Source organism: Cnephaeus nilssonii, assembly GCF_951640355.1.
Source record: "Cnephaeus nilssonii genome assembly, chromosome: 15".
Classification (NCBI taxonomy): Eukaryota; Metazoa; Chordata; class Mammalia; order Chiroptera; family Vespertilionidae; genus Cnephaeus; species Cnephaeus nilssonii.
The window spans coordinates 7,809,252-7,881,340 of NC_137086.1; the positions used below are offsets into that span (position 1 = coordinate 7,809,252).

The 72,089-nt window shown below is 43.7% G+C and overlaps 1 protein-coding gene across 1 annotated transcript; it reads right to left on the reverse strand.

Annotated features, from left to right (window-relative positions):
- Positions 1-1,093: 1,093 nt before the first annotated feature.
- On the reverse strand, positions 1,094-39,455 carry APOB (apolipoprotein B). Its single transcript, XM_079792717.1, has 29 exons — positions 39,280-39,455; positions 38,868-38,906; positions 37,774-37,889; positions 36,189-36,334; positions 33,797-33,950; positions 32,809-32,964; positions 31,180-31,304; positions 30,421-30,506; positions 29,004-29,223; positions 28,022-28,249; positions 27,686-27,803; positions 27,435-27,581; positions 26,514-26,725; positions 26,004-26,241; positions 25,322-25,498; positions 23,717-23,908; positions 22,694-22,861; positions 22,028-22,242; positions 21,058-21,225; positions 19,809-19,939; positions 17,371-17,581; positions 16,618-16,793; positions 16,307-16,494; positions 15,702-15,835; positions 12,871-13,244; positions 4,824-12,365; positions 4,188-4,302; positions 3,904-4,084; positions 1,094-3,031 (listed from the first exon to the last, which is right to left on the reverse strand). The coding sequence occupies exons 1-29, from the start codon at positions 39,344-39,346 to the stop codon at positions 1,379-1,381; spliced, it is 13,677 nt and encodes a 4,558-aa protein (XP_079648843.1). The 5' UTR covers positions 39,347-39,455; the 3' UTR covers positions 1,094-1,378.
- Between the last annotated feature and the right edge of the window lie 32,634 nt (positions 39,456-72,089).

The following is a 72,089-nucleotide window of genomic DNA, read 5'->3' on the forward strand; positions in this document are numbered from 1 at the left end:
GAAACTCTGGGATCTGGGCCTAATTTCCCCCCTTTTCTCATACTTGGAACTGACCCCTTATATACTCATTCATTCATTCATTCATTCATTCACTTATTCATCTATCCATTGATTCATTATCCAATAGACTTTTCCTGAGCACCAGATCCATGCACTGCCATGGATTTCACTTCCTAGGGCGCTTTCTGGCTCTTCAGTTCCAGGCTGAAGAATCCTGCAAAGTTCCCAATGGGCTAACGTGTTTTCTTTTCCAGGTAACGTGTGCATTTTAACAGTGGGCTCCACCAAGAGAATGCAAAGGCTTTATGGAAGAATGGTGGAGGTTGAAGGCATTTTTGGATAAGAAGGGCCTTCTCCAAACAGGCCTCATGTAAGACTTGGGGGGTGATCTCTCATTTCCTGTTCCCCCAAAGTTACACAGCCTTCCTTTGTTCTTCAGTGCCATGGAAAGGAAAGCCATGTTTAGTTTTCCCTACTAAAGCTCAGCTAGGATGTTGTGACGGGACCTCTCCAATGTTTACAATCAGAGTTTGAAGCAAGAGGATGTGGCAAGGGAAATCCTCGGGTCTTAATTACACTTGGGATTGTTAGATATTACACTTGGAAAAATAAGGACATTCAAGAGAATAAATAAGTGCGGATCCCAGAAATGTGAGGAATTCATATCCCTCCGCCTTCTCTTCTACCCTTACTTTTTTTGCATTCAATGGATCCTGACTGGGCTTCTGGGAGACTTCTGGGGTTGGGTTATCTCAGAGCCTAGCAGAGAGCCTGGCCTGGCAGAGGCAGAGGGTTGGTGAGCAAGGTTGTGGGCACACGAGGACAAATGACATGCTCCTCGGGATCAAATTATGTGACAACCTTTGCAAATTGTTTTTCCTTTCTACTTGGCAAATACAATCCCTGAGATCAGTTACCTATTTTTTCTTAAGTGGCAAAATATTTCCTTTCACAAATTTTCCCTTTTCCCTTTGTCACTCTAAATACAGTGTGTTCTTCTGGGGGTTTTGAAACATCAGACATATGAATCAAAACCCTCATTTTGCTTTCAAGAGGAATGAACCATATGAGAGAGATGATACATAATAAAGAATTCATTTATTTGTTCTCCCTCCCCTTCCCCAAGTTTAACAAAATAATTTGGATACTGATTTCCTTTAACTTGCAAAAAAAATGTTTCCCAGAGTTCAGAGACCTTCAGAGACCTGCCACCAGCCTCAGTGCAGGTCTAGTTCCCATGTGCTTCTGCTCACAGTCAGCTGCCTGCTCCAGGACTAGCTCAGTGTATAATCATGTCAATGCATACAGTTTGATTTTTTTTCTACTATATGGAAACTTAATTGGAATAGAAGAATAAATGAGAATTGCTTTACACAAATTAGAAGGTGATAGTTAATTCTCCTGGAGCAATCTTTAGATAACGGCTCATGTCATAGACTGTGGTCGATTGCAGCTCTTCTAGTAACCCAATGATATATATCAGAAACATGTGGTATGTTTGAATGGACAGGTCAATCAATCTTTGGGACTCAGCAATGAATTTTTCATAGTAATCAGAGAGTCGGTCTGAAAAATTCTGTAGTATATATTTGAACTGCTGGTGGTAATCAGAAATGATTTCCTTCATTGCAGCGGTCCAGCTTTTAATTATTTCCTGAGCGCTGGTAAAAAGCTCTACAATCTTCTCTTTCCCTTTTCCATCTGCATCGACAAGAATGCTAAGATATTTCTGGATTGTTTTCTGCACTAATTGCTCAGCTTCACTTGAGAGTTGGGAAGCAATGCCAGCAGCATTGACAATGTATTTGGAATGGAAGTACTTAAGGACATGTACTAACTTCTTGACCAGGTTGATTATCTTTTCTTCAAATTCATAATATTTCAGTGTCCAGCTGACCAAACTTGAATCAAGATATTCTTTGCGAAGATCCTTTATGTACTGATGGAACTGCTCTAACCCTTGAGATGCTTCTTGAAATTTGTTTTGAACAAGTTCATTTAACTTACCAAAGTCAAGGTCTAGGTTTTCTTTCAGGAATCGAGAAACATATTGAACACAACTGTCGAAGGTGATCTTGATCTCGTGTTTGATATTCTTAATGATAATAGTAAGTCTCTTCATCTTTAAGTGGTTAATTTCTTCTCTTATGTATTCAAAAACACCTTCTAAATATCTCTGAAGATCACCTAGTATTACGGTAGTTTTGTTTGATTTGAAGGCATTCAATATCCTTTGGACCATTTGTGAGAAAGAGTTCAACTGCTTCCCATACTCCAAGGTTACATTTGTTAGTTTAAAACTTCTTGAATCAAAAGGAAATTTAATCCTTAGGTCCTTTATTAATTCAGATTTCTCCATCAGGTCTTGGACATAGGAAAACAGCATTTCTAACCCATTGTGGATTTTTGAATGTACCTGCAGCAGTACCTTCCCTACTCCCCTCATGACCAAAGTAGAGAGTTCATCTGCAGTGTTTGTGAAGGCTCTTCCTGGGAGCTGGAATCTTGTGAGATTCAGGTAATCAATAAGCCAGGCAATCACCTGCCTGACTATTGTTTCCCATTCCCTAGTAATATTTATTAGGATGTTAAGCACCTTATTTTGGAGTCTCTGGAGATCGATGTTGCCCTCCTGATCCAACAGATCCTGGTAGGTAATCTGGGCCCTCTCACTCCACAGCTGGTAGGTTCTAGCAGCATCTCTGGCCACCCTCTTGAATTCGAGTGTCTTGTCCACCTTGTCAATCAGAATCAGTGTTCCTTGGTAGGTCTCCTCAGCCTTGTTCTGCAGACTTTTTCTCAGTTTCAAAGAGGCCTCTCTCAGATTAAGTCCTGTGTACTCCTGGTGGCACTTGTTGACATAGTTATAAAGGGCCCCTGTTGCCTTGGGCACGTTGTCTTTCAGAGAACTGAGCAATTGAGACACTGCTTCCTTTTCCCAGTTAACTTTCATCTGAAATTTCTCATTAGATTCAGAGTACGGGTGCCTAAACTCAATTTTGAATATGCTGAGGTTTTTATCTGGAGACGACTAAAACCAGAAAAAAAAGGATAAAAAGAACATGTTTTCAATTATCCTGATTACATAATATACTACACTAAAACTTCATTAGCAGTTAAAAGTAAAGATCAGAGGGTCTTTCACATTCTCAAGGGAATTTATCTTTCTTATGTCAGTTCATGTGTTTGTCTTACGGTTAAACAAGTCTACTGTTGTTAATTCCTCTTTATCACGCGCCTCAGAAAGGATAAAATTATGCATGGCATTTATACACAGTAACACTTCACATTAAGGCCTTCCCAGGACTGAAGATCAGAGGAGGAGCAGGGGGAGGGGAGAAAGGGGAGAAAGAGATGGGAAAAGACGAATTCAGAGAAAAAAAGTAGTAGCGAAACAGGCCAACGTCCAGAGCCCACCCAGCAGAGATCTAGAATACCAGCAGCAGGAGCCATTCATTTTTCCAAGCCTATGACAAACTTTAGTCATAGAATCTCATAGCTTCTTCTCATCTACAAAATGGAATGGCATTTTAGATTTGACCCCGGAGAGCTTGCAAAGTACAATGAGACCAATCTGGGATATCTCATCTGAAAATTCTCCAGAAGCCACTGTCTGGAAATATACTCAGCATATGACACCATTTGCTCATGCCTCAGGTGGTGAGCCATAACCCTCCTCTTTCTCTATTTGCCCAATAGTAGTAAAGTAACAATGGTGAAATGATGTCACAGATACATCTAATAATTAGAATCAATAAAAGACTCATTGTAATATTTCCCTGAGAATCGTCCAACCTGCTCATTGCTGTATTTCACCTAATCTGGGAAAGCCCCGAGCAAACACTTTGCACTGAATTATATTTATCTGCCCCAAACCTCTACTCCCCATTAGGTGGGACTCACCTGAGGGCGGTAGTAGACATTGTATGTTAAGGTGTTATTATCAGATCCCAAGTCCAAGACCACCGTGCCTATGGCTGGAGAGGCTGCTGAGTAGTAGACATTTTCACGTGCACGGCAGTGTATATGGACGTCAGTGAATGCGGGGCTGGTGATGTCCAGGCGGATCTCTCCTTTCCAGTCCCTGCGAGCAGAAAAGCAGATGAGCCATCATGAAAGGGGAACAAAGGTGGCAAAAAAATCACAATGATCTGAAAAGGAACTAAGTTTCAATAAAAGTTTTATACAGATATCTTTGGAATTTGGCATCTTCTTTATATTCCGCGTTGATGTCACGGTGTGTAAATGTTCCTTTACCCTCATAGACAAACATGCCATCTTCAATCTTGTATGTTCCCATAACTGTAAAGGAGAGATTTTTCATTTGATTAATAACTGTAGAACACAAACATTTTCACTGTGAAAAACAGGAGAAATCTATCTTAACTCAAATGTTATATATATATACACACACATATATATATATGTATATACACACACATACATATACATAAATATATACACATATACATATACATATATATACACACACACACAATATATATATATATATATATATATATATATATATATATATATTTGAAACATGCAGCCACATTTTTAAAAAAATAAATAGGAGACATTATCAGTCCTAAAGTCATTACAGAAAATTCTATTTTCTTTGAACGTGTTCTTCTTAAATGTCAATAGGTTTCTGTAGGATGTTACCTGTCGGTATAGATGAATCTCTTCTTTTAAATTTGCTATAGAGAGTAATTGTGCCTCTAGTCATATCTAAATACATCATTATTGATTCACGACTCTCACTGAAAACAGATAACATGTAGAATTCTTATACAGGAGGAGTCGGGACATTTCCTTACCTTTAAGGTTGTATTCCAGGAACTGTATGATTGAACTGCAGGTGGAATCCAGGAATGTTTCAACATGATCGTCTTTGTTTTTCAAGCCAGCATTCCAAGTAGCATTATACAGGGGAGAGGCCACTCCGATGCGTGCCGTCAGTGCTCCAAAGGAAGGGATGTAAATCCCAGCAGGTATAGAGAACTTAATGGAAGGAATATCAATAGTCTGCTCAGGCATGGTGATGTTTGGGAACCTGAAGTCTGCAATCTGGCCGGCCATCTCATTTAGATCCAAAACAGTAGCACCAACAGAAATACTGTTTGGATATGTAAACTGGGGCATAGTTAACTGAAATCCAGGCACAGTTATCTCAATAAAGGGAACTGAGGAGTCTTCTGGTCCACAATACTTTGTTAACACATCAACCTCAGGGAATTTCACTTTGGGTAGTGCTGGTACATTGAGGGCAAATGGCGAAGTACTTAGCTTCTTGTAGATCTTTATTTCACTGAAGTCAAGCGTGTAGGATGGAACCTGGAGATCTGTAAACGGGACTTGGAATGCAGGTGTGAGGAGAACTGAGTTCAGATTATTTAGCCTCAGTCCCGGAATAACAAGTTTATCAGCCAGTTCTTGCACAGGGACAGAGAAAGTATAGCCCTTGGGGTTTTTGGTGTATACAAGGGCTGTTGAAGCATGAAAATACTGTTTCCTATCCTTACTGGTGGTTACATCCAGCTTAAAAAATTCCCATAAGGTCTTGTCATAAACAGGTAGGGCAATGCTGTCGAGGAACCTTAGGTACCCGTCTAAGGAACCTGCAATGTCAAGGCGTGTCTCGTCTTGGTCATTGGAGAGCTGTACATCGTTCTGGAGAGACAAGGAGTGAACCTGGACCTCACCTTTCCAGCTGGCCTTCTGGTTCTCAGGGTTAACATTCAGGGACATTTCCTGGCCAAGGTGTTTGAGATCAAGGAAGAAACTGAGCTGACTTGCATGGACCTGAGCAAGGGCTGACATTTTCCATGGGGAGAGTTCCAGGGTGGCTTTGCCTGAATGCTCTCCGGATGTTAAGGGGTACAGTAGCTGAAAGTGGTTTTTGGTGTTGTGTTCCCAGGTGGCATATATGCGTCGGAGAGAGGCTTCTCCGGCAAAGCTTTCTTTTACTTCAAGGTTCCAGAGTCTATCAACTTTGGAAGCCCCTTGTAGCTTCACTGAAGACCGAGTCCCCTTGGAATTTAAGTAAGTGCTGACCTCCCCGGCAATCATTCCTGAATATTCCCGTAAAAGGACTGAACCCTTGATATCTCCTTTATTAGATAATTCAATGGAAAAGTAAGAAGTGAGGCTTTCTAAGCTGAATTTGTGGTCGACTGTCCCTGTAGCAGTAGAGTGCAGTTTGGTGGAATTGAAATCATACTTTAATTCAATGGAAGAAGAGACAGTAGGTTTTGACTTGGTATTGCCATTCAGTTCTTGCTTGAAATTCATCCTTAGGATTGGAATTTGAACGTTTGCTGTTGTTGTCACTGAAGCTTCCATGGTTTTCGTGGTTAAGCTAATGGTACTATCATGATTGCCTTCCACATATTTGTTACTCAGAGACAAAGCTGTGGCTAACTTCAACCCTCTTTTCCTTGTCAAACTTGAGGTGCCCTCTAATTTGTACTGCAGTGCATCAATAACTGAAGAGGAGGAAGAAAGGAACTGAGCAACAATATCTGATTGGTTGTAAAGTCCGATATTTGTATTCAGTGTAATGACACTGGATTTAAAGGAAAAATCATAGGTAATATTGCCCATGGCTGGAATTAAAATGTTTGGGATACTTAATACCTTCAATTCTGGAAGAGAAAACTTGAGAAAATTCCTAGGGACTTTAAGGGCTGGCAGCTCTAGAGATGGCAGGACTATTGCATAGGAGGGCACATAGAAGCCAGAATTTGGGGTGGTGATGTTGGGGGTGCTGATCTCAAAGCCAAATGTCCACATCTTTGCTGTGAATGGAGATAGTTCAGTGTTGACTACTGGAATAGTGTATCCAGGAATCTGAAGGGTCATGGGTTCCTTGTTCAGAGATTTTTCAACCGTGTACTTATCAAGCTTAATTTTTGCTTCATTATAGGATTTGGTAAAAACATCTAATGCCTTGCTTCTGACTTTCTCAAAATGTCTGTTAAAGGACTTGATGTTCCGATTGATAAACACATAAAATACGTCCAAAGGAATTGGGATAGAATGTTTGTCTTTGTTTTTCTTATACTGAGCCTTTACACTTAAATCAAACGATTGCTTTGTTGTTTTCAAGAATTCCTTCAAGCCTGTTTTTTCCCATAAGGAGAAATCTTTCACCTGGGGAATTTTGAATCCTGTATAAGGTAGGGTCATTTCAGGAATTGTTAAAGGACTGTTTAGGAAATCCAGGTTGGCTTCTCCACTTAATCCTATATGGGCGTCGGTGCTGTTCTCATTGTTTCCAGCAGAGAAATTTTGATTGTACTTATACTGATTGAACCTGGCACTGGCTTGCCAACTTGCTTGCTGGGCATTGGGACTCAGGAACAGTGCATAATTATTCAGGAAGTCTATTTTCCCTGTCAATCTTAATGGAAAAATAACTTTCAGATTTCCTTCATTGTTTGTGGATGCAGTAATTTCAAATGGAATTGCTAAAAAGAAAAGAGAATTTTTCAAATTTCCACTAACTTTTCCATTTAATTGAGCATCATGGTTGCCAGTTACCTCTATCTTCCTTTCTCCAAGCTGTGCTGTGCCTTTAGCAGTGAGAATACTGTGGCCCACATGCTGGGATTCAACTTGTGACTGGATTTCCAATTGATAATGGTCGAGAAAGCCAGATTCATAAGCCAAGGTTTGGTTTAGTCTCAGGTGTTTGCTATTGATCTTATTAGAAAATTCAAAGGAAGTGAGGAGTCCTTTGACAGTGAAGCTAATTTGTGATTCACGTGTTCCCTCATCTGAGAATTTGGGGCAGGCCAATTTCCATGATGCTCTCCCAGAAGAAGTCCATGCTATCTGTTGAGCGTCCCACAGGGACTTGATTTCATTGTGTAGGTCAGCCTGACTGGAGAAGTCCAATTTGGGGATGTTCAATTTGTGAAAGTACTTTGTGTTGCTGTCCAGGTTAATCTGATTGCTTATCTTGATTAGCACACCATTACTAAGCTCCATTGTATTTTTTTCTGTTTGCAAACCTGCCACTGTGTTTGATTTCCCCTCAATAGCATTTTCAAAAAATAGCACTTCACTCTTATGCTCCGTGTTCAGGTACTTGCTGGAGAAACTCACAGATTCCTTCAGAACAAGTGGTTTCATCTTTGGGTACAAAAGTTGGGCATTTGCTTGAAGATCAAATTTGAGAACTTCTAATTTGGAGTGTCCTTTGGCAATGATGGAAGCCGTAATCCCTGCCTCGTTCACGGATGTCGTTACATTGTGAATGTCAGCATTCGCATCTAACGTGAAAAGGGGAGATTGGATTTTCAAAACGCTATGCAGCTTGCCAAAAGTAGGCACTTCAATTGTCTCTGAGATTTTGGGAAGCTGGAATTCTGGTATGTGAAGGTCAGGAAATTGAAAATCTTTAAGGTCAAGCTTTGGGATTACGAATTCTGGAATTGTGATTTCTGATACATGGAAGTCTGGCAGAGTGATTCTAGCAAGAATGGTGTCCGTGTCTATCAGATCCCTCAGGTACACTTCTGGAACTGGCCACTGCAGCTCACTGTTCAGCATCTGGTCAATGATTCTGATAATCTTTGCTTTTATTTCTACCAAGTCAATTGTGAAGGAAGGAACGTGGAAAGTGTCGAGGACAGTAAATTCTGGTGTGGAAAACCTGGATGGGACTTTTATATCTTTTAACTTTTTGAAATTTATCTGAACTGATGGAACCTTCAGATCTGTCAGGGGTACTATGAACTCAGGAGTCTGATACGTAGCTTCCTGAAGGACCCGGAGACTGACTTCAAAGGCAGGTATGGTCCCAAAGATGGTTTGGATTTCAGGAACAATGAACCCTTGTTCTACCAATGCTTTCAGGTTTTCAGCCCAGCCTTGGATAGAATACTGTTCTGCAAAGTCAGTGAGGTTCTTAACAGCAAGACTCCACACGTCAGAAATATAAGTAACAATTGTGTTGTAAATTTGGCCTACTAGGAACAGGTATCGCTGAACTTTCTGTTGAACGTCCATCTGATACATTTGGTCTCGTATATCTTCTAGGGTCTCTTGGAATTTGGCTTTCATGTAATTTAAAGATGGTGACCTGAAAGCCTCCTGTAACCAGTCAATGAATAAGGTTATTTTGGTACTTTTTAGGGTTTCCAGATGAACTGAGACTGCAGCCTTGACATCTTCCACAAACTCTTTTAGTGCTTTAGCTTTCTGTGGAAGGTCCAGAGCCTGGATTTCCCCATTGATTCTCTGAGTCACCTCACGGATTTTGTTATTGGTCTCATCTATGAACTGGTGGTAATTAAATGATCTTAATTTATTTATCAACATGTCAAGGAATCTGTTTACTTTTTCAATGAAATTTTTAAAAGACAATGCTTTAAGTTGAGTGACAGCATCATCAACAAACCCAACCAATTTCTCAAAGTGATCTTTTATCCCAACTTGTTTTAAGACATTGCCCAACTTCTGAACAGTCTCCTTCAACTTATATTTTTGGGCCAACTGTACTGATTTATCCATTAAAATCTGGATGTGTTGCTCTATTTTATACATATTAATTAACTTGAGAACCATGTTTCTAAAAGCATTGATTTTCTCAGTTACTTCAAAATCTTCAATGAAATTTCTAACATAGTTTTTGACATGCTCAATCATTTGCTTTATTTTTTTAAATGAAATTGCAGTCCTCAATTGATCTAAAAGCATTCTGACATCAATAGCTTCAATCTGTTGTTTTAACTTTTCTGCAAGGTGCTGCATGTCAATATTCTGAATTTGTGTCTTGAGCTGTTGCAATTTTTCTTGTACCCAGATTCTGATTTGATACCTATCAGTCACATTTTGAATCCAAGATACTGTATTACTTCCCACTTTGTTAAAATCAATCTTTTCAGCAAATAAATATAAATCGTGGATTACTTTTACTAAAGTTACACGGATATGATAATGTTCATCAAGAATTTTCAATTTTTCAATGATTTGATCAATAATCTTAGCAATAGCTGCCTTAAAATCATGCAAATCATAATTATCTTTAATATACTGATCAACTTGTATCACATATGTTTGTAGTTGAGATAGTTTTTCATTAAAGTTGATTTGGGCATTGTCCAGTGCAATTTTTAGATCATTTTCTGTAATTCCATGATTTTTTAGGAAAGCAGTCAGTTTCTCCTTGGTTCTTGAAACTTGTGTCTCCCAGTTGACTTCATTCAGCTGTGAGAGTTTGTCCAAGGCTGTTCTGTATTTCATCACAAACTGATCAATATCGATATGTTTCAATTCTCTCTGTATGGCTTCCAATGCATTTATAATAATCATTCGACTCTTCTCAAAATGTTCTGGCAGGAGGTTAAAGAATGGGAGGTTGATGATGTGAACATCTTGGTTCTTGTCATATTTTACAGAAGCAACCATAGTGAATTCCTGGGGCTGGTCAATAGTATTCCTCATCTCCAAAGCATCGATTACATTGACAGGATCACGGATTAAAAATGGCACTTCAATCGGGGAGTCTAGCATGGTGAGGTCAGCCAGGGCGCGCCCAGTAAGGTCCATACCAACTTTATCTTTGGTATTGTAAGCATCAAACTCCTGGGTGTATTCATATTTGTTCACCTGGGTCTTAAGTTTCCAGGTGGCTGTCTGTTCAGCTGGAGTGAGCAGGGCGCCGACTTTGTGCTCAAGGGCAGTGCTGACGTGCCTTTTGGACTTGAGATGGTGACTGGTGGATCCTGTGTAGTCATGAGAGAAAGTTAGGGACAGAGGTTCTGCTTTCAAGAGGAATTTGCTGTACAGTTGCCCAGTGTGTTCTCCCCAGAGAGCCAGTTTGCCGTTGCTGTTTGTATGTACATCAACGGTCATTGTGAACGGGGCCATCACAGAGTGGAAAACGTTGCTGAAATGCAGTGAGTCCGAGTTGTAGCTCGTACTGATGTCGGTGGTGGAAGACAGCCCGGCGACGTTCGTGCTGAGCCGATGGCTGAACTCTGTGTTCTGCACTTTAGCTACCGTGTCTGCTTTATAGCTTGCTGACAGGTCTGCATAAGAAAGGGTGTAGATGTGTTTTATTTCATCATTTCCGTAGGCTCCTTTTATGTTCCCACCCACATTCAGCTTCAGGGGTTCTAGCCGTAATTTCGCGTGGTTGGTCAGATCCAGATCATTGAATTCCAGGTCATTGTTTAAAGTAGTTACAAGAGAATAGGGCTGTAGTTGTAGATTAAACGTTTGCTTATACGACTTGTCGGAGCTATAAATGTTGTCCAGTTTTGAAGAAAAGTCTAGTGACAACCCTGCAATGTTCAGACTGTGTATGTGGTGGAGTTTCATTTCCGCATATGAGCCCATCATGTCATTTGAAAGCTTAAGTCCCTCCTGGTTAATTTTGAAGTTGAAGATATTTTTGCTGTCGACACCCAGAATCATGGCCTGATAGGCACTTCCCAGTGACACCTCTGTGAGGGCAGCTTTCCCATCTAGACTGAATTTTGCATTGTGCTCCCTGAAGCGACCATTTGTTGTTAATTTCACAGATGCCCCAGAGAGCCCAAGGGCTGCATTCAGCTCATTCTCCAACATCAGGGGGCTATACTTCAAGTTGGTCGTTGCGCTGGTAGACATCCCATCTCGGGCAATCCTTAGTGTTGCTTTGTGAGCACCGGTATTAATTTTGTTGGTGCCCAGGATGTCAGCATTTAGTTCAAGACCCTGGGAATTCAGGGATCCAGAAAGCAGGGTGAAGAACCTCAGGGACTTGTAGTCAGCCTGGTACTCAGAACGCAGCGATGCCCTTTGCGTAGAGAAGGCCAGATCTACTTTGTTAGAAGTGGCAAAGTCCTCGTACTGCCCGTTGGTGTCAGATTTCACAGTCAGCTCGTAGTTCTCGTATTTCAGGGAAGCAGTATTTTTAATGATGCCATCTTGCAGATCTGAGCTGGAGGTGAGGGAGAATGTTCCATCTTCATATCTTCCTATGATCTGATTAGTGCCCTGGAGGTAGGTGGAGTTAAACTTCAGGTTGGACTCTCCGGTTCGCTGGCCAGTGGTAGGATCCTTTTGATAAGACAGGCCATATGCACCGTTAGCATAGAATGAAGAGACTCTGAACTGCCCATCAATCTTGACTTCCTTGATGTACAATTGCTCCTTCTGTTTGGAGTCCAAATGCACGGAAGCGGACATCTGTGGTCCCCAGGCACTAGATGCATCGAATGTTAGCAAACCCTTGGAGGCTGGATTGTTTCCCATCTTTTCTACATGGCTGAGTTTGACATTGGAATCCAGAAGTTTGTGGTGTAGAGATCCACCGCATGATAATGTGAACGTATTCCTGTGGTTGTATGTTGTTTCTCCAGACCCTAACACAAAAAATGAAATCATACGGGTTAAATTAGGCGATACATTTCCAGAACAATTTCTATGTTGTCAGACTTTCAATAATAAAGCCCCATTGATCTGGGTCGATTGTGTAACAGTCTCCTCCACCTCTACCATAAGCATGAAATCTGATTGCAAAGAGTATTCCTACAGGAAGACTTCCCTGACCACTAATGACGTTGCTGGGTTTCGTTATTAAGTGCTTCCTCTGTACCTTATGCTTATACATGATACCCTATCATAGTACCTCTTAGAGTGAACTTTAATTGCCAGTTTACCTGTTTTCTCTGTTACGGCCTAGTAGACTACTTAGTATATTTTATATGTTTAGCACATATTTTTATTGGTTGAATAGATGAATAGATATCCAAGTAGCAAGAAAAATATTTGTAAAAAGCCCAAGTCTTTTTTCTCCCTGGAGGAGGCTATCCCATCAGAGCCTGCAATGAATTAGCCCTGTGCACCCTCTACCCAAGCATGACCCACCTTGTACGCTGTACGACAGCAGGTCAACCGCAGAGTCGGCCTTCATGTGGTACCGAGCCTGAAGGCTAAAGTGGTCTGTGCTGGTGTTGCCACCAGTGTAGGAGGCAGACCAGTTGTACAAGTTGCTGTAGAGATTTGTGGAGAGGTCTAGAACCCCCAGGTGAGGCACCCGCAGTTCATACAACTTGGGGATGGTAAAATTGGGGAGTTGGTACTCTTGAGGCGGCTGGTAGAATCCCAAAAATGGCAAGCTAATGACTAGTCTCTGAACAGTCTCCAACATCTTTAGCTCTTCGGAGGATTTGCCACCCAAAGGCAAAGGAATCTCAATTTTCACACTGTTCTTGTTGAAGGTGTATTTGACCCGGCCATCACTGAAATAAAGAACAAAGACAATGTCCATAATCAGACATCAAGAACTCAAAATTCTCTGCCAACCTGATCTTCCAAGTGGTAGTGCGTGCACCCCGTTTCCAAGCCCATTCTCACTTTTCCTCATGCTACTCCTTATGCCTGAACCCCTCTGCTTGTACGTCCACCTATCAGACACTCACATCCATTCCAAACCCAAGAACCACTTTCTTATCAGTACCAACCTATTTAAGTCACAATTAACTTCTCTTGTTCTGATAGTGACACAGTCCCTTGCACCTATCTCAAAGCATGTCATAATTCTGCTTATACAATTAGAACTTATTTACTTGCACTTTGTCCATGTCTACATGCTATCTTCCTGGGAGGAAGGGTTACATTTTTAGATTATTCTTCTCACTGCACCTAGTGTAATATCTTGCACATAGGGGACCGTTAATCCATATCTGCTATACTGAATTCAAGCAAGTCGACATGTGGAAAGAACACAGGTGTGGGATAGAGTGCTAGCTTCCACTGATGGTGGAAGTGTTTCTGAATTCACCTTTCTGATGTTATCTGTGCAGTGATCTCTGCTGACCTCACGGAAGTAAATAGCAAATGAGAGAAATACCCAAACCAGTTTGCAATCTCTTCAATGCCATCCACAGATCATGGCCTATTATAATAGCTTGTAAGAATAGAGTAGGATGGCAGACTTTTAAATGTTGTAAGTAAATCAACTGTTCATTGCACTACTCCAACAGGGACTGGACGCCGCCCATCCAGGATTCTGACATGCACTAGGAGGAGGCTTGCTAAGACTGATGCTAAGGTCCATGGTCCTGTCTTTTCAGCACAGCACAAAGAAGACTGCTGGTCAGAGGCCCTGGTGGTGAAGGAAGAGGTTCCTGGATTCTCTGAAGCTGCCACTCTTTCCCGCTTGTCTTCAATAGGCGTGTCCATGTGAGTGTTTTGGCAGAATTCGGCCCTTTCACACTTATTTGGTCTAGCAAACTCTGTGGCTCAGCCACACACTATGGAAAGGCCCATGTGACACAGGCCCCTTGTTTCCTTAACCCTGAAGATCATACAGAGAAGAGTCAATCTAGGAAAGACTATTGCCTTTTACAGCTCATGCTCAGATTTTTAATTTTATTTCCATGAAATAAAGCAAAGCATTACGTGCATTTTCCGTAAATGTAAAGGTGGCCCGAGCAATTGGGAATCTGACTTCACTATGCGGATGAAGCTATATTGCTAATGTGAAATACTCCCTCAGAATGCTGCCTCTCTTCCGTGTTCAGTGACTGCTCCTCCCCTTCTGAGCTCAACGGCAAACTTGTAGTCAGCAATTCTGCTAGACACTCTTGAATTCTTCACAAACAATTATGAGTATATTCTGATCCTGAACAAAGGGGGACTTTACTTATAATGGAGGAAAACTGAATGGCTTTCACGTTCAGGTTGCAGTGAATAAAACATATTAGGGTGAAAGTACTAGAATCCTCGTCTATTTCTTAGCTTCTTTCTGACTGGATTGGCATTCACATTCTGACCTCATGTTTAATAATGCAAAAATGCCACAGTGTTGATGCTTCAGTTATAAATCTCTTTAAAGTGCTTAAATTATTTCCCTTAAAAAATGTGAATTAGAGTCTATTCATGCTAAGTAAAATCTTCCATTTACTTTGTGTGGTTCAAGAAATTTTTCTATTTACAATAAATAGCTAAGATCTGGAAACAGCCCAAGTGCCCATCAATAGATGAGTGGTTAAAAAATCTGTGATACATTTACACAATGGAATACTATGTGGCTATGTATAAAAAACAAGAAGGATCTTTTAACCTTTGGGACAGCATGGTGGGACCTGGAGAGTATTATGCTAAGCGAAATAAGCCAGTCAGAGAAAGACAAGTATCACATGATCTCACTTATATATGGAATCAAATGAACAAAATAAATGGAGGAACAAAACAGGTCCAGAGGTATAGAAGCATGGAACAAACTGACAGATCCCAGAGGGGGAGAGAGATGGGAAGAGATTAGCCAAAGAACTTGTGTGCATACATGCATAACGTATAGACACAGACAATAGTGTGGTAAAGACCTAGGGTAGGACAGGAGCAAGGGGGTGGGGGACGAGGAGGGGCCAAGTGGGGATAAAGGGAGACATCTGTGGTACTGTCAATAATAAAAAATGGCCCTAGCTGGTTTGGCTGAGTGGATAGAGCATCAGCCTGTGGACTGAAGGGTCCCAGGTTTGACTCTGGTCAAGGGCACATGCCCAGGTTGTGGGCTCGGTCCCTGGTAGGGGGCGTGCAGGAGGTGTCTGATCAATGATTCTCTCTCATCATTGATGTTTATGTCTCTCTCTCCTTCTCCCTTTCTCTCTGAAATCAATAAAAAATATTTAAAAAAAGAAAGAAAGAATTTAAGAAAATAGAAAAAAAGAAAATTTTCTGGTTTCTTTTTATACCTGTTCAAGAAGAGGTTTTCTGGAATGTGGAACTCTGGCAGTGCCATCTTCTGGTTCAACTGTTTTAGGTAATCTTGCAAATTCTGGGCATAAGGAAGATGCACGAATGCCTTCTGAAACCACGTGTTTGTTGCCTACAAAATAATAGACATTTTCAGAGCAGTGGGCATAGAAAGGCCTCAAACTGCAATTAACATTAGGTGATAATCCATATTTGACAGATCAATCACTAAGCAGGATGATACACTGAAAGTTAAAAATAAATTATAGAAAATTATACATTTTTGTCAGTCATGGATCACTTCCTGTATTTTATTAAAGGAACATATAACATAGTCAGACTCCTAGCCAGTGTCCTGACGCTTCCTTTGATATCTTTGTCTTGGCAAACTCTTCCGCTTACTAGTATATTTGTTTGGCACTTATCATCTACAGCCTTGGGTAACCGGCTAACCATGCACGCATGCTCCTTTTCTCCCCAGAAAATTCCCTGGGGGGCAGGAAGCATGCCTTATCCATCTTTGGATCCCCTCCTTCACCTAACTCAGGACTGAGCATGTAATTAGCACTTATAACCATGTATTTATTGACTGATTTGTACTTACAACCATTAATTTGGAACCCATGTGCCGGAAAGTCATGTCTGTTTTAGGAACTCTGTGATCCAAGAGACTGTTGGCATACATATGCAACCTTTTAGAATAATCAGAGAGATCCATGGGGAAACTGGAAGCTGCTTTTTTGGTATCTACATTGGTGCCCGTGTTCCATTCAAATTCAATCTTCTCTTCATCTGAAAGCACACATGTGAAATAGTTGTCAGTGGTACCAGGTCAGCTTCTAACCAATGGCTCTCAACACTGCACTCAAGTCCAGAGCGCTCTCAGAAGCGCTCCTATGGGGAAGAGGTACTCACCATAATGCCATGCCAACTTCTTGGAAATTGTTGAGCCGTATGCTGTGGCAGAGGAGTCCATTTGGAGGAGCAGTTTTGTGGGAGTCCACTGGGCGAGGGCTTCACTTCTGGCTTCTGCTTGCAAACGGGGTATGGAAAGAACACCTTTGATTTTGCCTTCTTCCTTCTTGTCATAACTATTGGAAAGAAAATCAGTTGACATCAATGACTTTGTCCATTCCAGGAAGATACACAAAATTAAACAGAAGTTCGACTTGTGGTGATAAAAATGAAATACATGGATGGCTCAGAGAAATTTCCAGAGATCAAACTCGTTAACTTCTACAGTCAACTTCGGCACAAATTCAGGACTTTCCAGGGAGATATGGGAGAAAGAGAAGGTTTTCATAAAACGTTTGAATGCTGCTCTAACATTTACTAGCTCTACTGTCTTGGCCAAAGTACTTAACCCCACTGAGCTACTGTCTCCTTATATATGAAACAGGGAAACTTGTACCTACTTTGGAGTTTATTAGAAGAACTGAGATGATTTCTTTAAAACACCCAGCACATTGCCTGATGAATAGTTAAGTGCCCAGTAAATGGCAAACAGATCTAACTGGACATGTGCAGAGGGTCAGAATGTTGAGGGCTCTGCCTCTTGGACTGTAGACCAGGAATGATTGGTCTGGTCAGCTTTAGAGCTGCAAAGGAAGACAGGAAAGAGCTACGAGGGCCAGCAGCTCCAGTCAGATCACCCCAAGCCTTCCTTACCTTATGTGGCCTGTGAAGGCGACCTCAGTGATTTTCTTGTTCTGAATGTCGATGGTGAGTTTGTAAGATGTTTTTTCCTCAGCAGATTCATCACTAACTCTGAGGACTGTCCCGAGGTCAATGTCAAAATCTGGAATTTGTGTTTCACTGGTCAAAGTCATAGTCTGCCGGTTATATTTGATTGTCATCGTGGCCTCGGTCTGCTTTACACCTGAAAGATTGCAAAAGATGATTAAGACGTGTATTCAGAAGCTTTGTTTGGGATGGAAAGAGAGAAAAGGGTAGAGAAACACCAAGTACTCTATGGGCTTAAATGAGGAAACACTGCAGGATTTTATCCTAATTTTTTAACTCAGTGGTGCTCATGTACTTGTTCAATCTGCAAATATTTATCATATGCTAGGCACTGCTCTTGGCACTGGGGAGTGGGGAGAGGGTTCTTGCCTTCATGGAGCTCACATCCTGGTATGGGAATACAGATAATAAACAAGTAGTTATTTATGTCAGATGGTAAATAATATTGTAAAGAAACTGCAACTGGATATGACAATAAAGTTAGAAAGAGGTGCTATTTCATGTGTGGTGGTCAGGGAAGTTCTCCCTGATAAGGGGATATTTGGGCAGAGAATTGAATGAAGAGAAGGTTGGAGCCATGGTACATTCTGGGGGAAGGGGAAGAGCATCCCACAAAGGACCTGCTGTGGGAAACACTCAGCATGTTCAGGGATCAGTAAGGGCTTGAGGTCCTTCTGTGTCAGGCAGATGTGACAACTCTATATGACTCTCCAATGATGCCACCCTCCCTGGTTACTTTTCCCTCCCTCACCTTCTTTCCTCCCTGACTCCTTCTTTCTTTGTAACAAGGTTTCATATTTCCTTCAACTCAGAGGTTTACCCATTTTATGTCTTTTGTCAAACTGTTACATGACATTTTTTTAGCAGGCACCCTGTGGATTTGTTTTTCTAGTTTAATTTTGGAGCACACTATTCCTACCTAAAAAAATCTTTGGAAGTGAACATCTAAATTTGCCCCATCCCCTATAATGCTTCTCTAGTGGCCTTGCCCATCTCAGTAAATGCCATCTCCATTATTCAGTTGCATGGGCCAAAAAAAAACTTACAGTCGTCAGATCCCTTTTTTCCTTACACTCAACACCCACTATATCAGCAAGCCTTGTCAGCCTAGTCTTCAAAATATGGCCAAAATCCAATCACATCTCAGATCTCCTAGGCCACTGCTCTAATCCAAAGCCCCACCATCTTTGGCTTGGATTACTGCCATAGCCTACGTACTAATTTCTCTGCCTTTGTGCCCCTAGAGTCTTTCCTCAACATAAACATAAATCAAATCATGAAAACTCTCCTTGGCTTCTTATTTCACTTAGTAAAAGCCAATGTCCTTATTGAAACCTACAAGGCTATTCTTTCCCCACCTCCCCTTTCATTCTGACCTCATCTCCTACCATTTCCTCCCCACTCTCTCTGCTTCAGTCATACTAGCTTCCTTCCTTTTCCTCAACCATAGCAGCCATACACCTGCCTCAGGGCCTTTGTACCTGCTGTCTCCTCAGCTTGTAAAGCTTTCCTTATGGCTTACCCCATTACTTCCTTCAAGTCTCTCTTCTATGCTCTCTCTAGTGGTAAGACTGTATCATTCAAAATGGCACTTCCTTCCCGTCTCTTCCTACTCCCAACATTCTCTGGACTCCTCTAGGTCCTATTTTTCTCTTCAGCACCAATCTGACATTCTCAATATTTACTTATTTGGTTATCCTATATAATAAAAGGATAATATGCAAATTAACCCTAATGGCAGAATGACTGGAACGACTGGTCGTTGTGACAGGCGCTGACCACCAGGGGGAAGATGCTCAATGCAGGAGCTGTCCCCTGGTGGTCAGTGTGCTCCCACAGGGGGAGCTCTGCTCAGTCACAAGCCGGCTGACAGCTGTGAGCACAGTGGTGGTGGCAGGAGCCTCTCCTGCCTCCGTGGCAGTTCTAAGGATGTCTGACTGCAGCTTAGGCCGCTCTACGCAGGGAGTGGGCCTAAGCCATCAGTCGGACTTCCCCCAAGGGCTCCTGGGCTGCAGAGGAAGTCTGACTGCCAGCTTAGGTCCATTCCCCCAGGGAGTGGGCCTAAGCCATCAGGTGTACATCCCCCAAGTGGTCCCGGACTGTAAGAGGGCACAGGCTGGGCTGAGGGACCCCCCAAGTACATGAATTTTTGTGCACCGGGCCTCTAGTTTACTATAAACTCCATGAGGGCAGAGACCATCTCCACTGCTTACTGTTCTAGCCTCAGCTCTAAGAATAGGCCCAACACATACCAGGTACTCAGTACCTATTTGTTATACACATTAACTTGAAGATGTCCTCCTTGTGAGTTCTGGACCTGAGACTGAGGGCAGAGATGGAAGAGCCATTTTCTAGATACTTACCTTCTGCCTGAGCTACAAACTCCAGTGTGTCCACCTGGGCCCCGTCCTCTTTCTGGAGATTGTAGATTGCACTGGCAGAATACTGCTCCACTTCTCCCGTAGGCTGCAGTTCCAGTTCATATCTAAAGATGCTATAATGCATAGAGAATGGTGTTAGAGCTTTCCATGACGATGAGAACATCAACAAAGCAACTTAGCCTCAATAGCAACAAAAACATGGTCCTTTTTTAAACATTGACTCTTCTCCTTCACTAGTGATGAGCTTTATGGTCCCTTTCAGTCCCTCCAGGAGCCCAAGGCAAGGACAAAGCCCAGGATTCCCAGGGTTTCTGGACAAGTAGAACAGCAGGAGTTGCTGGTTGTGTCAGCAAAGCTGAGACCAAGCAGTGGAAGTGGGGTAGGGGTTTGAAGACAAGTTGCTTTTAAGCAAGGCGAGGGCTTTGGACAACAATGGGCTCCAGAAAAGGCCGCCCCAATGTATCTGGAGGCTCAGAAACACAGAGTTAGAAGCAAATTGGAATCTGTGCTGTGATGCCCTCATCTAATGCATAAGGAAAAAGAGGGGGCACCTTCCACAAAGAGATGCTTTTACTACTTATTTATAAATTTATTTATTTAATCCTCACCCAAGGAGTGAGGATATTTTTTCTATTGATTTTTTTTTAGTTAGAGTGGAAGGAGAGAGAGAGAGAGAGAGAGAGAGAGAGAGAGAGAGAGAGAGAGACGGGGGGGGGGGGGGGAGAGGAAACATCAATATGATGGAGACATATCCATTGGTGGCCTTCCACTTGTGCGTTGACTGGGAATTGAACCAGCCATCCTCCAGTTCGCAGGCCGATGTTCCAACTACTGACCACATTGGCCAGGGCCAAAGAGATGCTTTTAAAGAAGTGTTTCTCAATGGCAATGGGTGTAGGTCCCTCAGGGGAGTATGAGAAAATCAACTTGGCTATTTATTTTTTGAGCTAAGACTTCCCTCAGTGGTCATGACTCCTCACCTTCCAATACTGCCACTCCCTTCCCTCCTATGGAAGAACCCAGTCCTAGACTCAAAGTTTAGGCAGGAGTTTGTGTATCCTTCAGGTGTGCTGGGTAGAGGATCACTGTTTTAAATAATTAATAGATGGTGCAAATCCCTGAGGCTTGTGAAACAGGCCTACAATACACAATATTTTTTTCCATTGCCCTGCTAGGTGTCCATAATGTAGAAGGTAAGCAGATGCTGGGCAGGACATTGAGCATGGCTGACCTGGTGTCTCCGATCAGAGGAGAGTAAGAACTGGTGTTGGAGTAAGTGCCCGTGGTGCAATAGTTCAGGCCAGTAAAGAAAGGCTTGCAAGTTGACCAGGAATTCCTGTTCTCCGTTAGAGGTGGAGTCAATTCCGTTTTGATGGTAGAGACCAAATGCATTGTGTTACTAGTGAAGAAAGAAAAATCCCGAGTTATCTCCAAGTCATGAATCAAAATGAACATCGCTGATTCTCAAAGCGCAAATGCCCCCTTATCTTGTCCTTTATATCCCTCCTGTCTAAACCCACCTCAAATTCTTTGATTTACTCTGAAACAAATCATAGTAAGAAGAACATCAACAAGGCTAACAATCACAGTGGCTCTATGTTTCACTTGTTATCTGCAATCCCCACAACAGCAGGCATGAGGACCCTAATTTTACACAGAAAACAGAGGCTCAGAGATGTTAAATAACCATCGCTGGGACCTGACCTCAGGTGTGTCCCTTCCTTCTTGTGATGCAGGGCAAGAAGTGCCCTGTATCTCTTTCATCTGAAACCTCAGTCTCTACTGGCTTTTTTCCATCTGCATTAAACGCGCGCGCGCGCGCGCACACACACACACACACACACACACACACACACACACACACACACACGCTCCCAAGGATGATTTCTCTAGAGCTAGTGTTTTTTCATTCTCAAAACAAACAAATGAATAACAAAAAAAATCACAACCTAATAACAACTAGTTAATCAGTAGGTCTTTAGTCTCTATTTAGTAAAATGTGGAAGGTTGGGGAAATTGTAATTCTTTAGTGAGTCTAGGTTAGGTTGAAAATAGGTAATCCAGTACCTTCTCTCCCTCTGTCACCACAGATCCACTGGGGCCAGAATTATCTCAATTAACTGTCTGGCCTGGCCAAGTCCTGCAGGTACAGACTCGATTCTCTTTCAAACTGGCTAGTCAGAATTAACTGAAAGAATTACCTGACACTGAACAGCTTGACTGGCCTCTTTGGAGCTGGAATGCTGAACTTCAGATGCCCCAAGTTGAGGCCAACTCGGGCCTCCAAGCCTGTCTCATGGAAGAGGTTCGTGTTCATTTGGACCCCATTCCTAGCAAAGTCTGGAATTACGATGCCCATATTCGTCACAAACTCCACAGACACGGAGGGCTTTGTCACCAGTTCCATCTGCATCTTCTGTAAGTCAGAAAATGACCTGTTCAGCTTAGTCCCATGCCATCAGATCCAGCCCTCTCCCCATCCCTGGGCAAATATTTATGGATAGATCACACCTCAGCAAACATTACTGTGATTTGTTTGAAGGAAGAAAGCCAAGTTATCCATTCTCTATTATCCAGACAACTCTGATACCCAGGACGAGAAAGTGCCGAAGTTAACTTTAAGCATTAAGATAAAAAGATGACAGGAATCCTCATGTGTTGAGAGAATAGCTGAATTCTCATGTGACCACCATGCCCCATGGCAGCTAGCGAGGTGGAACCCTAAAGTTTTTCATAAACATGAATGTGGTGATTACACTGATGAGGCACTTCACCTTGAACTGGAAACACATTTGAAAGTTGCACAAGGGCACCACCCCAGTAGGAAAGGAACAACCGGAGGAATCAGAAGGTGAACAGACTCTTACATTCTTGACTTCCAGTTTCACCCCAGCCTGGATTCCAGGAGCAAGGACTCCAGAGGAGGACACTTGCAGTGGTAACCCAAGTCCAGTGGGGAGTTCAAAGGCATTGTCCATGAAGATGTAGTGAAGAAATAAGTCATTCTTTGAACCTTTCTTTAGGGCCTCTGTGACCTGTAGACCCAACAGGGGAGAACCACAAAACGTCAGCCTCCTTGAAGTGGGCTTTGTGAAATGCTCCCTCCCATTAGACAATAATTCTTCTTCTTTACCAGAAAGGAAGGACCTAGCATAGATTAGCTGAATAGTATAATAAGTAAACATGAATGATTATTGATTTCAACACATTGGGATATAAAATATTGCCCTGGATAGATATCATATCATTTTCAACTGATGATTCAGAAGGCATTTAAGACTTTGCTGGGCCTCAGAGCTTTTGGGATTGAAGTCTCACTGTCTGGCACAGCTTCATTCTGTTTTTTTTGGAGTCTACGTGTAAATGAAGATTTACTCAAAGTACAATATGTTATGATAAAATGAATTTAAAAACCACTAATTTTTTGAAACTGAGTTATTGAGATGACGTACATATTAGTATGCATTGGCTTTTGTTTTTTAAGACATAGCTAGAAAATAACTTGAGATGTTTTCTTAAAGCAAACTATTTATTAAATCCTAGGGAGTAAATGTCCATATTTTCTCCCTTCTTAATAAATTAATAAAAACTATAGCTCACATTTAGCTAATAGATGACAGTTTTCCAAATATGTTCTTTCATCATTTCAATATGAAAATAAACCTGTAGCATTGTTTTCCAGATGAACGAATGAATGGTCTTAAGAGATACAACTAACAGTTTAATTTCTAAATGTTACCAATTCCCTGTGATCCAAGAATCTTCTTCACTGAACATCAAGGCAAACCTTTGAAGGAAGCTCACGCACTTTTGCTGGCTAGAATCTGCAGGGAGATCTAAAAAGAGCACAGGCTAATCTCATCACCCGTGGTGGGGCCTGACCCACTTACCATGTGGGGGATCCCCCTCAGAGTACGGACACCATTCAGGAGCAGCCTTCCCAGGAGCTGGAGGTCGTCGAGCCTGACAAAGCCAAGCTCCTCTCCTAAGATGCGGAAGTAGGCTCTGGCTTCTGGGAATTCTTTGGATTTCAAGTCCTTGATCAGCTTCTCAACATTAAGCATAATTCCTTTGACCATGTCCTAGGATTTTAACAACAACATATCTAGTGAGATGTCAGAGCTGTCAAACACCTTTAGGTTTCTGACATGGGCCTGTCTGCTGACCACAAAGGACCTGAATACAGTCAGGGTCGGGTACAGGGCAGACAATGGAATCAGGCTCTCGCCTCTTATGTGAAGGATAAAGAGCTTCTCCAAATTGAGATGAAAAAAAACTGAGGTCTTGTCAAGGACAGTCAGTGGTGCTTCCCCACTGTTCTTACCTTGAATAATGAAAGCATAGTAAGAGGGATCTCTACTCTCCAGGATGCTAGGATCCCTATGGCTCCCCAGGATGAGCAGATCCTCTAACTCCCCCCCCCCCCTCCCCGGCTTATGCGCTCTCTCCTTTGTCTAGGGAAGAATAGTAGGCAGGGGCTTCTTGGGAAAATGAGCTGCCAAATAAATTGGCCCAAAGCTTAAAAAACACCTGATACTTGACAAGTCTTTCTTAGCAATGAGAATTCCATAGACTGATGCTTAGACATTGAGAGAGAAAAGAGTGACTGACAGACTCAAAATAGATCAAGGACCCTCAGCCTCAAGTGGAGGTAAGTAGATTAGAAGATGGAGGCGGGGCTACCTGTGAGCACCTAGGAGTAAATGACTTCCCTGCTTCTCAAATGGAAATGTGTATGCAAGTTACCTGGGGATCCTATTAAATTGCAGGCTCGGATTCAGTAGATCGCAGTGGGGCTTGGGAACCTGCATTTCTAACAAACTTTGATTTGATGCCAGTGACTGGACCACACTCTGGGTAGCAAAAAGTTAAAGACTAAGAAGCTCCAGATTATACAATCTATTTTCTACTCCGTCAGTGGGGGCTTTTGCTAGCTTCAATGTGAATTTTGCTTTCATTAAGCTATTGCACTGATGTGAGTGAGAGCCAAAGAAAGAAGTGAATAATAATGAAAATATGAATTTAAAAATTATTCATAGATCTGCTTATTGAATAATCAATATCAGAGCCAGGCACTCTGCTTAACTTTTTACATACTTTATCGAATTTAGTCTTTAAATAACCTTGTGAGGTATGGGTTATTATTAGCACTCTGGAGATGCAGAAACAGACAGACATAATATCAAGCAGCATGCCCAGGGTTGCATAGCTTGAAGACAGTGAGGTAAGAATTCAAACCCATGCCCCAGAGTTCACACTCTTAGTCAATAGGCTTCCGGGCCTCTAAAAAGTCTGGTTCCTGGGCACTCTATATCGCCAGGAGGCCCATAACGGCAGCAAAAGATACTGGTTCTTACTTTCATAGGACTGATTAATAAAAGTCATAGTTGTCACTTCAGTTAAATAGTTCTTTGGTTGCTTCCAGGCTTAGAAAAAGAATGTTTTTGCCCTGAGACCCAAAGCTTTCCTTAAGAGGATTCTTAACAAACACATACCTGCTCACGTTTATCATCTTTGGTGTAGCCAAAGTGGTCCACCAGGACCTCAGAGACACGATCAGGAACTTTACCATCAACCCAGTACAGAGCCTTGTTGACACTGTCTGGGAAAAATCCTTGCTTCCCAAAGAAAGCTTCCAGGGTTGGCTCAAACCCTTTTCCTTCCAAACCAAGCTGAGAAAGAAAACCAGGGAAGAAAATGCTATCAGGTTTCCTTGTTGCATTTCCACCTCTCATTTCCCTCTTTGGTGAATACCGTAAGATAGGAACTGAACTTAGCTGAATTCAACGCCTCAGGAGTTGAATTATTTAAATCTTAGTAGAACCTTGAAAGACGGAACTTACTACAGTGCCCTTTTCCAGAAGAGGCAGCTAAGGTTTAGAGAGAACAAATAATTAAATCAAAGGTTCAGAGTTGGGAGGTCTGTCTGACAGCACACCTCATGTACTCCATTGGATTTTGGGTCTAAGGTCTTTTCTGGGACTTCTGCATTTCCATTCACAATCAGAAGTCATGATTCAGATGACCCCTAGCAGAGAGGCAGGGAGGTGGGAAGAAAAAGGCCTCAAAGTGATCATTCTTGTTCTTCTCCTATTGGCTCATGATCTCTTGACTTTGTATTTATGGTGGAGAACACGATGGGTTAGAAAACATGACTCTTCTCAGTCTCACACTTACCTCGAACAGGTCAGCTGATTCAAATCCAAAGACAGCAAGGGTCGTTTTCAGCATACTTTCTTTAGGCAGGTAATTATTTGGATCAAATATAAGATTACCTTCAATTTTGGCTGAGAATGGGGTAAGGGATGGAAGAGAAACAGATTTGGAAAAGTGGTAGTTCCGGGAAAATTTTCTGAAGTCCATGACGGTTGGAAGTTGAGAGTCTTTCAGAGCTTCTTTCACTAACTCTTTCAGACTAGATGAAAAGAAGGAGTATATTTTGAGCCGACACATCATGTAACTTATGCATTGTCTCTCTCACCCCAAGTAAAGATGGATTTCCAATTGTTACCAAATTCATGAGTTTGCCCCAAGAGTTTGACTCAGGTCTGCTGTACTTTTGAACAAGTGTTGTTTTTTTTTCCAGAAGAAAGAATGCTTTAGAAAGAATAGTCAGTGGCTAAATCCAAATCTAGGTTTGGAATTTCAGCCCTTTGTAACAGGTGGGGGAAAACTACTCGTACTTACCTCTGGACATACAATTCATCTGAGTTTAAGATGTTGGCGATGTGGGAGGCCACAAAGTTCTTCACTTGTTCATTCTGTTCCTCTGGGAGAAGTTGGGTGATTTTGCTAATATCTGACTGAGAAGGGTCCCTCATCAGCATGAGGTAGGCAGCCAGTCGCTTATCCCCTGGAGCGGCACCATCCAGGAAAGTCTGAAGGAGGACTTCCCGGACCTGGAGCCAAAAGAGGAGATTGTTACCACTGTCCTTTGGTTGACACAGAACAAGCCTGGCAAACACTTGGCATGGTTCGTAAGCAATTTATTATGTATAAGCCAAATTTCTCTTTAATAACTCTTCTAATGCTGGTACTGAATCTTCTTGCTAGTGTTTCCCAGAGCAACCAGCTCAAGGAGGGGTTCTCAGAAGACTCCTATTAAATGCATGTCAAATTCAATTTCATTAAAATATGCAAGTTATGGCCAAGTTATGACTTGTTGGAGACTTGCCACTAACTGAAAATAAAGTTGTTTTTAACATAAATTATTTCAATATGAGGGTAAAGGTAGGAAGGGATAGTGAGAGTTGGGGCTAATAAACAAGGTAGAATAAAAGATATGGATCCATTGCCACCTAAGATGGGTGTAGATTGCCTATCCTAGATTGGGGAAAATCAGGTCTATTTTCCTAAGATGAGAGTTTGATCTGGTAGGAGGATAGCATGTAGTGAACATTTCAAACTCTGCATTCTGGAGCAGCAGCAAGGTCAAATATTTCTCTCATGTTCACATACTGCCAGGCAGTCAAGTCAATAGGCTTGTTGAAAATTTACAATTAGAAAGCAGTAGAATGAAGTTCGTAGAATGATGAGATTTAGGCTTGCATTCCAAATCCTTGTCAGTCTGAATAATGTTCAATTTAAGACCTCCTCTGTGGACCTTACCTCGTCTTTATTTTCCATTTTCCGCAGGGCTTGGATAGCAGCCTTCTGAATCAGCAGGGATGGCGCTGTACTTTTGACACATTGCAAGACTGAAGATGTGAGTCTTGGGGTGATCTTCTGGAGGATTCCGCCAATGTTTCCAATGACCTGCATTGAAAAGCAACCAGAGGGAATCAGGATGCAGGAGAAGGAAGAGATGGCCATGAAAAGTGCTTCTGAAATGATGCATATTATACAAAAGATAAAAGTACCCTCAGACTCAAGTAGGTGTGATCTTCGTTCCCAGTGCAGTCATCTTGAATCTGCTCCAACAGGTAATCAGCAATGTCCAGCAGCTCTTGAGTCGCTGTAGGGTGTGTCTTATGATAGCTGCAGAATAAGAGTTAGGACTCAGTAAGCATGACTAGGTTTATCTTAAAATCCAAACTGTGTTTGCTGATTTCTTATTTCAAGTCATTACTCTCAAAAAGACCAGGAGAAAAACAGGAGTGAGCACCAGAGTCTGAAAGTAGAAGAAGGGGTACACTCTTAGTATAGAGATGTGGGTGTTCCTCAGCTCTTACAAAGAGAACCAGGGGAAAACTCACTTGTGGATCACATGACTCAGAGCATAGAAAGTAGCCCGGCTCTGCTGCTCCTTCGCTGTGTTAAAGATCTCCTGCAGCCTCTGGACTGAGGGCCCTGGGATCAGGGCCGCCAAATAGGTCACAACATCTATCAGAAGTGGGTTCGCTTTCTCATTTCTCAGCCACTGGAGGATGTGAGTGTAACACTGGGGCTGTCCGCACTGAATCAGGGCTTGCAAAGTGATGGGGCTGAGGAAGAAAGGACAGAGAAAGTTACATAGGTCTCCTTCAAGGCAGCCAAAATCTCCATGGCCCATGGTATTCCTTCTGCCCTTATTTCCCTTATTCACTGTCCAAATCCACCTTAGTTCAAAATCTAACTCAGGCCCAAGAACCATTATCCCAAGGACCAGGAAATCTTCCCTCTGAGCATTATCCACAGAAGAGGCATCGTGCACCGCATCTGAAAAAGGACCTCTGGTCTTATAACTCAAAGAGCACTGTTACCACTGTCCTTTGGCCAGGACACAGAACATGTCAAGAAAATATCGGCATGGTCTCATCTCAGCCCTCACTTTCTTTGACCTTCACAGCACTAAGAGCCAGTGCCTTGAAATATACAGAAACCACAGTATTACTTTGTTTGCCTGAGTTCTCTCCCCATTAAGAGTCTTCCAAAAGGCCAGACTTCTTTGTCTCTGAAACCTTCCAGGGTAACAGAACAAGGAATGAGAAGATACCCATCAAAATGTGGGAAATATTTCCTTCTTATTTAAAAACACACACATATCTTAGATGCAACATGTGTATGTGTGTGTTCCCCATGGAACTCTAGGCAGCTTAGCTGCTATTTCTCTATCCAGCAAACATGAACTGATCGACTAATTGACTAGCTGGGTCAATATTTCAATGGTCCCTGAGATTCTCTGTTTGGCCAAGGTTCAGCACTGCCATAGCTGTATAAGGTGTATGAAAGACTGAGCTGCCACCATTGAAGAAATACCTGGACACCTCGACCAGCTTTGGCAAGAGGGATGCGACTGCCTCGTTGTTGAGGCCTCGCAACTCAGTGACCAGTTTACTGAAGAGCTTAGCTCTCTGGGCGTTCTGCTCGGAGACATGCAGTTTTTGAAGTTCCTGGAGGGTCTTGACAATGGCCTCGGCCTGCTTTGGCGGTGATGTGGACTTGGTGGTCTCAAAGGTAAGACCCACCTCCTCGGTACCTGGAAGGAGGAAAGTGTCAAAGGAACCCTTGCTTACTTCTACAGCTCAATCCTATCTAGGTCTACTGGAAACTGGGGATCAGTGGGGTTTCAGCAAAGCGGAGAAGAAAAGAAAACTATCCTGTATCGGTGCCTACTATGTATCTGGCTCTGTGCTAGGCATGGGACTTCAAAGTTTTCACTGAGTCATCACACCATCCCTGTGAGTGAGTATTACTCCTCACCTTAAAGATAAGGGAACTAAGATCCATACTGAAGTGTCTTGCCTTGTCCAAGCTCTCTCTGGGTATAAAAGGCAGAGCTGAAATTGAATCCAGGCTTATTTTAATGTGGTATCAGATGACCTCTCTGCCCACAAGAACCCCTGAGTAGGTGCTGCTGCTAATATGGCTACAGCTAAGGCGAGAGCTGAGGCTCACCCATCATTTCTTCCAGTTGAAGCTAACAGCATCTTTTTAGGGAGGGGAGGACCCTTTTGTGTCCCTTCCAGTATTCTGCTCTGACCTGCTAGGGAGGATGTGTGTGTGTGTGTGTGTGTGTGTGTGTGTGTGTGTGTGTGTGTTAATTCAGCATGGAAATGTGTATTGGAAAGAGTCCTGGCTTAGATTAAACATAGGAGCTCATTTTGTATCCCCTCTAATATTCTATGACCTCGAATATATCACTAACCCCTCTGTGTGCCATTTCCCTTCTGCAGAAGGAGTGTAGAAGCACACATTGTTACCACCTGACATCACAGGTTGCCGAGAACAATGAAGTAATGCATAAGACAGATTTAAATACAAGACAAATGCAGGGCTAGAGTTGGGCCGGAGATTTCTGAAGTCCCTACCAGCTCCAAAGACTGATTCCTGATTTCGAAGACCCTCTGCCACTTGCCCCAGGTTCAAGGCCTTATCACGGGGTGTATGAGGTTGTCAGATCTACGAAAGTTAGACTTAGGAGGCCAGTTGCCTACTTGCAAAAGCCTAGGTAGCTTTGGGAAACTTCTCCCTTTCCTGAATGTCATTGTCACTCTGACGTTCTCAGATGAACATGCTTTCTCACTAGAGTAGCCCCCAGCTAGAACACCAGAGCCCACTTACCTCTTTAGTCAGCAGAAGTTTCCTGGGCTGCAGCAAAGAGCTAAGCTATGACAGGTGGACCATGTTGGGAAGATTCCCCAGCCCCGGCAAACATGCGGGTATAAAATCTTACCTTCATCAAAGAAGCGGCTGTTGATCTTAGGTGTGTCTTCAAGTTTCAAAGTCTGTGTAACCAGTGCCATCATCCCATACTTGTTCCTGGAAATAAAGGAAGGGCAGCAGGTAACAAGGGATGGCTTGCTCCCCAGAGCAACTTTTCATGTTGAATATTACCCCTGTCTCCACTTCTACCTAAGTCCTGCCCACCTTTCAAACCATAGTTAAATTCAAGCATCCTGACCTTCCTAATAAACAGCACCCACCTCCTCCTGGTCACACTAGATATCCTTCCATCGTAGGACATATGCATCTTATACCTTCAACCAGTTTGGAGTGTCTGGAGAGTCAAGGACTAAGTCTGTGCCTCAAAAATTCCTTGGTATCTCCCACCACACAGTGCCAAGAATGTAAGTTATTCAATAAACATTAGTTGATTGATCAGTTTTCAAATTGGAGTTGGATACATAGGTCTCCAGTCTAAATTCCAAATCCTCCACAAAGTCTTTCTAACCAGGGCAGCCTGCAATGATCCTGGATTTTCCTGACCTATAACCCTCAAAGTCTGGGTCTCAGGTATCCTTTGTTGGTCTCAAATTGTTTTGCAAAATGTCTAAGATTTTTCCTAACAAATCAACTGTTAGCTTGAAAAGGTGTCAGGGATGGGCTCTGCTTTGTACCTCTTCACAGCCCAGCCTGGAACAGGGAAGCTGAGACGCATTCAGCTCACACTGACCCCAACACTGATAAACCAGGGGTGCAGCAGGTGACCTACTTGTGGGATAAAGGCAGGAACAGGTGTTGTTCCTGGCAGGTGGCTTCTGACACATGCTTCCTCTTGGGGTCCAGGGTGTACTGGCAAGACTGGCTGCTGCTGATCTGAGTTGACAAGGGTTGGGTCTGTGAATGAGATGAGGAAAAAAAATTTTTGATCAGTCCCTGGGGCTTGAACCTGAGTCTTCTGCCACAGGCATTTACCTTCAAGGAAGAAGGGGTCGGGTGGAGAGAGAGTGGGAATTCTGTACCATTAGACAAACTTGGTTGAAGAAGAGAACTTGGCACTTGACATTTAGACAAGGGGATGAATAACTTGGCATACTCAAAGCTGAGTCAAGCTAAAGACTCTTCTTATTCTGCCCCATTGGACATCTCATCCTACACAAAGGATATACAGCCTGGCATCCTACACATACCTGCCCCACCACACATCAGTACTTCACACACTACTGCTCCCCATGTTCCCTTTGCCTGGAAGCCCATCCTTGTGTCTCTCTTCCATTGATACATCCTTTGTATCTTTTAGTCTCATGCTCCACATCCTCTGTGAAACTGAGCTAGATGTTCACCCATCATTTCTCCTAACAGGTTTTACCAGCTGCTTTGCCCAAAGAGCTAGGTGACTAGTGCTTTCCCCTTTTTGGTCAGGCCTAGGACTGCTTGTCTGACCTGTTCAGTTCATCGCTGTATCATCTTTGTCCTCTGTTGATATGTGTATGAACCATATTCCTGCATTAGACTGAAAACACCTTGAGGACAAGGTCCACATTCACCTGCCACTGACCCTCCCTCTGTGCTGCCCAGAGTGGGGCTGAGCACACAGTAGCTGCTTAGGAAAAAAACAACAGACACCAGTGCACTGGCCTTTTTTTGGCTGTGGCCCTGTGGTCACCAGACTGCCTGTTTTCTGGTCCAAGGACAGTGACCAGAGCATTGCCAGGCATGGCGTGATTGCTCAAGTCCTTCGTGTTTACTGAGTTAAGCTGTGATTCATGTCCAGGAGATATTCTAAGCATTAGGTAAGCTCAGGTAATGAGGTGATACATGACCTTTGTTAAGAATAATCAGAGGTTAGTACCGAGGGCGTGTCCCAGGCAGGAGACAGAGGGGCCATCCATGGATCAGGGTCATACATGGAATGGAAAGACAGGACCCTGGAGTGCTCTCAGCCATGCCACTCCATGGGAGTTAGGGGGAGAGAAGAGCAGACCCCAGGTCTTGGGACTTTCTTGGAGGCTAGAGGCTTAGCGCTGCGGACATCCAGCCCTGGCACAGGAAGGAACAGTATGTGGCTTGCTCGCCTACACTGGGTCTTGGCGCCTTCTCAGAGATGGCCAGCCATTATTCTCAAGTGATGGCAGAAGATTTAGTGCCAATGGCAGAATGACAGCAAAAAGGACAGAGGTCAGGATTGGAAGTCAGAAACCCAATTCTAGTGCTGGATCAACTCATAACAGGCCATATGGCCTTGGGAATCCCTTCCCTTATGTGGTCCTCAATTTCCCACTGTAGTCTATAAGAAGAGGAGGCTGGGCAAGTCCTTCTCTGAGATCCCTACTAGCTCTACATTCCAGAAGTTTACTAACAAAGAGGATAGTGTGAGTAGCAATGGTGATGTGAGACTTACCAGGCCTTTGATCAAAGCCAGTGGGCTCACTCCTGTGCTAACGGGCTTGAAGTGGTCACACTTCTCCAGGTTTCTTTCGATGGATATTTCTGTTGCCACGTTTCCCTTCCTCGTTTTCACGGTAAAGTCACTGGAACAGTTTCCATACACGGTATCCTATGGGAGCAGAAGATACAACAGGCAAATTCAACGTGGGAAAACATTCTTAGGTGCTTTGGAAAGGACTGGGAAAGGAGCCGGAAGAAAAGGTAGGAGCGACATGGATTTGGAGGACCTTCCTCCTCCCAGGCAGAGCGTGGGCATTGCAGGCGCCTGGCCAGCCAGAGGTGTGGTGAGGACACGGGGAAGGGGGTTCTGATTCCAAGGCACAGTGGCCTGGCCGCCTAGGACCCAGCCGACTCCGACTTTATGCTCTGTGCTCTCAGGGCATTTTCTCCTCTGCTCATTAACAACATGTGTTCCGATCTGCCTTGGGTTGTACTGTTCTGGTTCTCCCCCCAGGCCCCAGGAAGGCCTCGGGGAAAGGTCTCCACAGGCTGCAGCTCTGTATTCTCCAACCGTGGTGCAGTCTAGAACCCAGAACCCTGCAAGGGCTCAAAAATGGTCGTGGGACTGAAGGAAATGGAATTCTCTCAGATGGAAACCTTGAATTCTTAAACGAGGCTGGCAACCAGTTCAATCATTTTCCCGTGTTTGCAACACACATAGGCCTCACCGTGCTGCACCTTGTGGGACTAGAACGTAACTGAACAAAGGAGTAGGGTGGCCAGGGCTCCCCAGGACCTGCTGTGACATTAGATCTGCTCGGGACGATCTGACAGTGAGCCCGGAGGACAGGAAAGCCGTGGGCACTGGTGTTTCACACGGACGGAGGGCCTCCTGTGCAACTAGCTGAGTCAACACCCCACTTCATGTGGACAGTGGGACCCAGCTCAGACATGGGGAGATGCGGTCAAAGGGCCATTCTTATAGCTTTCTAAATTCTCACCAGGAACAACACTTGCTTGTCCTCTTCCGTTTCCGAGGGAACCAGGAGGGCGGAAATGATGCCTCTCTTGATGTTCAGGATGTGTTTGGGCTCCTCCTTGTCTGGGTAAAGTAAAACCTGTTTCCCTTCGGGAATGGCCAGCCTGAGCTCGAACCTGTCCGAGAGAGAGAGAGAGAGAGAGAGAGAGAGAGGGAGAGAGAGAGAGAGAGAGAGAGAGAGAGAGAGAGAGAGAGAGAGAGAGAGAGAGGTGTCACAGAAGTGTCCTTTCTACAGCAGGAGCTTGTTGGACATAAGCTGGGTGGCTTTACAGCCTTTTTAACATTTTTTTACTTATTGTTTTTCTTTTTACATCTTTTCTTTAGAAATATATCCCTACCTTTTTTAAAAAGGTATACAAGTATGTGTATGTTATTGGCATTCTTTTATTTCTTTTCCTTTAATGCTGGCTCACCTGTCCCCTCTCTGCTCCACCCTCATCTCTGCTGCCGTCCCTCCCCACTCAGACAGTCCTACATAGACGTGCGGGTGTAAACATCTGCACAGAAAGAGTTCTCGGTTTTGTACAAATGGCATCACACTCTGTACATTTTTCTCAATCTCCCTTTCTTCAATTCTCCTCCACAAAAATCCTTCTGAGTCAGTTGGTAGAGCCCTACCAGATTCTTTCTAAAAAAAATGCAAAACACTGAATTCTATGCTTATATAGAATTATTATTATTATTATTATTATTATTATTATTTTTACTAATAGAGGCCTGATGCACAAAATTTGTGCAAGAATAGGCCTTCCAACCCCTGGCTGCTGGCACCAGCTTTCCTCTGGCACCCGGGACCTGGGCTTCCCTCGAAGCCCCGGTTCGGCCAGAAGGTCTTCCGGAATGACGTCTGGAAGGATGTCCAGTCTAATTAGCATATTATGTTTTTATTATTATAGATTATTATTATTATTCAGACATTACCCTATTTAATGGCATTTACTTTCTCCCTTTCTGGATTTTTTTTACTACCCGAACATCACTGAAATGAACATCCTTATATCTATATCTTCACACATTACTCCTTTTCTTTTCATGGACTGGAGTCCTGCAGTGCAAAACTGCTGTGCCGAAGGCTATCATATTTTTAATTATAATAGATATTGACTAATAGTTCTAATTCCATCAACAATGCACGAAAGTACACTTTTCCTCACAGACCAGCCTGCAACAGGTGCTACATCTGCTTCACATTTCTGTCATCTTATGAGTATAAGGGGATACAGATCCTAGGACATCAGTTGCATTTCCCGACTGCTAGGCCATTTGAGCTTCTTTTCATGCACTTGTTGGACATTCACTCTTGGACATGGTCTCAGGCCATGTCCGAGGCCTTCACTCTCAGGGACTTCCCTTTGGGAGCTTCCTCTTGGGGATTTCAAAGCACCTGCCACTCCTTCTCTAGTTCAGTCAGGAGGAGAAGGAGCACAGGCACGTCTTCCCCAGCTCTTGCTCCCGCAGAAAGTTCCAGACACTGCGAGGCAGGCCTGTGAAGTCTTGAGGTGGTCAAGAGCAGGAGTCCTTTTTGTTTGGAGGAGGGTAAGGACCAACATGTAACTCCTGCTCACTCCCTTCCATCACTGTACCTGCTCCCTCATCTACAGCTAAGTCTCAGATCACACAAGGTGCATTGAAGAGAGACAGCAGCATCAAGGCCTTCTCTGCCGACCGGAAGATGGGCAGGGAGTTTCCATGCTGCTGAAGCCACGAATCTATGACTGCCTGTATTTCCACACTCGCAGGAATTTACAAACGGTGATTGGAAGATGAGGAGGGGCGACGTTCAAAGTATCTAGCAACTGGTACCAGGTGGCCACGATCAGTCAGAAGAGGTGCCAGCGGTGGACCACAGGACTGAACCGGTCGGGGTGTCCTGGCAGAGGCTCAGGCCTGCGCTCCCCCTGGACTCCCTGAGGCCAGGCCCGGACCCCCGCAGACCAGCCCTTGCCTAGTCCTGCTGGGACCCTCCCTGGAGACCGCCATGCACCTACTCTTGCTTAATTCCTTCAACAAGAATTTCCATGTTTGAACAAACCATCTCAGCTTTATTATCTCAAGGAGTTTAAATGAGATCTTTAAGAAACACATTTAAATAACAATTAGGGGACCATCATTAGGGGAAGGTAAACAATGCTTTCCTCTATTGGACGGTTGTGAACACTCAGCAATTCCCTGACCCATGGTGAATATCGAATACAAATACATTCATATATGTGCCTACTGTGAACACACACATTCATACCTCAGTGGACACACACACACACACACACACACACACACACACACCCTTGCTCACAACACAACCCGCAACACAACACCGGAAGCTCAGGAGCCGGAATGCACAGGCCCGCGCTTACTTGGCCATGGCCGCAGAAAACTCCTCGGAGCTCTTGGCCTTCTTCAGCAAGGCCTGGCCCTCAGGGCTGAAGCCATACACCTCTCTCAGGCTGCACTGGCTTGTCTTCAGGATGAAGCTGCAGAGTTGGGGGACCTCCAGCTCGACCTAGAAGACAGAGGAGCGGCACATTAAGACCCTCCATCAAGAATGTGAGATTCCCCAGGCCCACCCCCGCGGCCGAGGGCTTCCTCCCTAACCAGACACCAAGGGGAATGCTGTTGGGGAACACGGCATCTGCTCCCCAACACCGCAGGTGTCCTTAACAGGCCTCAGGAGCACTCCTGAATCAACCTAGACATAGCCCTACTTTTAAATATATGCTTTTATTCATTTCAGAGGGGAAGGGAGAGGGAGAGAGGGATTGAAACATCAATGATGAGAGAGAATCATTGATCGGCTGCCTCCTACATGCCTGCTACAGGAGATAGAGCCTGAAACCCGGGCATGTGCCCTGACCAGGAATTGAACTGTGACCTCCTGGTTATAGGTCGATGCTCAACCACTGAGCCATACCGGCCAGGCCCTATTTTTGATCTTTTGTTCTGGGGTACCGAGACTCTAAGCTTGGCCCTCATGCATGTCAAGGAGGATGTCTTTTACTGGTTCTAGAAGTGCTCACTTCAGTTATTAAAGGGGTACGACTTGTTAGAAGACATATAGCCTTAGGAGTGGGAGTTAAGAAGAAAAACAGGAAGTGGGAGGAAGGCTACCATTAGTTTTAATAGCAAAAGTGTCCTTAAAAGTTATACACACACACACACACACCCCAAAAAAAAAATCAGAAAAATCAAACCCATTCATATCTCTTAGGAACCATTCAAGCCTTCACATCTAGCTGGCGTTTAAACAGCTCCCTACTTGTTACCCAGAACTGTTCAAAAACATGCCATATGATGGACGGGATCCCTATTTGCACTATCTAACATGGGAGCCACCAGCTGGGCGTGGCTTTCGGGCCCTTGAAATGTGGCTGGTGGGACTAAGAAACAGAAGTCTTACTTTTATTCCATTGAAATAGTCACATGTGGCTAATGGCTACCTTACTTGACCATACAGACGATGGGGCCTTAGAAAGAAGAGGGCGGCTCTGGGCCTGGTTTCCCCACACGAACCCCCATAGTGGCTCTTAGCTTCGTCCCATATGAACACGCATGAGTGTGTCCAGCCTCAATATGAAAAGTCTGACTTGAGAACAAACCGCAAGCTTCCATTTTTCCCCTTTCCCATTTGTTTTTAGTAAAAGATGCTATTTGAGATGATAAACACTGCCTTTCAGAATGCTCTCCTGAGATGCCCACTCCCCTTGCTCACCCACCAGACTTCTCTCGTCATGTTCAATCACAATGACATCTTAGAAGCTGATGGGAAAATAAATCCGGTTGGCATTTTTTTTGGGGGGGGCGGGGAGGGTTGCAGACAACTTCTCAGCAAAGTGGCTTTCACACTGAGGGCCAGCTCCCAGCCCTTTGAGAACACAAACGTCTTGGCGTGATCTGGGTTTGCTCAGCCGTGGGCTCCGGGTCCTCCAGTGCCCCCCCTCCTACCTTGCAGTTGATCTTGGTGACACTCCTTGAATCAGTAGACGCGGGGGCTCCACTCGAACTCTCAGCTTCATAGTTGTATACGTACTTCCTGAGGTGCTTGAATCGAGTTGTACCTTCTAAAATGAGGAGAGATCAGTCAGCCACGCAGCAGAAATAACTCTCCTAAGAGTCAGTTCTGGGCAGAGAGGGGCAGTGGCATAGAAAATAAAAAAAAAAAAAGGTAATTTAACTCAAATTATTTTTAATTGACTTTGTATTATGCTGAATTTTCCTTTATCGATTTAATGTCTCCACCATGTTTTGCTGAGGCTAACGTTTCAATTAGCTAGATTTCCTTGAATATGTCACTTGAGATACAGGAGGTGATTTTCAAGTGGTGGGGCTCAGAAAATCTAGAGGAGAGACGGGAAAATTAAGAGGACAACATAAAGCAGAGATCTCTAATGCCTTATCAGCTGGAAAACAGCACAATCCTGTGGCTCTTTCTTGGTTCTCCTAAATACCTGAGGCGATGCTCATTAAGCATTAGGGGTATCTGGCTGACTGGAGAAACATCTGAAAGTTGTCATTGTGCTTGAGAGGAATTTTCTGAACCATTTGAGAAAAAGGGACATTTGAGACAGGCACCCAGCTGCAGTGATGGCAGATGCCCACCAGATGGCAGTGCTTCTCCATTAGAGGCCAGCCTCCTGCTCATAAGAACACAGGGTACCGCTGCAAGGCCAGCTCCCTTGACCCTTAGGGGTCAGGTAAATACAAAGGGGATCTGGGTCTCCGCACAAAGGTTAAAGTCAGCATTTGTTCACAGTCATGTGCTTGGAATCAATGATTAGCCACTGACAAACAGGACGGTGATGTCTCAGAATGTCCAGGGGCCAACAGAGTGACATTCCTTTCCCCACCCTACCCCTGGCCATGGATAGACAGAAGGTCAGGGAGAAGGGAGCTGAGACCCCTTGGGGTGGGCAGAGGCCCAAGGAATGGCTTCTTGGGCTCAGTGCAGTGCACATTAATCCCAGCATCCCAGCATCGTGATATGCAGGTGGGTGGGGATTTGGGGGTACCCTTCCCTGCCCAGTGGGGAAATGCCTTACTTGAACAGCTCGGGTTGACATTTTCCAGCACTTCGTCTTCTGTAAGAAATGGAGAAGGACAACTGTGGGTTTTTCCCGTCTTCCGATGGGCCCTGGGGTCTTATAGGGAGGACCTCTGCATGCACAGTGCCTTTCTCTTTTAGGAGGAAGCAGGTTCTGGAGAACCATCTCCCCAGCCCCTCCGTCACCTGCCCCCAGGCCTCCCCCCATCCTGAGGCTGGGGAGCCACCCAGCAGGCCCTGGCCCCCTGGCTCTGGACATGACTGCCCTCCATCTGACCCAGGTCTGAGCTGCCCCAGCAGGTCTGAGTCACCCCTCCTGCCACTGGCTTTGTGCCCCTCTGGCTGGGTTCTTGGACACCCTGGATGCTGTGCCCCAGCAGGGTGGGCGGGTTGGAGGCCGCGGCACTCACCTGCCCGGGCACCTGCCGTGATCATCAGCAGCAGCAGCGCCAGCAGCGCGGGGCCTGATGGGCCCATGGCCGACCTGGGCCTGCTACCTCCCGGCACCTCGCAGGCTGGGCCTGGCCTCAGGACGCTCGCTGGTTCCACACGCAGGGGTGCACGCAGGCAGATCTCCGCACTGAGGTGAGAAGGTGGGAATGCGCTCCCTGAGTCGGCACCCTATTTATATGAGGCCGCCCGCCCAGCTTTCGGAACGCCCAGAGAACTACCAGAGGTCCAAAGGGCAGCCTGCAGGCCTGTTTGCTTTTCCAGGGCTCCTCTCAGAACCCGAGGAGGGGCCTGCGGCGAGGGGGCTCCGCTGGGACCCAGGCAGAGCCACACCGGCCTTTCCTCTGGCTGGCTGGGCCTCTCCCCAGGGGGTCTCAGGGGGTGAGGCCATGGGGACAGTGGGCTGGCACCTGAGAAGCCTGCCTGGCCCAGCAGGGCCTTCAGATGACCAGGCACTGGGGCCAACCCACTCCAGCCCCCTGGTCCCACTTGGTAACCCACTGGGGAGCCAGCCCTGCACAGCCTCTTGGTGGAGACATGTTCCTCTCCATTCTTTCCCATTTGGGTGGACGTTGGGTTGAGAGGGCACCCCTAATCCCGATAGGTATCCGTGGCTGTGGTTATCTGCTCAGGATTCAGATCATGGGTAGGCAGCAGAGAGAAAGGGGAAGGAGGGAGGTCTGGCGAGTAACTGACCCAAAGTTACCCTGAGGGGCCTGAAGTCCCCCTGAGGGGCAAGGAGGTCATCGCCACAGCAGGAGCCAGGTGCCCAAATCGTCCAGAACCCCTCGTGAAGTGGGGGTCTCCCCACCCCCTACTCCACACCCCCCAGAGCCCAACCCTTTGGCAGAGTCCTCTGGGCAAATTGAGGGGAGGAGCCAGGGTTTCCTCCAGAGATTGGGAGGCTGGAAAGGAGAAGCAGAGGAATGGACTGGACATGCCATGTTCCTCCCAAACATCCGGGAACCTTCTCCACAGGACCTTTCCCACAGGAGACTATCCCTAGCTGTAGAGAATCAGGCTCAGTGCAGATCGCTGAGGACTGGCCGTGCCCACAAGGCACCTCCAATCTGGTTGGGGAGACAAGATGGGTCAACAGGAAGCTGCTGGTGAGCCATGGAGGTAGGCTGTGAGCGGGGCAGAACGGTGCGGGTATGCCTGCTGGCAGAGCGGGCGTGGGGGGCCCATGAAGAGAGAGTGTGGACTAAGGAATACCCAAAGCGCCTATCACAGAGTCACTGCTTGCTAAAATGTGTTGCTTCTGTGCCATATCCGGATGTAACCAATGATTGTGAAGCTGTTTAAATCTCCTGGTGGCAGGACCGATGATTCCAGAAGAGCCGTATTTTGAAACAGTAGTAGTGTACAAAGACCACGATGTGGGCCTTATTCCCAGCCTGGGGCTCCACGCTTCTCATTCACGTACGGTATCGTTGGGTTTAACACAAACCCCTGTGGGCAGCTACACTCGCTTCAATGGTCAGTTGCTTTGCATCCACGGTATATTCATATTGTAAAAGGGGGATATTACGAAGGTCTCAACCCAAGGCGGGCCAAGCCTACGCCACGGAACTGTGAAGGTGCTGGAGAAACTAATCACTCCAAAATGCCATTTCTCTGAGGATTAAAAATTTTTTTTAAATAAGATTTTACTTTTTACTTACAGCTTACACTCAATATTATTTTGTATTAGTTTCAGGTGTATTCTCTGAGCATTAAAAACAAACCCCACACACCTATTTTAAGTGGCTGACTTGCCACAGAAGGAGCTGCTGTATTTTAGGAAATGGTCTCTTTAAGGAGAATGGGTGAGTCACAAAGAAACCAGACAGAGATGGCTAACTCCAATTGACCAGCACAAATCCAGGCTTTCTCTGTTGGGAACAGCTGGAGTTGCTGTCCTTGAGTCAGCATCAACAGACAAATGTGATTTTTATGATTTGGGAATCAAATATGAATCTGATCACTTGGGGGCAGGGAAAACTTGTGGGGTGTTCGGCTCTCCCTGAGTTGTCTGTCATCTCTAAAGGAGAAAGCCTGGAGACTGGGGTGATCTCTTTCTTTCTCGGATTCCCTCTGGAAGTCACCCAGTGCCGGGCCTCCATGCTCATTCTCAAGTACATCAGCACCACGGCACATGTTGAATTGTTGAGTTGAACTTGAGCAGACTCACAAAAATACGGTAAGGCTTAGTGCATAGATTTTTCTTAAATTACAAAATCCACCTAGATCCTTTTCCAAAAGTGATTTGAAAATATAGTTTTATTTGGGACCACAGATATCACCCTTCATTCCTTCCCCTTTAAGCAGAACATTTCTCAATTCCCTCTCCTAATAATGCTTTAAGTTTCAAGACTATAGACCAGTTTTCATAGAGACTTCAAATAGAATGAAGAGTCAGAAAATCTTCCAGTATAAGTTACTAATTGAACAGAGAAAATATTAGTTCATAGAGGTCAGCGTTATGTAAAGGAAACCAGTGTCAAGAAGACCTGGAATTGAATCCTGGCTGGGTCACTTGGGCAAGTGACTTCACCAGCCTTGGTCTCTTTTTCATCATCCCTAAAACAGAATTAAAAAGATCTACCTTCCCCATAGGATTTTTTTGTGAGAATTAAATGAAACAATTATGTAGATAGTTGCGTTTATAGCATGATGCCTGGCAAAGAAAAGATCCTCAATAAATGGTAACTGCTACCACTTACTATGTGTGTGTTAGAGAGGAAGTGCCTTTTAGGGTACCGATGGGAGCTAGCTAACCACAACTTATATGAACACAGGCGAATAGGACGAAAATAGGAAATCAGTGCTGAAGAAAGGGTTCAGAAGCAAAATAGGGCATTCAGGAGGGCCACGGATAGCTGTGGCTGCTGGTGTATTTGAGACACCATTTGTCTCTGCTGATGCCTAACATTTCTGGATATTTGAAATCACTGTTCTCTTGGGGGGGAAGGAGGCTTTGCTCCCGCAGACAGACTAGTGACTCCAGCAGAGGCACACTCTGCTGTCACAAAGCTAATCTCAGTGAGTGGCGATGGCTTATCAGCTCATGAATGCAAAGTCCCATGAGGTGAACCATCAGTCTGAGTAATCACAGAGCTCTGGGTACCCATTAGAAAGCAGCCTGGCCAGCGGAATTTCAAGGAATTGGATAATGCGGGCTAAAGCAGTGATGGCCTCTGGAAGGGAGACTATGCATTCCGTTTATCGGAAGATGACCAGAAGGGTCCTGGCCCAGTCTAGGAAACTGTGGATGCTATGCAAGGCCCCTCAGAAGCCCACTTTCTGAGTTCAGTGTTGTTCTCATACTGAAATAAGTGCTTGGTACATAATTTGGTGAATGAAAATCAATGAATCGATGCCCTTCATATACCCCATGGCTAGCAGGATACATATGTACAGTGACCATGATGCTAAATAAAACAAGGGTATCCGATTTGATACAAAGTACCTCCAGCTATGCTGCTCGGAACACTCATTTGGCAAATAGGGACAAGTATTGACAATGATTAATTAGTCTATCTCTTTTCTGCTTATGATGGCATTATAATTGCAAATGATGCCCAGAAGCTGGAAATCTCGTCAACTTCAAGAATTATAGATGGAACTATGCCCAGTGTGGTCTGTATATGCCAACCTCTCTCTCTCTCTCTCTCTCTCTCTCTCTCTCTCTCTCTCTCTCACACACACACACACACACACACACACACACACACATACACATACACACACACACACACGAGAACTGTCAAGAAAAAATAGGGCATTCACGTGAATGGCACAGGTGGGAGATGGTGGAATGGGCCAGTGTCAACCAAATGGAGATATCACCAATGGATGATGAACTTCTTGTGAGGAGGGGAAAAGAAACCTTCCTACTCTGCCATTCTGCTTTCCAAGAACCAAGGTCAGAATGTTGAGCAGCAGTTCCTTCTGGGGGAAAGAGGCCCGAAGTCAGCACTGTCCATGTGCACTCCTGTGGGATGAAGTATCACTTCCTTGATGATGCAGAGCGCATCCATCCAGCCCCACCTACTGTGAGGAGCCTTTCCCTAGTCCAGCCCAGTTAGACCTCCGGGCCTCTGACCCTGATCTCCTATCAGTTTCTATATAGGGCAACGGACCCCAGCGGGCCTTTAGACAAACTGTCTATTGTTGCCCTGAACTTACATTTTTCTCCAGTAATATGACTTAATTTTTCACCTGTTTCCATAGTACCTTGACAACCAGAGAGATAAGCTTGAAGGGCAAGAATGGTATGCAGTTTTCACCTTTGTATCCCTCTCCCCTCTCCCTCACCAACACCTCTTCCAGGAGAGGCAGATAGTAGCTAAGGAGTAAACACTGTGATTATAATGTGGGATGGTCCTTGTGAGATAGGTTTGCTTTATATGTTTATAGCTTAATGCAGAATGTATGGTGAATTTGAATCAGTATGAGAAGGGGCAACATCTATAAACTAGGATCAAAAACTCTAAGACTCTGAGTGTTGGTTCCATCTGTGTGATGAGTGGACAGGACTAGATGACCTCTTAGGCCCATTGTAGCTCTGACTACTTTGATTCTATGAGGACGTGGTAATTTTAAAAAAGGCATAAATTATATGGGGTTCAAGCCTCAGGGCAGTTAGGGGCTGAGAATTCAGAACCATTAAGCAGGATGGGTTTTCCAGGAGGTGACCCACCTCTACAAAGACACACTGCCTGAAAAATAGAACACTCTAACCACTGAGCAACACTGGTCAGGGTGGTCAATTACTCTTTATCCATTTGTGTGTGTATGTGTGTGTGTGTGTGTGTGTGTGTGTGTGTGTGTGTGTGTTAGTTTTCTTTATATTATCATAGGACTAAAAACCAGAAAGAACTACCCTCAAAAGGCTGAGACCAGTGCTCATGATAAATGGCTGCCTGGCTGGATAAACAAGCCTCGCCATTCCTAGGACCACTGATTCTCTTTAAGGATTTAGGGAGCCCCTGAGCCTTCTGTCCTCTGAGAGCTTACCAAAAAGTAAAGGGGCATGAATATGCATCTCAGCTAGGAATGAGTGCCCATAAAGCACCCAAGGGGCGGTCTACACAGCTAGACCGCATTGGTCTAAAGTGCTCTTAGGGGCTCTGGAGGAGGTGAGACGTGAGCAGGATCTTGGTTGATGGGCAGGATTTGTGGAATTGGGTTGGGTGGCACCACTGAAGAGCAATGGCGGGAAGCTGAGACTATGTTTGACATGTTTGACAGCCTGTAGCCCAGCCAGCCAGCTGAGTCTGTGGACATGGAGAAGATGAAGAAAAGTCGGATGAGGACTGGGCGAGAGCATACTTCACTGTGCCTGGGCTGTGGACAGGACTTTCTGGCTAATTCCATCTTTGTTTAACTATGGGTTACTGTATAAACTGCATCTTATATATTCAGCATAAAATTTAGCACATATGGCATGAAAACTCTAGATTGTATAGAAGGCCATGGGTATTGGGCTGAACCTCTTGGTCCAGAGCTGTGAAGGGAAATGGAGGAGGGACAGTGTCAGACATGGAGAGGACCTGAGAGACTGACTCTAGATATTAGAGAAACGGAGGTCTTGACAGCCTGCGGGTTTTCCCCCATGAAAATAAATGGAGGTAGGGCAAGAACTTGGGTCTTCTAGTTTAAAATCTAGAATATTCATTCTACCTTAATTGCACTAAATCTACATTGACAACATAAAATTCCTTGGAGATTGCTTTCTGAAGATGATGAATCCTTGACACAAACTTGCCTTTTAATTTACTAGTCATTAAAAGTGAAAAACTTAATTGATTTTTTGTGGGTTTGTATTCAGAATAAATATTGCTATGTAACTGGTTATGTAGAATCACAGATACTCAGGGCCTCAAAGGGCCATTAATGTCATTGAATCCAACTCATCTCCCAATATAAAGGTTCCATCAATCTGAGAGTACCTGGCCACCCATTAGCAGGCTGCCTAACTGGTAGAATTTTGTGAAATTAGGTAATGCTCTAGTGAGCATAGCGATTAAGAGTTCCTAAAAGGGAAACTTCTCTGGCTTGTCAATCTATAGATGGCCAGATGGGTCTTGTATATAGATAGCAATGCTTTGTGGTCATATCTCAGGTTTCTGCTATTTCTGTCCCCCATCCAGGTCACAGACCATCCATTATAGGGAGAGCTGGGAAAGGTATCTACTTTGGAATAGAAGTTATTAGCATGGGGAGGAGGAAGGAGTCAGGCCACCCCCAGAACCCAGTCAGCTTTGGTCACTAAAGCAGAAGTGGGGGTAGAAACATGTACCAATTAGTTTCAGGGGCTCCTTCTCTTTCTTTTTTTTAATGGTAACATTTAGCTTTTAATAAAGTCATTAAAATATAATGGCCACCTTCAGTTGTTCTATGGTCAACCCTGGAAAGGGACTTCTTTTAAAAATAGTTTTATTGAGAAAAATTAATATCATAAAATGCACCCCTTTAAAGTGAATAATTTAATGGTTTTTAGTATACTCACAGGATTGTACAACCATTACCACAATTAATTTTGGAACATTTTTATCACCTCAAAAAGAAATCTTGTACCAATTAGACATCACTTCCTAAACTCCCTCATTCCCCCAAATCAAAGCACGGATCTACACTCTGTCTCTATATAGAGTTGTCTATGCTAGACCTTTTATACAAATGGGATCACACAGTGTGTGGCCTTTTGTGATAGGCTTTTTTCACTTAGCGTAATGTTTTCCAGAGTCATCCATGTTGTAGCATTTCATTCCTCTTTAATGCCAACCAATATTCCACAGAATAGATATAGCACAGTTTAATCTATTATCTATTCATGAATGATGGTATTTGTGTTGCTTCCATTTCATGGCTATTTTGAATGATGCTGTTGTGAACATTTGTGTTCAGTTTTTCTTTTTTGCATGGGCATGTGTTTTCATTTCTCTTGGTTTCACTCTTATGCCTAAGAGTGAAATTGCTGGGTAATGTGGTAATTCTATGTATAATTATTTGAGCAACTGCCAGACTATTTTCCAAAATGACTGTACCATTTTACACTATCACCACCAGTGTTTAAAGGTTCCAATCTCTTCACATCCTTGCTAACACTTGCTATTATCTGTCTTTTTCATTATAGTCTTCCTAGTGGGTGTGAAGTGATATCTCATGATGGCTAATGATGTTTGGCATCTTTTTGTGTTCTTATTGGCAATTTGTATATCTCTTTTGGAGAAATGTCTATTCAAATCCTTTGAGTTTTGAACTTTTTAATTGAGTTGTTTTTACTTTTTATTAAGTTGTAAGAGTTCTTTATATATTCTACATATGTTTCTTATCAGATATATAATTTTCAAATATTTTCTTTCATTCTGTGTGTTGTCTTTTCACTTAAAAATATTTTTATTGATTTCAGAGAGAAGGGAGAGGGAGAGATAGAAACATCAATGATGAGAGAGAATCATTGATCAGCAGCCTTATGTACATGCCCCCACTGGGGATTGAGCCCACAACCCAGACCTGACTGGGAATCAAACTGTGACCTCCTGGTTCATAGGTCAATGCTCAACCACTGAGCCACACTAGCCGGGCTCTTTTCACTTTCTTGATGGTGTTCTTTGAAGTACAAAAGTTTTTAATTTTGATGAAGTCCACTTTACTTATTTTTTCTTTTGTTACTTGTTCTTTGGTGTCATATCTAAGCGCATTGCCTAAAACAAGGTCAAGAACATTTATTCCTATACTAGAGTCTTGGTGCATAAAATTCGTGCACGGGGGGGGGGGGGTCCCTCAACCCAGCCTGCACCCTCTCCAATCTGGGACCCCTTGGGGAATGTCCGACTGCCGGTTTAGGCTCAATCCCTGCACCCATAACTGCCCTGGTTGCCCCTAACTGCCCTCTCCTGCTGGCCTGATCACCCCTAAACCAGCAGTCAGACATCCCTCTTGCAATCTGGCACTGCTGGCTCCTAACTGCTCACCTGCCTGCCTGCCTGCCTGCCTGATTGCCCCTAACGCCTCTACCTGCCTGCCTGATCGCCTCTAACCACCTCTGCCTGCCTGCCTGATCACCCCTAACCGCCCTCCCCTGCTGGCCTGATCACCCCTAACCACCTCTGCGTTGGCCCCCGGCCACTGTGGCTTTGTCCGGAAGAAGGACCGGATGACCGGAAGATGTCCAGTCTATCCGGTCTAATTAGCATATTACCCTTTTATTAGTATAGATTTTCTTCCAGGAGGTTTATAGTTTTAGACCTTATGTTTATGTCTACGCTCTATTAATTTTTGTGAATGGAGGATTCCTTTTGAGCCTTGTTTTTAGACATTTCCAGGTTCCATGAACCTGTGCATAGCCACGAGTAACCTCTTCCGCCTCCCTGCTAACAGGGCGTGACCTCTTCCCATGTGAGGATGACATCAGTCCTCTTGCTCAATGAGCAGGGTCAGTTCCTTATCAGTGCACTGCACCTCCTGGGTGCTTTCCAACCAGTGACCAGTCACATGGAGCTGAGAGCCACAGTCACTGAGGGGCCAGGCCCTGAGCCCTTGTCTTTTCAGAAGGAGAAAAAGGGGTGTTCTCGGTCCCTGGGTCTGCTTTTTGGGGTGCATTGTCCTCTGATGACCATTCTTCTTTTTTCTTTGGAGAGTATGCAGTGGTTGAGACATGAAGCTCCCCTGCACCCAAAACAGCTCAATATGTTTTACAAGCAAATATATACAAAACTAGTAATACTTAAACAAATAAAGTGACAGCAAACACCTTAGAATGGTTGCTTTGGGGTGAAGTGGAGAACAGGAGTTGGGAGTAGTGATGTGGAGTCAGGGTGGGTAATTAACAAACAATTAAACAACAACAACAACAAAATGAGATGGGGCCTTCACACTTCACATAGTAACTGTGTGCCAGGTGCTGGGGAGGGTGAGCAGTCATCCCTCTGCTCAGTCATGTCGTTGCAAATATTTGTTAAAAACCCATTTTTTATTAAGCACCAAAAATGTACCAATCAATGTGATAACTAAATTTCATAGATGATCTCATTTACTATTCAAAAGACAAAACCTACAAAATAGATATTTTAACCCCCGTTCCTCCCAATAAGGAAGCCAGGGCTGCATTCTGCATTACTCATCCAATTCTACTGTCTTCATTATGCAAGTACAGGCAGCTAGAAGAGATGATTATGGATGTGTAAGGGGGTCAAATAAACCCCGTCAGGTTGCATTTCAGTGATTCTGAGTATCCACACACTGGTTACCCTCTACCTGAGGAAATACGTCAGGGTTATATTAACAAGAGCTGCCATTGCACATTGTTGTAAGGTTTGGTCGGGCTCTGGTATTCATTATTTATTTTAACCCTTTTAATAATACTGTGAGTTTAAGGTATATATCACAGGTGAGACACCTGAGGCTTCCTGGAGTTAAGTGGCTTTCAGGATCACCTGGCATCGTAACTAACTGAGCTAGAGCTCAAGCTCAGCCATTCTGTGGTTTATACTCCACCAACCTGAATCTCAATGAGAGCATTAGGAAATCCAGATCTCTAAATCTGGCTTATTTTTCCTTTTTTTTTTTTTTTTTTAGAGCAAAAAGGCCTGGGGTTCTGAGCCTAAGCTGGCTCTGAGAGGATACTAAGAGAGACAAAATGAAAATACCATAGAAATACTGCTGCCAGAGGAGGGGGTTGGTGGCTACGTGGCATTTGCTAAGGTATGCCTTTGTTAACATCCAGACTTCTGAGGAAATGTGATTGGGGAAAAAGCACAGATGTGCCGAGACACCTGTGCTTGCTGCTCTTTGGATGAGGTCTTAACATAAATGCTGTTTATTGTTATTTTCCCCTTCCAAATGCCTGCATGCATTTTCTCCAAGTAGGTAAACAAGAAGCTGGCTCAGACACCTCCATTCTTTTTCCATTCTTATCCTGCACATCATGATCTTGGCATGGCTCATCCTACTGGATTGACACACTGCCTCACCCCCAGAGAATACCTCCAAGAGTGAGTCAGTGTGAAGTGATGTGTGTCCCCTCATTCCAGACCAGGTCTTGGGACCAGAGTGAGTCCTTGGCAGAACACTGGCCGGCAGCGTTCTCCATCACTGCTGACCCACATGCACAGCTAAACGCCATGTATGTGACTTAATTTGGACAACTCCAATATAAAAATGGTAAATTGAGGCAATTAATTCAGATCCATCTATTCTTCTTGACTCTTAGACCTTTTTTACCTGACCATGTTAGTTGAAAATGGTGATGGATGTTTGAATGGCCCAGAGAATTACTGGTTCTCACTTCATTAATAACAGAGCTGTGTCTCCTTGTTAGAGGGCAGAGAAACTATTTCTCCCTCAATGCTCAGAGCAGACCCTCCCCAAGAGGAGGGAGGTGGAGTGGTGGGAGACTCAGATAACTCCAGCAGCTTCCGCCCATCCCACTGATGCATGGATCCCTGTCTTTAGGGCAGAGAGCAGCTGCTCCTCCTTCACTCCTCCGGAAATTCTTCCCTTCCTAAAATTCTTCCAGAATTGTGTGTGCGACTTTCTTCATCTCCCAGTCTCTCCCCTCACTTCTCTCCCCCTCACTCTTGCTCTTGTTACCAAACCTAAGCCCTAATCTCCACTTCCTCTGTTAAGGTTGTCTATACTATTCTTCCTCTTCCTTCACATTTTCTTTATCATCTCCACCATTTTGGTACCAAATTGAAATGATTTATTTTTGAATTAAGTCATGAGCCATGATTCAGGCCCATGTGGAAGATGACACAGTGACTGCTAACGTAGCCTGTGTATTAGTGATTTCTATGGTCTGTCTGGCCTTTGTGTCCTAAGAAATTCCTTTTGGCTCTCCACTTCATAAGACATTGTTCTGCTCTGAGCAATAGCACAGGGTCTTTCCAATTGCTTTTTATGATTCAGTAATAAGATATGCTTTTCACTCGGGTACAATTCTTTGGGCTTTCCATGTTTTTTGTTTTGTTTTTTTTGGTTACTCCTCACCTGAGGATATTTTCCCATTGGTTTTTAGAGAGAGTAGAAGGCATGGGAAGAGACACACAGAGAGAAATATTGCTGTGAGAGAGACACATGGATTGGTTGCCTCCTGCACATGCCCAGACCAGGGCCCAGGGCCAGGGATTGAACCTGCAAGTGAGATACATGCCCTTGACCAGAATTGAACTCGGGACCTTTTAGTCTGCAGGCCAGCACTCCATCCACTGAGCCAAACCAGCGAGGGCAAGTTCTTTGGGATTTAGAAAAATAAAGTAGTTTAGAATTGGGAAGTATAAATGTTCTGGTACATGGACCACCAGCTCACATCTTTAGCAAAGAACCTATCAAGTCATGCCAATGAAACATAAAGCTATGAAGGGAATAATATATTTCTTACACCTCAACTACCTGAAAAATGTTACTGGGCCAATTCTAATAATATTCCCCATTATCACTTAAATATGTATTTGAAATGCAGCCTCATAATCTAAATGGATATTTTTAAATTGTTGTATTAAATTTTTACTGGCCACAAAGTTCCCTGATATTATTTTCTATTATCTTAGCAGCCAACCAGAGGTTATTCTTTACAATTATTTCTACGTTGCTCTCCAAAATCAACATTACATAACTAAAGTTACATGGTATAGTTAACTATGAACTTTTCCTACCCTTTAGTATTTCATCAAAATAATTACCCAGCTGTGATTTAGAATATTGGACAGAATGAATAGAGGACAACTTACATTTTCTGCATCATAAAGTTTTCACTTGTTGTCAGACTGCTGCTTTTAACAGTGAATGAATTAATTTTGCTAGTATTAAGTCTCTGTAAGAAACTTATTATTTTAAAAAATTAGGTATTTTCATGCAAAGAGAAAGAAGCAATCTCAATTTAAGTTTGTAGTCAACCTTTCCACCTCAGCTTTATTGAGGTATACTTGACAAATAAAATTTAAGATATTGAAAGTGTACAATGTGAAAATTTGCTATATGTATGCATTTAATTAACATATCCATCACCCCATATGTTTTCCTTTCTTACTATTTTCCACAGTGGCTGTACCAATTTACATTCCCACCAACAGTACTCAACGGTTCTCTTTTCTTCATCTCTTTGCTAGCACTTATCTCTTGTCTTTTTTTGATTAGGAGGTGATATCTCATTATGGTTTTATTTTTTACTTTTTTCATTTATGGTTTGCATTTAACATTATTTTGTATTAGTTTCAGGTGCACAGCATGGGGAATGAATGTTCTTTAAACTAAGGAAAGCAACAAGCTGTGAAATTAGGTCACAGTTAATCTTTTGATAAAAACACCTGAATTTAGATTACACAATTATGTAAAAGTTATTTAGTAATTTAGAGGACAATTTCTGCAGGTAAACTTCCCCCCCAGATCCTCAGCAATAAAGAAAAGAAGAGCCCTAGATGGTTTTGCTCAGTGGATAGAGCATTGGCCTGTGGACTGAAGGGTCTTGAGTTTGATTCCGGTCAAGAGCACATGCCCGGGTTGCGGGCTCAGTCCCCAGTTGGAGGCGTGTAGGAGGCAGCCTATCAATGATTCACTCTCATCATTGATGTTTCTATCTCTCTCTCCCTCTCCCTTCTTCTCTGAAATAAATCAATATATATTAAAAAAGAAAAACAATACCTCTTCCACAACAATAGCAAAGAAAAATTACCCAATTTGGAATTACCCAATTTGAAATTACCCATTTTAGATTTGCTTAGATTTAAATTTTAGAAATCAAAATGTATACACACAATGCAATCAAATAACAATTCGCTAACTGGGACTCTGAATTTCATTAAGCTAACTCAGAAAGAAACATCCTGGCCCAGCTGGATATATTATAGCCAACCTGGTCCTTTCTCTCTAAATTGTCACAGCAGTAATCATGGTGACAGAACGCACCAGGAGGCAATTCCCGTTCCTCACCCTGGTGACAGAAACAGTGGGATTGGCTGCATTTCACAACAAGTTGACTACCATGGATTTACTTGATGTGAACATGTTACTAAATAGGGCAGACTCTGGAATACTTGCACAAGTGTTATAGAGTGCAGTGACTGTATTTTCAGGAAATGAGGGTCTGCCCTTAGCTTTGGTTAAAGCTCTTCTGATTGACCATCTATAGGAAACATATTCCCACTGAGGAGATGATACTCTGGTCACTAGAATCTGCTTACTAACCACTTATTGAGTAGATACTGGGCAGTCAACCAGAGAGAAGCCAGTTTCTGTTACTTAAAAGGCCTTCCCCTCATTTTTTTTTTTAAATCCAGGATTATAGGGCTATTCCTCTTCTTAATATGAGAATATATAAAAATCACAGTTGAGAAAACTCATCATTTCTGAAATGTTGGAACCACAGAGTCCTGCCCTTTGATGATCTTATAAAAGCTAGTATCCTGTTACTATAAAAATCTACAAATGTCCAGCAAATAACTGCACAGAACTTCACTCTTCGGGTCATGAAGCCCCTGACGCCCATCTATAGAGCCCAACAACTCCTTAGTTAAGGTGCCCACTGGGACAATTAAAGGGTCAGACTCACACTTTATTCATCTCTGTATCTCTAAACTTCCTAGCACAGTGACTCGCTTGGAGTAAGTTTTTAGATCCTGTGGGGATACATAATTTCCCGGGGGTTGAGGCTGGTGCTGTCACCACAGGGAGCTCCAGGGCACCAGTGGGAAACCATCTAGAAACTCAGTGCTCTGGTGTCTGCCATCTCCAGAAGACATTCCCACCTCTGCCCCCAGTCTATGATCCCAAGAGAGAAGGATTCCTCAAGGCTGGCAAGGTGGGGCTGCACTGTGAGTGCTGGGTGTGGGTGGCAATCAAGGGCAGGCACAACAACCCCAACCTGACCACACTGGGCAAGTCATGAATGAGGTCACTGCTGTCAGTGACCATGATCTTAGAATATTAGAATATCATTGTTCTTCATTAAGTAGTACAGTTTTTCTAAAAATATATATTTTTATTGATTTCAGAGAGGAAGAGAGAGGGAGAGACAGAAACATCAATGATGAGAGAGAATCATTGATAGGTTACCTCCTGCTCGCCCCTCACTAGGGATGTGAGAGATCGAGCCCGAAATCCAGGCATGTGCCCTGACCAGGAATAGAACCATGACCTACTGCTTCACAGGTTGATGCTCAACAACTGAGACACGCCATCTGGGCAAAAGTACAGTTTTAATAGCTCTTTTGTCACCAGAAAAATCTCTGGAGGAGCCAGAGAATCAGTGCACTGAGTCACAGGACCAGAAGCAATTGTCTTGACAGAACATTTGTGCTTTGGAAAGAATATACCCAGTGGTGGCTTCAAATTAGGTTCCTGCTCCAGCCTTAGAATCAGGTCTTCCTCCGGGTGAGGAGATTGTTGATTTGTGTGTGTGTGTGTGTGTGTGTGTGTGTGTATGTGTATGTGTGTGTGTGTGTGAGAGAGAGAGAGAGACAGAGACAGAGAGAGAAATAGGAAGTGGGGACAGAGAAGGAGGTCCCAAAGTGATGGGCTCTATCCATGCTTCGAGGGGTGTTCTAGGCGAGGCATCCTAAAGTCCATGTGACCTGGGCCATGACTTTAGCTCTGATTCAGAGCTGTCAGCATTGTCCCAGAAGACCCTCACCCCTTGCCTTATAGTGGAGCTGCACCAAGTCATGTAGGTAGGACGTGTCACTGATAGCTCCCGAGTGCAGAGGTCAAGCTTCTGTGAGAATACCCTGAGAGAAAAGGTTCACTTCAAGCACATGCATCAAGAACACACATAACAGACTGGTCCACTCTCCATCTCTTGCCCTTTCCTGGCTTACAGTTACTGTATGTATTAAATGGCCAGGATCAAGGCTGAAAGAAGATGAGCCAAGGGAGAGAAAATCCAGGCTATCCAAACTTTTGGAAAGTGTCCCATACTAAGAAAATATTTTCTCATCACAGTATAATACTCACAAATCTATATATAATAGAGACAAAAGTTACCTGAAACAAAAATGCCCATACTACATGTAATATACTCTGATATTTTCTATTCTGTTCCACTTAACAAAGAAAAAAAAGACCACCACCCATTAAACTGATTTCATGAGCCACCAGTGGTTGACAATTTGTTTGCAAAACACTGGCTTTTCTTATTGGGTTATATTGAACCTGACAAGTAATTCTACTCTATTTTGAATTCTCCTCTAAAAAGCATAAAAATATTTTCTTTTCTTTTCTTTTTTATATATTTTATTGATTTTTTACAGAGAGGAAGAGAGAGGGATAGAGAGTTAGAAACATCGATGAGAGAGAAACATCGATAAGCTGCCTCTTTCACACCCCCTACTGGGGATGTGCCCCCAACCAAGGTACATGCCCTTGACCGGAATTGAACCTGGGACCCTTGAGTCCGCAGGCCGACGCTCTATCCACTTTGCCAAACCGGTTTCGGCCATAAAAATATTTTCTATCCATACATCCTATCTAATAAAAGAGTAATATGGAAATGGACCGTACCTCTGCTATACCCACAGGCCACGCCCACCAGCCAATCAGGAGCGAGTATGCAAATTAACCCAACCAAGATGGCTGTGGCCATGGAGTGAGCAGGAGGCTTGGGTTTCCCCAGCAATAGAGGAAGCCAAGTTTCCCGCACACCCTGGCCGGCCCAGGCCTCCACTCAAGGCTACAAAGTTTCAATTATAGAAGATAAATACCAGGGCCTCCAGTTGGGTCGCTGGGGGTCATGGCTGGCCTGCAAACCACCACAGGCCCCTCGCCCAGGCCACCCCACGCCCCAAGGGAACCCCCACCCTGATCCAGGACATGTTTCAGGGCAAACCAGCAGGCCCTCACCCGTGCACCAGGCCTCTATCCTATCTAATAAAAGAGTAATATGCAAATTGACCATCACTCCAACACACAAGATGTCTGCCCTCATGTAGTCAAAGATCCTGCCCCCATGTAGTCAAAGATCCTGCCCCCATGTGGACACAAGATGGCTGCCACAAGATGGCCAGCAGGGGAGGGCAGTTGGGAGGGACCAGGTCTGCAAGGGCGAGCAGTTGTGGGCAATCAGGCCAGCAGGGGAGGGCAGTTAGGGGTGACCAGGCCTGCAGGGGAGGGCAGTTAGGAGTGACCACTCCTGCAGGAGAGGGCAGCTAGGGACAATCAGGCTGGCAGGGGAGTGGTTAGGGGGTGATCAGGTTGGCAGGCAGAAGCGGTTAGGGGCAATCAAGAAGGCAGGCAGGCGAGCAGTGGGGAGCCAGCAGTCCTGGATTGTGAGAAGGATGTCCGACTGCCTGTTTAGGCCCGGTAGGATCGGGCCTAAATAGGCAGTCAGACATCCCTCGAGGGGTCCCAGATTGGAGAGGGTGCAGGCTGGGCTGAGGAACACCCCTTCCCCCCCCCCCCTGCACAAATTTCATGCACGGGGCCTCTAGTAATTTACATAACATCTAAAACCAATCCTTACAACAATTCTAAACTGAGTTTCACAGCTAACAAGTGGTAACATTTAGAGCTATGACCAGTCTAAAGATTCCAAGTCAAGGGCTCTTCCCACTTTATCATGCTGCGCCCATCATCTTATTAGTACATGTCTAGCCTAGTCAACTTGGTTGTAAGTGCCAAAAGGATCAGGAATGTACCTAATGCCTAATGCCATGCTGGGTGCCCAGGAGGTGCTTGATGACTACTTGATAAGCAGGATGGTATAGTAATCTTGGTCAAAGGCCATGTCTTGGTTTTGACATTGTACTTTAGGACATCTTTATGCTAAAACCTTATATAATACTTAGTAATCTTGCCTTTTATGAGGTATAATTACACTTAAGGCATGATATCTAGATCTGTGATATTCTGTGAGCCATTATTTGGTGGGTTGTCACTTGGGAAACGTTTCCCAAGCTTGTAGGGCTCCTTTGTGGACAGATAGGAGGTACTGAGAGAGGGACCCTGGCTCCTACCTGAGCGTGGGCTTTTCCCAGAGTTCAGAGAGAGTTCCAGAAACCCCAATGAAAGCACCAGACAGGACAGTTTTTGTTTCTGTTTGTTTTCCAAGCAGATTGTCTTCCTAAGGCTATAACTTGTTGGCCTGCAATTTACCAGACTCTGACTCTGTGATCAGTGATAAACTATCAAGAATATGTCCCAATCTCTGCTATTTTAGGCCTCTCCAGCTAAATCCAATGTCCTTGGGGAAACACAAACTTCCATCTGTCCAAAGGTGGGGAGGTAGGGTAAGGACAGTTAGGCACGGAATAATCTGTTGAATGAATAAATGAGTATATGGGTGAAAAAAAAATCAAAGTGTGAATAGATGCTATATATGTGTATTTTTATATGCACCTATATGAGACTCTTTTCCTGTGAGTGATTGGAAGGGAAAGGACAGGAGAGAGGAGTTGAGGGGAGAACTGGGAAAGTAAGAATGGGAAAAAAGAATGAGAGGGAAACATGGCTGGTAGGGCAGGAAGAAGGCCCAGCAACTCTGAATGTTGATCACCATCTTTGTTAGTTCTAGAATTATCTTTATCGTGCCTACTACCATGTAAACTTTGTAGGACTCAAAGTACACGTTTCAGTTGATGGAAAGTTCCCTGTTTACTAATTCTTCTGGAACCAGCCGTAAAATGTTTGACCATCTCAGCATGTTCGTAGGTAAGGAATGGGAGGAAGCAGTGTCATGTAGCTCCCTAAATCCAGTTTCTGTGTAAGAACTAATCCAGGAAGCCTTCCCTAATATTAAATCAAACAGAACCCCATCTGTAGGAGGAACACAGGTGATGTTGCAATGACAGGACTCACCTTTCAAACTCATGCTTGATAAGGTTTTAGGAAAAAGAGCAGCATTATGTCGAAAAGTCAGGTCAAAAGTCTCTCCACACGTTGATTTCCCAATCCAGGACCCGTGATATCAAAGAAAACAAAGGCCCTCCCTCCAAGGGAAGCCATTAGCAAATATCTCTTTGCTCTCCGGGGAACTGTGTTCTCTCCCAAAACCTTTCTGCATTATCACTTTGTATTGAGATAAGTGTTTAATTTTTCAAGCAAAGTATTTGGAGACAGAAGAGGCCAGTGGTTCTGAGGGCAGAACTGAAGGCTGTTGCTACCCTTGTTCATGCGGAAGCTTCAAGATGAAAAGCACAGCCGCTGATCTGACTTTGGATCTGTCAGCAGCTACATAACCTTTCTATGCCACCTATGTGCAAGGGGGATAACATAGTTTTATCTCCTAGGAATAAATGAGTTAATACAGGCGATGCATTTCAAACAGTGCCTGAATGTAGCAGGCATTCAATAAGTCCTAGGTATTAATAGGATATGAGAAAAGAAGTATTTTTAAATGATTTTTTTTTACTGAGTTTTAGAGAGAGGGAAAGTGGAGGGGGAGAGAGAAACATCAATGTGAGATCTGCTGCCTCCTGCACACGCCCCTTACTGGGTATCGAGCCTGCAACCCAGGCATATGCCCTGACTGGGAAACCAGCTACCTTTTGGTGCATGGGATGACACCTAACCAACAGAGCCATACCAGCCAGAGCAAGAAAAGAAATATTCATTTGCTAAATTCACACAACCCTCTCTGAGTTAGGCTATCTCTGAAGATACAGAAAAGTAAAACACAGCCCTTGTCATTAAAGGATTTCAGTTGAAACAGGAGCAGTAAGCTAGGCAGAAATAAAATTATACAGTAATACAATCATTTATATATAAGGTGAAAAGTATTCGTGAGGTTAGGCATCTTTTGCTAGATAACCAATCGAAAGTTCAGTGAAAGAGTATGATAAGGTTAGTACATTTATGAATGACTGAAATAAATGAAGCCATGCAGGTCTGCTGTGAGTTGTGCCATGTGCAATATTTTCTGTAGCTGGAAGTGCCAGACACTTCAAATTTCTGTAGTGTCTTTGTTTTTGTCTGCCTTGTTGTCCTTAGGAATTAAAAAACAGCAACTTCTCCTTAGAGTCGGGTTTGAAGTTGAGCTGTAATCCACTGTAATGTTAGAGCCCTGTTGGTGGGGTTGGGTTGGTGGCGGGAGGGGGTGTGATCTATAATTTTTTGATTAAATCTCAGTGTTTTAGTGAGCCTGGGTCCCTGGGATGTATCCTTCCCAAGTGGTTCTTAGACTCCTCCCCTCTTAGGTAAGGGTGAAAAGGTAGAGGGGCCAGGGCAAGGTGCATCTCCCAGGTGGGGTAAGGCTCTGGTAAACTCTTGCCCCTGGAGAGTAGGGCTTTGCTATGGAGGATACTCTGGACTTATCTCCTCCTCACTGTTGCAGACTATATACAGACATGAATCTAGATTTCTAACAGATCTTTAGGAAAAAAAAAACACGCGCACACACATGTATTTTTCACACTTATTTTTAATTTGATATAAATGCATATATTTATTTTGTTAATAGCTGAAGTGTTATTTACAGTGAAATGAATGGTTCTTAAATGCACAGTTTGGTGAGTTCAGACAAATGCACAATCACTTATCCCGATCAAGCTATAGAATATTTGCATCATTCCAGAAAGTTCCCTGGTGACCCTTCCCACTCAGTTCCTGCCCTCCTTCAGGCACCCACTTTTCTCACTTCTATCAGCATAGATTAGCTCTGCCTGTTTTAGAACTTTATATTAATGGAAACACAGTGGGTATTCTTTTGTGTCTGGCTTTTTTGGCTTAGCCTAATAAGGTTTACAATTAGAAGTTGGGGATTAAAGGAAGTTAACCTAATAGAAAAGTCTCATTTTCACTAAGGTGACTGAATGCAGAGCAGAAAGAAGGCCCATGTGCAAAAACTCCCCGGTGTGTTCCCACCTCTCGGATACTTGGCCAACAAAGCTGAAGACGCATTTTAGGTAAGCATTACAGGAACTGTCCTGGGGCCCAAGACCACTTGTCTTTGTACCCCAGCAACACACCTTCCTGAACCCCTTCTTGCTTTTGAAATGGATCAGTGAGGAAATAGTTCCTTTCCATACCTCGGGGAGGGATTGTAATATGAAATATTTTTAAATGTTTTTTTTTATTGATTTTTAGAGAGAGGGGAAGGGGAGGAAGAGAGAGAATCATCATGCTTGGTAGGATGAGTCTGTTCCTGCCTCAGGGCTTAAGAAGAAAACTATGGAATATAGTCTCCAACTTAAAAAAAAGAAAAGAAATCCCAGCTTAAACATGAAATTCTGAAATAGATTTCTTAACATCTGTTTCAATAGAAACCAGTCTGAGCAAATATATTTTCCTTCCTTAAAACTGTGCTTATGCATATGATGGTGCCGTGAACTGAATTTTTGTGTCCCCCTCCAAATGTATATGTTGAAGCCTTACCCCTCAATGTGATGATATTTGGAGGTGGAGCCTTTGAGAGGTAATGAGGGTTACATGATGTCATGAGGATGGGATCCCATGATGGGATTAGTGCCCTTATAAGAAGAGACACTAGAGGGAATGCAGACTGGTGCAGCCTCTGTGGAAAACAATTTGGAGTTTCCTGAAAAAAATAAAAATGGAGCTACCATTTGACCCAGTGATCCCACTTCTAGGAATATATCCCAAGAACTCAGAAACACCCATCAGAAAGAATATATGCAGTGCAATTTACAATAGCTAAGATTTGGAAACAGCCCAAGTGTCTATCAGCAGATGAATGGATTAAAAAAACAGTGGTACATCTATATAATGGAATACTACGCAGCTGTAAAAAAGAAAGAACACTTATCATTTGCAACAAGCATGGGTGGACTTAGATAGCATTATGCTAAGCAAAATAAGCCAGTCAGAGAAAGATAAGTATCACATGATCTCACTCATATGTGGAATCTAATGAACAACATAAACTGATGAACAACAGTAGACCCAGAGACATAGAAAATCAAACAGACTGTCAAACCTCAGAGGGAAGGCAGGGGAAGGTAGTGGGGAGGGGGGGGAGAGATCAATCAATGAACTCATATGCATATATTCATAACCCATAGACACAGATAGTGGGTGGTAAAGGCTTGTGGGGGAGAGGGATGGGAGTGGGCAATTGGGAGGGGGGAAGGGACATATGTAATACTTTCAACAATAAAGATTTATAGATAAAAAAAGAAGAGATACTAGAGAGCTCACTTGCACTCTCTCTCTGGGCACACAAAGAAGTAGTATGAGATGTTGGCTGCCTTCAAGCCAAGCAAAGAGGTCTTAAAATGAAACCACCTTGTTAGCATCCTGATCTTGTACTTTCCGGAACTGTGAGAAAAAAATGTCCATGTAAGCCACCCAGTCTGTAGTATTTGTTACACAGCTACCTGAGCTAAGACAGGAAGTAATACATAGTAAGTACTAACTAGGTGCTAGGCACTGTGCCACATTTAATCTTTGAAACAAAACTAGGAGGTAGGTATTTGTCGCTCCATTTTGCCAGGGAGGAAATAAAGCTCAGCATCACAGAGTTAAAAAGTGATGATAGATATTATCAAATTTCTCTCCACTGCAAGGAAGCTGCACCAATATATTCACTCACTTTATGAAAGAATATAGGGTAGTGTATAGGTTCCAGGGTATAAACAGTTAGTCCTTAGGAACTTTGAGATCTCATCGGTGAGAGTTCACAGACTTTCTGTTTAGCATTCTACCACCAGTGTAATTCAACTACAATTTCCAATCTGTGTTTCTCAGATTCTCAAGAGAGAGGATAAGATAGGGCTGGTGTGGACCAGGCATTTACAGCTGAACTGTATGGAAAGGAAGAGGGATACATTCTGCATTATATCTACTCTTGACCTACTTCCTGATGTTCATTTTAGTCACAGACTCCAGAGCTGTTAGAGATCATCTAATTCAATACCAGTTTTCAGATGATGAAACGTGAAAAGGTTAAGCCACAGTGTCAGCAGCAATAGTGTAAATCCAGACTCCAAGCCATAGTCCACGTCTGTCCCTTTTCCTCCTATTTCCTTGGATATCACCTTTGTCTTGGTTTTCATGACCTCAGATCCATCTTAAGAGACTCTTAACTGGCCTTAGGATCTCCTCAGCCAATTGATCCTCAATCACCACAGGAGATCTCCTCCAAACAATTATGATTGTGCCATTCTTTTAATTAAACTCAAAATCTACAGTGGTTACCCACTGTCTATAGGCCAGATTCCTCATTATGAATTCTAGTTTGTACACCTGGGAAGGGTTTATAAGAAATTGGAGGGATTTTTATGACCTTATTTTTTCTGAAAATAAGATTAAAGGATTAATTAAATACCAATTGATCTCTGAGGTTACACCCAAGCTAAGGTTTTCAAGACCCTATACCCATTTGGCTTCAAGTTATCTTCCAAGCCTCATATTCTCTAATCCCTTGATATAAACCCATTTTAATTTCTTCATATGTTTATATATTTTGATATTAGAAATACATTTTCATATCACTTCAGAAAATACAAAGTTCAATATTTAAGAGCTCAGGAGCAAAGAGGCTTTTTCCTCTCTTCAAACAAATTTATTAATTCAGCTCTTCATGTTCCATAAATTGTCAATGATTTGATACTTTGTTGAAAACATTCATATGCAAATATTCCACTGAGATATAAAATCTACAGACATAAAGAAGTTTATTCAGCTATAATTCTACCTAATAATAGACAAATATGCAAATTGACTGTACCTTCGCTATGCCCGCGATTGGCCAGGAGGCACGGGGGTGCGGGACTCAGGGTGGCCGGGGTCGCTGATTGGGCTGGCAGGATGCCAGTGGCGGCTCGAGCTCAGCATTTGCGCCATGGCTGTGCTGCGGCACAGAAGGGGCCTCTGGAGCAGCGAGCTCATGTCCCACCGCGGACCATCAAAAGCGGGGGAGCTGGGTGCCAGTCCGCTCAGGCACCAGGCCTTTTAGAAGCCTCCGCCCCGCTGGAGGCTTCTGAAAGGCCTGGTGCACCAGTGGACAGGCACCCAGCTCCCCCATGATCGAAAGCAAAAGTGTGGGAGCTGGGTGCCTGTCCACTCAGGCACCAGGCCTTTCAGAAGCCTTTGCCACGCCGGAGGCTTCTGAAAGGCCTGGTGCACCAGCGGACAGGCACCCAGCTCCCCCGCGATCGAAAGCAAAAGCGTGGGAGCTGGGTGCCTGTCCACTCAGGCACCAGGCCTTTCAGAAGCCTCCGCCGCGCTGGAGGCTTCTGAAAGGCCTGGTGTACCAGCAGACAGGCACCCAGCTCCCCCCCTAAACGTGCATGATTCAATCATGCACTGGGCCTCTAGTCTTAGAATAAAATACTAAATACAAACAAATGAATAAGACAAGAATATAATAAAAAGCACTTATACTTAGGAGTTTGATTATATATGCCCCTAGAGATAAAATTTCATTAAGAATCACTTTTTCATTTTCTTTTATGTCAAAGTCCTTTCATACAGTACATTGCTTCCTGTATAGCTATTCTTGTTAACACCAACCTTTTCATTCACTTTGTCTTTCCAAAGGAAATCTATCTATAATGAGGACACACTTCTCAGAGAATAATGAACACAACTCTGTATTTTCCTTATGATTAAACATTATCCTTAACCTTTCCCTTTCTTTCAAGATTATTTATTGAGTGGGCAGTGAACAAATTGCTGGAAATACTCTCTTACTTACGTGCTTTATTCATTACCAGATGTTCATTCTCTTTAAATTCTCAAAGACAAACCAAAACAAACTTGGAAAATAATAGGCCTATAGTATCCTTCCAATCTCCTGCGTGAAGAACTCAAGGCCCTGTAAGGCCCTGATTGCCTGGACCCCAAAATATGTGGCTGGTTGAAGTGAGGCTACATTTGTCTTCTAGCTCCAAGTAGAGGCCCCTTTCAATATCTTACCTGATTTTTCCACAACACAGGAGAGAATTTAGTATTTCTGAGTGGGAATGGAAGTATGGTGAAAAGGACTATATCTGCAATGAAACGTATCAGCTACCTTCAAAAAGTAAGGTGATGGGATTAAGAAAGGCTAATTGGTAGTTACAAAGCAGGCATGGGGATGTAAAGTAAAGCATAGGGAAAACAGTCAACAATATTGTAATAACTATGCATAGTGCCAAGTGGATATTTGAATTATCAGAGGGAACCCGACACTTTGTACATGGAGTTACAGCTGGCAGGGCCTGGCTTAGCATTTAGCTGATGCTCATTCTCACCAGAACTCCCTTCTAAGCCTGGATAACTTCACATAATGTTGGAAACCACTCTATGAAGATCTGTCTCTTTACCTCTGCAGGGCAGCTGGAGGCTTCTGTTGACACCCCTAATCAGTGGAAGATCAATGCAAATCTGCAAAGCACAATCACTCTATCTTCACCTGCCCTAGGTTGCTTTCTCTAGGATTTAATTGCCTGAAGTTTAGTGTCTGTAATAAGAATTCAGGGATAATATCACACACCTCTGGAATCCCTCCACTGATTATGGGCTGTGCCCTGCAAGTGACGGTAGCAGGATTTGGCCAATTAGGAGTACAGGGTTTTTCTGGGCACTGCCAGGATCTTACAGAGAATGTTGTGCTGTTCACACTCCCGTGGAGCTAGGCTGATTTCACAATGTTTCACACCCTGTAGTAACCTACAGCCTGCCTTGAACAAGGACCCCGTCCAAGTGTGCTTTGATGATTTATGTGCTAAGTTGCCAAAATTTAAGATTTACACATCAAATGAAGAAATCCACATTTCCCCTTTTTATTCTGTAAGATTTAACATGTTAGTTTTATTTTTAATCCCCCAAAGACATACTGAACAAAGTGTATTGTGCTGGGATTATGGAAGTGTTTTTCTTTTTTTAATAGTTCACATAATTTGACATTTTTTTCTTCAATAAAAATTTATTATATTGATGACTCAGATAAATGTTTTAAAGAATCTGGCAGGTGTAGCAGGGATTGGTGGGCCTCTGAGGGGCTTCATGATATTGGATCGTAAAGTCACTCCGTCACCTCTACAATGGAGTGAAATGCGGACTTCCAGGTTGTTGGCCACATTGAGGTTTACAACTCCAGGAAAGATCTGAACTCATCAGCATTATAAATGGATCTTTAGGGCCTGAGGGGTGATTTTGGCATTCGTTTTATGGTAGAAAATACCCAGATTTGGAGCCGAAATGCTCCAAGAAATCTCCACTGGAGGAGTTGAAGGGAAGACAGGTGGTTCTCCCAACGGGGAGGGGCCGGGGGATGTTATTAACACCCTGTGGTTTCTGCATCTTCGGTGTTTTCCTCAGCGTGACTAACTAATATGCTCTTTGTTCTCTGTTCCAGAGTCAGAGGCAGCCCTGCCACGCAGCGCACAGATTTATAGCTCCGGGCAAAGGTTTCAACAAATATGAGTTCTTCACTCCAAAGTCTCCCCTCTGTGTGCTCCTGACCTAAGAACGGTGCATTCCTGTCTGCGGGCTCTAATCCCCGGAGCCTGGGCCGCAGAGGCAGGAGGAGTTCCAGAAAGGCCTTCTCATTGCTCTGGAGATAATGACCAGCTCAGCAGGACAGTGCTTCCTGGGGACACCCATGGACGTTAGTGCTCTCTTTGTTTTTTCAAACTGACATTGTGTCTGCACTGACACAGGCACTGTCTGTGTTAACTTTCACCTGAGGGGTTAAATGGACAGATCATAACCCACAGATTTGGTGAAAACACATTTCTTATCCAGAGAATCCATTATAATGTTGCCATTGAAAAGTTCTACTCAGAAAAAGAGAATGCGTTTTTTTAAAAAAAAAAAAAAGACATGATCTAGGATTAGGTCTGACTATGCAAGGAACATAATAAAGTTTCTGATTCCCTATCTGGGATCTGGGTGCATGACCTGGGACATAAATCAGAATCTCCCATAGCTGTGTTGCCCTGCCCCATGCCCCACCCCTCCCATGAAGATCGGCCACAGGGAAGGTGCTTGAATTCTTTCTAGCCCTAAAGATGTCTCTGAGCAATCTGTTTCTTTAGCATCTCACATAAGCATGGCGGACACAGCAGAGAAAGTTCACCTGGACTACAGTGCCATCAGACAAACATCTGGATTGAAGCCAATGTAATGACTGAACACATGCCAGCGAGCAGATTGGTATGGGGCATTCATTTTGGAGTTCAGCCCCAATACTGGTGGAACTCAGTATTATATTTCAATCTGATTTACCACCAGGTCTTTTGGCGGAGTTCAGCTCTGGCGCTAACCTTTGAATTAATCACCTAATCTGGAAAGGGGCCAATTGGCCTATGGAACACCTGAAAATGAAACACGATTCCCAGAGTGGGAAAGTATGTTTGCCTTCAAATCTCTGATAAGAGTCCCTTGATAACTGAAAACCACACAAATGCTAACAATGCCTGGGTTCTTGAGAAGTTGACTAGTGGGAAAAGCAGATAAAAAAATAAGAATCTTTCCTGGCTGGTGTGATTCAGTGGTTGAGCGTTGACCTATGAACCAGGAGGTCACTGTTGGATTCCCAGTCAGGGCACATGCCTGGGTTGCAGGCTCCATCTTCAGTAGGGGGCATGCAGGAGGCAGCTGATCAATGATTCTTGATCATCATTGATGTTTCTATCTCTCTCCCTCTACCTTCCACTGTGAAGTAAAAAAGAATCTTAAAAAAGAATCTTAAAAAATAATGTAAGTGTTCCTTTGGGTGTATGCCCAGGGTGCTGTCAGGACTCAGAAGAGGGACACCTCATGCAGCCAGACGGTGAGGGCCAGGGAGGGCTGCCACTATGTCCACGGTAAGAACTTCAGAGTCAGTTGATGTATCTTGTCTTGAAGATGACACTTGTCCTCCAAATAAATTAGATTCTTCCCAGAACCCTCCCAAAGGACTTAGCTTTTCTCACAAAAGCTCTATGTATTTATTCATTTGCATCCTCAGTGAATGGAACTAAGGATGAGAAATGTGTCAATGCTTCAGACACGGGCTGGTGTCACTTCTTACCTATGGTCCACTGCCTTGTCTCTGAAATGAGTCCCTGAATTAATATTCCTCCCTAGACATTTTTTTCTTTAGAGAGCCAGTTCTTTCCAGTCTTACAAACTGGGCCCTTCCTTATCCTACCTAATAAAATGGTAATATGTAAATCATCATCACTCCGCTACGCCCACGATTGGGCCAGAGGGAGGCGCAGGGGGCAGGACTCAGGGTGGCTGGGGTGGCCGATTGGGCCGGCAGGACGCTGAGCTCGTGTTGCCAGTGGTGGCGCGAGCTCAGCGTCTGCGCCATGGCTGTGCTGCGGAACAGAAGGGGCCTCTGGGGCAGCGAGCTCACGTCCCGCCGCGGACCATCAAAAGCGGGGGAGCTGAGTGCCTGTCCGCTCCGGCACCAGGCCTTTCAGAAGCCTGCACCAGCGGACAGGCACCCAGCTCCCCCGAGATCGAAAGTGAAAGTGTGGGAGCTGGGTGCCTGTCCGCTCCGGCACCAGGCCTTTCGGAAGCCTCCGCCGAGCCGGAGGCTTCTGAAAGGCCTGGTGCACCAGCGGACAGGCACCCAGCTCCCCCGCGATCGAAAGCGAAAGCGTGTAGGGGACCCTACACGTGCATGATTCAATCATGCACTGGGCCTCTAGTTTTTACATAATTCTAAACAGATCTCTATCTAACCACTTAGACAAGCTGTTTAACTCCATGCAACATGATTTCTTCTGGATGATAAAAGCATAATTGCCTTAATGTTTTTTTGTTTGTTTTGTTTACATTATACAAAATTTTGCCTCACTAGATATTTGCAATTTGCCCTTCCCTGTCCTCTGCGTACTTCGTGGAGTTCTGAACAGTACGTGCTGAGACAGCATAACCTGACGTTAGTATCAGGTCTGGTTTTGTAACTAAAAACCTACAAACATATTCACTTCCTCTCAGGTTTTGAGGCCACACGCTCAAAAAATAGAAGAATGGGCTCTACCCTGGCTATTGGGAGAGCTCGAGGCCCTAAAAGTTAACACTGTCTAATTGCTGTGGATCTCCCATGGCTTAGCATGCCCATCCAGGACAGGGTCTGACCAGCCTGACTCATTACAAAATTAGGCTGGCCATGGGAATGCTCTTATCCCTTTACCTTTTCTCATTGGCAATGTTCACGTGTCCATTATTCCTCCAAAGAGGCCGAAGGGGCTTGGGAATGACAAGGAGGCCCTTTCCATCCCGGCTGGGTTATAAAAAGAGTATCTGTCGGCTGTGTGCTCTGAGAGTGGGGTGTTTTGTTGTTGAGTAAGGGCTGTACTCAAAGATTTCAGCCTGAGTTTGGATGCAATGTAGGGTCACTTCAATGATCTTGAAAATGTGGGTGGTGGTAGCCAATGGAGAGACTATTTTGAAATATGATAATGACACTATCCAAAGCCACTTCCAGTTCAAAAATAAATATTAGGTACCAATTGATATGATCATTCAGATTTTCTTGTTACTAGTAGATCTGTTAATGTGGTGGGATTTATTCTTGTATTATTATTTATTAATTATTGCATTATTTTCTGTACCAACAACTGTAAACCTGCCTTTGCCACACCCTGTATAGTGACCACGTTCCTGAGTAATCTCACAATTGATATCACTGCTATATTTATAGACAAGAGTCAGTATATAGTTCTAATGGGAAGCTTCCTCAAAAGTTTTAACAAACCAAGGATTATATCAGTGGTTTTTATTATAATTCTTTAACGATTTCTTGAAGTTAACACTAGTGATCCACTCGATGATTACAACATATTACTAAGCAGCTATTGCTAAATTGTGTCAGGGCTAAATTGTTGCTAAATGTGAGTGAGTGCCCTGTGATCCTGGCATTGCAAATGAATTCAGAGAAAAATCTATGCTTAGAGAGGAGGATTCAGTGTGATAAAACTTAGAGAGGAGGATTCAGTGTGATAAAACTCCAGCCAATAATTAATTGGATCATGCCCTTCCCTATCTTAACACTGATCACTCTAAATCATTATTGCCTGTTTGTATGCTTGACTCACAGAGTGCACACAATAAATAATTGTGGATTGACTGACTAGTCTCCAGGAAATAAATTCCGTGGGTAGAGGAATAGTGTCTACTTATCTCCAGCTTCCAATATGGTGGATCTAGCATGAGGTAGGCATGAGTAAGGCAGAGCTATAGATGAAGCTACTTCCACATGCATTTCCAGTCTCTCCAGCCAGAAGGATCTCTTCCTGTCAAATGTCTATCCTCTGAGAATGTATAATATCTTTTCTTATAGTTCCTTGTGTTTATGTCTCATGTCCATGGCTACATTATACTATTTCTTGGTTTCTTAAGAGCTGGGACGATTTCATTTTTCTGTAATTTATTAGAGTGATGGAAAGTGAAAAGAGTCTTAAAGCTAAAGTTCATTCATTTTCACACTTTTCTACATTCAGCAGAATTATAGTGACTTTAAGTATGCAACTTCAGGCCATTTAAAATGAATTCCACTTCCATGTATTAAGTCCGCTGGTAGCAAAGCCTAGCTATTAATATGTCACACCACACCGCTTACAGGGCTGGTGCGCCTGTTTGCTCAGCTATTCCCATTAAGCGCCAGAGAACAAAGACAGCTGCCAAACATTTTCTAGGTCATTTGTTCTATTTGTAAACAGAAAGTGTATAATACTTAAGATGTAATCATTTGCAAACTGGATTGATGCAGAATGAAAGAAGTGGGGGGAAAAGAGGATGGAAATTAATGCATGTCTGAAGTGCTTAATGACCCCATTAATTGAGAGATAGGTAATTGGAGAAAATAGAAGAGGTAGTAGCCTTGGAGCCATTAACCTATTTTGGACGTGCTGCCAATGTTTACTAGCCAATTCTTTTCTGTTAGGGTCTACTTGCACAGCTCCTGAATCTGGCCGATCGTAAGAATCCCTTGGAAAGCTTCTAAACAACGCAGATCCCCGGCTTCTCTTCATACTTCCTTACTCAGAATCTCAGAGGCGGGACTCAGGCACATAGATTTTTGTTGTTGTTGTTAAAGCTGGATAGGTGATTCTTTTGATTTTTTTGATAAGAAGCTAGCCTGGTTTGGACATCATTGCTTTAGAACAGGGTACTCAACCTTGGCACTATCGGCATTTTTGGATGGCAAACGTTGTGGAGTGTCCTGTGCACACATTGGGCACTGCATAAGGATGTTTTGGTCAACAGTGGACCTCATGTATGATGGTTTCCCCATAAGATTATAATGGAGCTGAATTTCTAGTAAGAAATGGAAGGATTTGTGGCTCAGGAGGAATCTTTTCTTCTCTGACAGGAGCAATATCTGTGGGGCTTGGCCACAGATTCCCTCTCACTCACAGCACCTGGATTTTGAGTGTACAGGTGAGGTCCTAATCAGTCAGCCTCTGACCTGTTTCAGCACAGAGGAGTCAGTTCTACACACTCAGAGGGTGCGCCAGCCCTCCCAGATCTAGCGGGATGGTCTTCAAAGAAATTGCTGTAAATTCTTTGTGGAGGACCCAAGATCCTGTGCAAGGACACAGGTCCAGAGGAGCTAGCTTCACAAGTATTAAGTGCCTCTGCCCTGTAGTAAAAGGTTTCGGAGGCAGTGTGGGGTCAGCCTGTCCTTGTACATTGGAAATGTTTTCAGGTGTAGTGAGGTAAAGCATAGATAAGTTTTTTGGTGTGTTTTTTTAATCCTCACCTGAGGATATTTTTTCTATTGATTTTTTTTTTTTAGAGAAAGTGGGAGAGAGAGGGAAAGACAGAGAGAAATACTGATGTGAGAGAAACACTGTGCTGCGCCATCACGGCCAAGGGTGAACCTGAGGGGGGACAGTGAAGGATTGAGAAAAGACAGACAAGATAATAAAAGCTGGGTCTTGGTGGGACGCTGCTTCTCTGATGGAGAGACAGCGACACTGCCTGCAAGCCAAGTCTTTATTTTATAGCCAGATTCCACGAGGTAAAGTAAGGGGGTGGTCAAGATGTTAACAATGTTCTAATCTACTCAATTACATGCACATGAACTCTATCAAGCCCACATCACTCAGCCATGTGGGACCACAGGTTCGGACCATAGGTTCAAGCTTACGACTATAGCTGTTGGCTATAATTATGCTGGGAGGGCTTTGCCCTCCACGCTGGGACTTGCACGTGGCTTTGCCACGAGAGGACCGTGCCCTCTCATTAGTCCAAGGCTTGAACCTGTCCAAACACGTGGCCGCTCTCCACAAAACACATCAATTGGTTGCCTCCTGCATGCGCCCCGACCATGGCCCAGGCCAGGGAGGAGCCTGCAACCAAGGTAAGTGCCCTTGACTGGAATCGAACCTGGGACTCTGGTCTGCAGGCCAACGCTCTATCCACTGAGCCAAACCCGCTAGGGTGATGTTTTATTTTCTTCCATCAATTCAATGCCAGCGAGAGCCCTTTGTGCCAGATAAGGTCAATGGAACCAAAAACAACGTTCCAAAGTCAAAATATTGAGTCATCAGATCTACATATTAAACACCTCTTTTTAAAATGAATACCACAAAGTTCCTTAATTTGTCCACTGCTTCAACATGTAATAGACAAAACCACATTGCCATGACTGTCCTCTATGTTCCTTTATCTCTCCATCTTGATTTCTTATTCCTACTGATCCTCAGGCCAACTTTCATTCTCTCCTGACAGTCACTATCACAGTGATCTACACCTACCTGGCCAGTTTCTCCTCCATGTTTCCAGTTAATCCAGCTCACATCCTTGTTCATGAAGTAGCATGGACAGCTTTAATGTTCTATTTCTGACTGCCTGAAGGAAGCAGGATCAGTGCTTATAAAGTCTCCAGGAGTGGTCAGTAATGCCTGCCATGGAGCAATAGGCTATATACTATATATATCGAACCAGGATGAACCTTAAAAGTGGTGATGGCTACTGGTTATGGAATTTTTTTTGGTATGATAAATATGTTCTTAAACTGGATTTTGCTGATGGCTACACAACTCTGGGATTGTACTAATAACTATTGAATTCTATGCTTTAATTGGGTGAATTGTGTGGTATGTGAGTTAAAACTCTCAGTATATGTAGATTTAGTTCATTCATTCTTCACTGTTGGACAGGAGTCCATTCATTCAATCTCATCTGTAGTTCAGACCTCTTTACCCTATAATATTTTTATGTGCCTTTCCTTCTTTTCTTGATCAGTCCTGCAAGAGGTCTGTTCACCTTATTAGTTTTTTCAGAGAGATGGCTATATTGTTTTTCCTATTTCATTAACCTTGCTCTTCATAATTTGTGAATGTTTAAAAGGTGCCATCTTATTTTTTGTCAGTTTCATTTAGTTACAATTCACATATAATAACATTCACCAATTTTAAGTGGATAATCCACAAGTATATGGCAGTTCTTATCCCTCACTTCCTCATTTTAACACTGAGTATTATTTGAAGAAAAAAAAAAAAGGTGAGGCTTAATTGCATCTTAAGTAGGAAAGACATCTTCCCTTAGGGCAGTGATAGCGAACCTCTGACACGCGTGTCAGTGCCATTTCTGATGACACGCAGCCGCTAAGGCGGCCGCATGCCGAGGATGAAACATTTATGTTATTTAAACTATAAATATCGCGAAATAATGTTTTTTCCTCCAAGTGACACACTACCCGAGTTATGCTCAGTTTTTTTTGGCAAAGTTTGACACACCAAGCTCAAAAGGTTGCCCATCACTGCCTTAGGGAGTGCCAGAAAGACTGTGAATACGCAGGCACATTGAGTGAGAACATCACTAACTTTGTGTTGCCTCCTCGTGGCACCTAAAAGCCTGACAAGATAGAAAACAGTCAAATTGAAAACAATCTGAACAAGTCATCAATGTTAATTTATTTAGGACTAGAGTTCTAGAAAGTGGGTGCCAGAAATGTAGAAAA

Excerpts from the sequence above, each read along its gene's own strand:
- APOB (XM_079792717.1), bottom strand. The coding sequence starts at position 39,346 with ATGGGCCCATCAGGCCCCGCGCTGCTGGCGCTGCTGCTGCTGATGATC. Across the intron at positions 27,804-28,021 it reads CTGAGTCATGTGATCCACAA|CTATCATAAGACACACCCTA; the intron begins GTGAGTTTTCCC and ends CTTATTCTGCAG. Across the intron at positions 16,495-16,617 it reads GAAGTTGGCATGGCATTATG|ATGAAGAGAAGATTGAATTT; the intron begins GTGAGTACCTCT and ends GTGTGCTTTCAG.